The sequence below is a fragment of the Medicago truncatula genome, chromosome 2 (assembly GCF_003473485.1).
Source record: "Medicago truncatula cultivar Jemalong A17 chromosome 2, MtrunA17r5.0-ANR, whole genome shotgun sequence".
Classification (NCBI taxonomy): Eukaryota; Viridiplantae; Streptophyta; class Magnoliopsida; order Fabales; family Fabaceae; genus Medicago; species Medicago truncatula.
The window spans coordinates 3888002-3960090 of record NC_053043.1 but is presented as its reverse complement, the minus strand read 5'-3'; the positions used below and the strand labels follow the sequence as shown (position 1 = coordinate 3960090).

Genomic DNA, 72089 nt, shown 5'->3' with positions numbered 1-72089 from the left:
ATGAAAAACTCATTCAAACATTTCATCAAACGCTTGATGTGCACATTATACGTAGACTCTAAAATTCATAAAAATAACCCTAAAATTATAAATCATATACTCTTACTAAAATAAAAAAAATTAATCATATAATATAATATAAATCATTCAACTTATGTTTAATCATATAATATAACATTAATCAACTAACATCTAATCTAAAAATAATTTATAACATGTAAATCTAATTAAAAACTAAAATAAAAAAATAAATATAAAACAACAAAATAATAAATAACCCTAAAATTATAACATAAACATCATGCAAATATTTTAACAACATTAATCAACTAACATCCACCCTAAAAATTAATTATAACATGTAAATCTAGTCAAAAACTAAAAAATAATAAATGTACTCAAAAACTAAAAAATAAAAACTTTTATAACAACTAAAATGTAAGTTAATAAGTTTATAATTACTTACTTGTTGAATAAAATGTGATATTGTTGAATAAATTTGGTTGGATTTGGTTGTATTTTTTAGAGATATTTGTGAGAGAAATTTGAAGAAGATGAGATGAATAAGCTTCTGCCAGAATCTCGGCAATTAAGCCGAATTTCTAAAACTTCAGCAGTTAACTGCCGAAGGACAAAAACGTCATTCACTCGTATGGCACAACGCTATGTAACGTGGGATCATCAATTCTTGTCGAGTATTGTTGTTCCCACATATAGTATGGCTGTGCCACACGAGTAAAATACCAAAATGCCCTTCGGCAGTTAACTGCCGAAGTTTTGAGTGAACCGGCGGCAACAAACTACCGAGGATTTCCTCGGCAGTTAACTGCCGAGGAAAACTGAACATAACCAGAACGCAGAAACTCAGTTTTCCAGTATTGCTTGCTTCTTCAAAACTTCTTCCAAACCATCCAACTTCTCCAAATTCGATTTTTCAGCAAAATCAAGTGCATCATCTCCATTTAATCACAAGTAAGTATCTTGACTCATTTTTAATCATAATGTTAGTTTGGGTAGGTTTTTTTTTTAAAAAAATGGTAGTTTTCATGTGGTTAGGGTTAATGTATGAATTGAATTTTTGATGAGTGCATGTAGTTTATAATTGAATGTAGTTGGTTTAATTGATGATTGAATGATGTTAGGGTATAATGTGGTTTTGATTGGTGGCAAAATAACACATTTTGAGTATGTTTGATACTTTGCACACAAAGTGTTTGATAAAATGTGTCAATGACAATTTTATTGATTATTTAGTTAGTTTAGGTATTGGATACGATCTTGATTGTAATTTGAAAACATGTATGTTGAATTAAGTTGAACGCATATTGAAAAAGTGTATATTGAATTAGGTTGAATGTGTATATTGAATTATGTTTAGTGTAGGTTGAATGTGTATGATAATGCATTTGATTTTTTGCGTTTGAATGTTAATGATAATGTGTATGATAATGTTTAGGTTCAATCAATGTCTTTATTTTGGTAAAGTGGTTTAATGTGAAAGCGGTTATGTTTAGGTTGAATGTGAAAGTGTAGGTTTTGTTTAGGTTTACTGTTTGTTGATAAAGTGGTTGAATGATATTAATTTTTATTTTTTATTTTTTGTAGATATGGCCGATCAGGACCCCATTGATCCATCAAGGATGATTGGTGGTAGGCGTGCCATGACTCAGAGCCACCGCAGGGAGAGACAGAGTGCCCACATCCCAAAGAGGGGTAGAGGTCGGAGGGGAGATGGCTCAGGAAGCTCTCAGGCTACACAGCCTGAGGAGTCACAGGTTGTTGACCCGTCACAGCCTGTTGACCAGATTGGGGTGGAGTACCTGAACTATCAGGATCAGGTACATCATGATGTGACGGACGGTGGATATGACTAGGATCATATACCACATGAGCAGGATGCAGGAGACGAGGATGACATTGCAGCAGCTGCTGCACCGGAGGTGTTACCTACCGACCCTCCCTTTCCTGGTGGACCGGCTGACTTGTCCTTGCTCCACTCTTATGCCGGTCATGTGGCGTTGCCACTCTGGTATAATTCAAATAATGTAAGTGTATTTTTTTTAATTGTTTTTTCTTTATGTTAAAATATTTTCTTTAATTTAAATGTGTGTTTGTTTAATTATTATATCCACTTTTATATGTGTTTTTTTTAATTGGTTTTTCTTTATGTTAAAATATTTTCTTTAAATGTGTGTTTGTTTTTATTATTATATCCACCTCTATATTTATTTTTTTTAATTCTTTTTCTTTATGTTTAATTATTTTCTTTAAATGTGTGTTTGTTTTAATTATTATATACACTGTTATATGTTTATTTTTTTTAATTCTATTTTTTATGTTTAATTGTTTTGTTTATATGTGTTTTTGTTTAAACCAAATTTATTTTTCTATTATTTCAGGTTCGTAAGACCCGCGTGCTTAAACCGATTAATCATGGGGCGAAGATTCTCACTCTCGGACGCCCTAACGGGAATGAGAATTGGTTTTGGGATGCGCTTCAGCAGAGCGGGCTACATGACTTGGTCTACTTGGGGTACTCCACCGTGCCTCATGCCCTGCTGCTTACTTTATGCGAGAGGTGGCATCCGGAGACCAGCACCTTCCACATGCCGATGGGGGAGATGACTGTGACATTGGATGATGTCGCATGTCTCATGCATCTTCCTATTGAGGGGCGGATGTTGGCCCATGGGAAGAAGATGCCCAAGCATGAGGGAGCGGCACTGCTGATGACGTATCTTGGTGTGGCCCAACATGAGGCTGAGAAGATCTGCAACCAGGAGTACGGTGGGTACATTAGCTACCCCAGGCTAAGGGACTTCTATACCTCGTACCTTGGTAGGGCTAACGTATTGGCGGGTACGGAGGATCCTGAGGAGCTGGAGAGGGTCAGGACATACTGCGTCCGGTGTTACCTTCTGTACTTGGTCGGATGCTTGTTGTTTGGCGATAGAAGCAACAAGCGCATCGAGCTGATATATTTGACGACCATGGCGGACGGCTACGCAGGGATGCGTAATTATTCCTGGGGAGCTATGACCCTCGCCTACCTATACGGCGAGTTGGCGGATGCATGTAGGCCTGGACACAGAGCGCTTGGGGGGAGCGTGACACTGCTCACTGTAAGAAAACTGAAATTTTATATTTATGAGGGAGCAGATCGCGCCGATTTTGACCAGGAGGAGAGCCCAGAGGCCGAGGAGGAGGCACCATCATCAGGATCAGGACCAGTAGTACTATTTTCCTTTTTTAGGACTTATTTTTTAGTTTTAGTCTTTTGATGACATTGAGTTATGTATATATGTATATTTGTATATTTCTACTTTGATGACATTATTTTTAATTTCATGGTTTTTTTTTTACTTTGTTTAATGTGCAAAAATAGGTTGCTTTAATGTGCAAATATAGGTTGCTTTATGAACATAAAACATAAAAATAAGTTGAGAGTAGGAAAAATAGGGACGAGAGAGAACTTGAGAGAACTTGACAGAATATAATATAAGTGTCCCGTTGATTTGCTCGCAATTCGTGAAAGAAGAATTGGCGAAGATTTGAGAGAACTTGAGAACTTTGTGAAGTATGTTCAGTTTTCCTCGGCAGTTAACTACCGAGGTTTTCTACGACAGTTTTCTTCGGCAGTTAACTGCCGAAATTTTCTCAAATCCGGCTGCAGTTAACTGCCGAGGTAAACCTCGGAAGTTAACTGCCGAGGAACTTCTGCACTACAAAATCTGGCAGAATCTCCTCTCATCCATTATTGATCTTATCTTCCAAAATTTCTTCAAATGTTTCTCAAATTCTCTCTAACAAACACAACCAAATCCAACAAACTTTATTCAACAAAATCACAAGTAAGTAATTATAATGCTATTAACTTACATTTTAGTTGTTATAAATGTTATTATTTTTTAGTTTTTGAGTACATTTATTATTTTTTAGTAGATTTACATGTTATAATTAAATTTTAGGGTATATGTTGTTGATTAATGTTGTTAAAATATTTGCATGATGTTTATGTTATATGATATAAATTTTTTATTTTAGTAAGAGTATATGATTTATAATTTTAGGGTTATTTTTATGAATTTTAGAGTGTATGTATAATGTGTTTTTGATTGATTGTTTTTAGTTTCTTATTGTGTAGATTTAAAACAATGGCGGGGTGGATCGACGTTCATGCGCAATTCAACGGCGGAGAACCTCAGAGGTTGAAGGTTCGGTGCCTTGGTGTAACGTTAAGAGGTCTCAAGGATACACTGACTGAATTCAACCAAGGAGTCAACCCCAGAGACACAAGGATGGTGGAACACATTTGGTATAAACGTCCAACACTCGACGAGGGGAGAGTATCATTCAGTTGGGTGGAATTAACGAACGACGAAAACGTGACGACCATGTTTTGGGAGCACAGCATGTTCCAGTGGATCGATATGCGGGTGAAGTTGCTTAGATCAACTGAAGATATCATCAAAAGTTTGATTCCGCCACAAGATCGTCATTAGTTAGGGTAAGGTGCATTCCAACTACAACAATTGTATTCCTTTGAATGAGGTAATTCAAACTTGTCAAACAACAGGACTCAAGCATTTCGCAAGCACCTCATGTTTCTCCTTTGAAAATATTAAATTTTTGTTATGCTGGTTTAGATGAAGGTATTAAGTGTCAAGGATTGAACCTCAATTCGGTGGCACTTGAATACCATCATCTAAAGCAAGCCTCACAAAAATTTATTATTTTCAAAGGGAAAACATGAGGTGTTTGGCGAAATGCTTGAGTCCTGTTGTTTTGCAGGTTTGAATTTATCCCATTCAAAGGTAACAGAATTGTTGTGGTTGGAATGCACATTCCAACTGCAACAATTGTCTTACCCTGGATGGGGCAATTCAAACTTGTTAATCGGCAGGACTCCAGTATTCGATGAGCATCTTGAACGATGGTATTCAAGTGTCAAAAGAATGCACCTCATTCTTTTGACACTTGAATACCATCGTTCAAGATGCTTATCGAATACTGGAGTTCTGCTGCTTAGCAAGTTTGAATTTGCCCCATTCAGTGGTAAGATGATTGTTGCAGCTGGAAGGTAAATTTCGGAATGTAATGTAAAATGCAATGTAATGTGATAACAATATTTTGTTTTGAATGGAACAATAATTATCTTATTTTGTTTTCAAATTTATTTATTCCAAATGCAATTTTATTCTAAATACCATAATGTCAAACAAAATGTGCGCGACACAAAAATAAAACATAAAAAAATCCAAAATAATTAGGCATTAAAAGCCATTACATTCATTCTTCCTCGTCACACAAATCAATCGGCTTGTCCGCTACAGTCCCTGCGGTACCTTGTTTTGGTTGAGGACCGAAATAGCATGTCCTCCCGCTCCTCCTCAACCTCGAGTGATTGTACACCGGCACCTTCGAACCCTTCTTTTTTTCGGAACCATCGCAAACAATTCCATGCCATGTCATAGGTGACTTTTCTTTTTTCGTCTCATCATCGTGAACGTTACCCTGATTCTGATTCTGAGACATATCTACATTTAAAAAAATATGGCGATCAATTCAACCTACACTAACCTAAACTATCCTAACAATTCTAACCATTCTAACCTAAACTATCCTAACATATCATAAAATCAACAAATCAATATAATCGAACCTATATAATCGAAATTTAACAAAAAATAACATACAATTCGACCACAAAGCAACAATGCAATAGGATTCAAAAAACTTACTTGTTTTTGTGATTAAAATTGGCTTCTAATGGCTTCAAATGACTCAAAATCGCACCTTGAAAAATTAAAAACGCAACAATGGAGTTTTGGAAACTCCTATGAAGTTCTGATCTTATAACATTCTCCTCGGCAGTTAACTACCGAGGTTTTCCTCGGCACTTAACTGCCGCGGGTGTTCTAAAAACTTCGGCAGTTAACTGCCGCCGGTTCCTAAAAACCTCGGTAGCAAACTGCCGAAGGACATTTTGGTATTTTACTCGTGTGGCACAGCCAAACTATATGTGGGAACAGCAATAGTCATTCTTGTCCTCCCCAACAAACCCCAGCCACCCCATCCTAAATTTTTTTTTTTAATATAAAATTACAAAAATATCCTTCAATAGTACTAATATTTTCTATTCAGTCTCATTTCCTCTTCCCGTTTCTCTTTCATCTGAGAGCAAGTGAGAAACGCGATCCTTTTCTTCTCCCAACCAAAGCAAATCGATCCACCACCGCCGGTGAGCCGCGACCACTCTCCTCCTTCTCCATCCATCACCGCCGCCGCGATTACTCTCCTACTTCTTCAGTTTAGAGAGCTATCTCCATCTCTCTCCACAAACCCTAATTGTTGTAACTTGTAAGGTAATGTGAAATTGAATGTAATTTCCTTCAATTATGATTATAATTTGATGATTACATGTTCTTTAGTTGATTGCCATGAGTTCTTTAGTTGATTGTCAACTCTAATTGTTAAACCTGTTGACTGTTGTTCTTTGCCCCTTTGGTCGTAACCATATTCACTGTCCTTTGTTAATTGATAAATTCATAATTGCATAACCTTTACTCTCTTTACAAAGATTTTTTTGTTAATCATAGTTTTAATCATAGCCTAGTGATGGTTTCACTTTCTAATGAAACTACTTGTTTAAGTCTTTGTGGTAAATTCTTGGAGGAATCTACTGATTAATTTTATGTGAAATATAGTATTATTGATGTAGGACTAAACTTTTTACATCTTAAACTGCTCCAAATTGAAAGCTAATGGAGTGGAATGGATGATGACTCAAGTTTGTGAATATTTTTTTAGTATTTATAAGAGTGTCTCTGCATCTTTGCTCTGCTTTTTATAAATGCTTTAACGATACAAATGATATGCAGTTAAAATGCAGTATATTTGATGGTTGTTTGAAATTGTGAATATTTTTATGTAATGTTAGATAAATTGGAGCAAGAAGATAGCTATGCGGTTGTAGCTTAATGTTGGAGAAGAGAAGAAGAGTTATTTATGATAAAATGAAACCTTAGAAAAGAACTTTGAGTTTGACAACTAGCTAGAGCAAGAGCCATAGGAGAGATCATGGTTTAGTATTCAGAGCTGTCTGTGCCTTACTGCCAGTTTATTTTCTGCTGTTTTCAGTTTTTTACTGGTTTTTTGGTGCTGCTGGTGTAGCAGATCAGCGCTGCTTGCAGCTGTTTTCTGTCTTTGGTGGTTGCTTTTCAATGATGCTTGTCTAGTTCGGGAGTGAGGCAGGGGTATGCTTGCTCTATGCTAGTATATACTTCGGCCTCATTGTTTGATGCCATTGTTGGTTTTGGTTTTTCTCGGTGAATTGGTGTTACGTATTTAGGCGGCACCTCTTTGTATTTTTTCCCGTTTTTTCCGCAAGTTTTTTTAATAGCAGCCACCCCAAACTTTTTTGTCTGGCTCCGCCACTGAATAAAAGGCGTTGTTTTAAAAAAAAATTGCTATGTTATATTGTTCATTCATGTGTCTTTCCGTGTTTATTTGAGTCCTTAAACCTTGTCCAATCCAAATCCGAAAATTATTGATATGACTGATATTATTCGTGTATCTTGTGTTGCAGATATTTTGAACTTACAATAAACTTCATATCCATGAAATCCCATGTTTTGTTTGAAATTCTCGTTTTGTTTCTATGTTTAAAATCACCATTGTTTGTTGGTGGTAATGACATGGATTTATATCTGAGCTAATGTTATTGTAAGTTCAAAACCTCTTCCTTCTTTATCTCTTTTTTGTAAATATCATATGTTTTTTTGGTCTGATATTTAATTTTAACAGTACAAACTCAAAATTTCTACCTCACATTGTACCAATTTTTTTTTTTCACCACTCACCCGTCATTAGGGAGTATAGAGAGAAAGGGGTGTTGGGGATATGAGAATGAGAGAAGGCTCTGATGAGAGAGTTGAAGATGAAAACGTGTGGTTTTGGAATGAGGTGAGTGAAGAGAGGTGAAACATAGTTGAGAAGGTTATGGGATTGAGAGAAGGCTCTGATGAGAGAGTTGAAGATGAAAACGTGTGGTTTTGGAATGAGGTGAGTGAAGAGAGGTGAAACAGAGTTGAGAAGGTTATGGGATTGAGATGCTGTGATTAAGTGCTCTGCGATTGTTGTGTGTGATTGAAGGTTGTGAATTATGATTTGTGCTTGAATTTGTTTTACATGAATTTGTGTACGGCAGAAACTTTTCAGCAGTTTTACCACTATTTCTGCCAAACAACTCATGTTCCCATTCATCTGTTTAGAGAATAATAATGAAATAAAGAAGAAAAAAAAATGCATCAATCACTATTTTATAGTAGTACCTCAAAATTATAGGAATAGGAATGAAACAATTTAATCTCCTAAGATTAAGCAATTATTAAATTAAATTGAACAAATATCAAATCAAATTATCAATAGTATCAAACGAAACCTTACATAAATTTTTTGTAAAAAAAGTGGAAAAAAGAAAATGCACATCCAGGGAATCGAACCCTGGTCCGTACCGTGGGAGGGTACTATGATGCCACTACACCAGATGCACTTAATGTTAATAATATATTATAGCAAATATATGATGAAATATTTTAGTACTCTGCGAATGATTTCTCTGATTCTTATTACACGTTTCCCACTGTCTATATTTCGAAAGAGTAGTGATATTTGACAAACAATTTTTGACAATTATCATGGCAACTTTTTTTTCCTCTCTTTCTATTGGTTAAAAACAATGGAGAGAGAAAAAAAGGAGGAGAGAAAATAAAAATATGATGTGATTATGAAAGAGATAGTTGTCAAAAAGTTGTCACAAATATCATTTCTCATTTCGAAATCGCGCGACTTCGGCCCTCCTCCGTCCACCGCCTTCGGATTCAACCCGTCCAGTTTTTGCCTCGCCCAACAACAGGTAATAGATCAATTATCATGTTTCCCCCTTTCTGCTTTGAATCTTCATTGTTAGGGTTGTTTAAACATTGAATTGGAAGTTTTTCATATGACTCTAGTTGTATTAAATTGGTTGTACTAGCTTCATGACCCAGCTAAGATTTTAAGTTGATTTAGAATGAATTTGGGTATATAATTTCAGTGTTGATGGAAGAATTACGGTTTAAGGATGAATTTGGGTATATAATTTTGTATTATCTTCATCCCTGTGCTTTTAGTTAGTTACTCACATTGGGAAATTGCTATTTAAAATCCATCTGGTTTGGTTCTTCTGTTCTGAATCTTTGCATGATTGATAGTTTCTGAAACATTGGTGTAGTTGACTAATAGTGTTAATAGTATTAAACAGCTTATGACAATTCTCATTTTTTTTTCCAGCTTATTTTCATAAGTTTTTAAAAATAGCTTATAGCATAAAAATAGCTTATGCCAATTTTCATTTTTTTAGCTTATTTTCATAAGTTCTTTAATATAGCTTATAGCATAAAAATAGCCTATAGCATATCCCAAAATTATTTAACTTTATTTTATCTTTTGCTATAGAAATAACTTATGTAAGCCGCAAATAAGTTGTTTTATAAAAAAAATTATGAAGGCCCCTTAAATTGACACCTCTAACTATGAGTAATATATATGTATTATGAAATCATTGTTATTACCTTATTTTCAAACTTCATACTTTTGTGTTATGCTTAATGGCACACTAAACACATGTATGATTTGATTATTGAGTTTAGAAATCCACCAAATTATGCACAATCAACCATCTATATATTTTTTTCAGAGTTACTGTGATTATTGTTGTGAGCTGTTTATGATGATTTCCTCATGGCCCATAAAATGTTTGATCAAATATGTGACTAATAATTTATCTTGGCCATAGATATAATTATTATTTACGTGACTGTGATTATCTTGGCCATCGAGTTGACTTGTTGAAAGCCTGTTTTCGGACTGGTTGAGATGATGATGTTCACTACCTGTAACAAGAAATGCCTTAAACCCACTTAATTCATAAGAATTATTTCATTGCATTGCATGGACACCAGTATTTTAATTCTCAAAATAACCACTGAAACTAGTAATTTGATAGTTTTTAAAAAAGTCTATAGATGCAATGTAATTGTCTATTCGCCTTCCATTTAAAATTTCCTGAAATTTTACATCCAAACACAACCTTGGTGTAGTGACTTTGCATCAGCTTTTGGAGATATAGAGTGTAGAGCTGTGAATAAAGCATCTACCTTCAAATCAGTTTGCAATATTTTATAAAATATTATGCAACAAAAGAATGTATTTGGTTTTTAAGGTAATGAATTCAAGAGTTTATGGTTTGGATGTCACTTTCAGGTTTATTATAGTCACTTGAGGTACAATATTGCTCAATTGTTAATTAAATAAGTAAAAGATAAAACATTTTATTCTTGGTATGATTCATGTTAATATTCTGACTTGTTACTTGAGCATCCTAATTTTATCATTTTAGTAATTACTGCCGCTAGTCTGCTACCGCTGGCATGGTATGGTATAGTACCTCTATTGATGGACACACATATTGATCTATGTTTATACAGTTGTATATTGTGCTTGATCTGATGTAGTTATTAGTACTAAGCCTTTATGTCAAGTATCCCTAAATTTGCATACTTATTTGAGATTTTATGTGTGTGCATGTTGACATATGTATTGTTTTTATGACCATCAATGCTCATCAGGGGAAGTGAAAACAAAATTCAGAATTAATAGCTTACAAGTAGCAAGGGTGCAGTATTAGATAGAAATAATGCGGATCGTTGGACTGACTGGTGGAATAGCAAGTGGCAAGAGCACTGTTTCCAATTTATTCAAGTCTAATGACATCCCTGTTGTCGACGCTGATGTAGTTGCCCGTGTATGTTTCTTTTTCATCGTGTTTTTCCTTCTTTTGATTTTGCTTTTAATTTGGGCAAAACCCTCTCAAGTTCAGTGGTTATTATTATGATTTGAATTACCAGGAGGCGTTGAAAAAAGGAAGTGGTGGATGGAAAAAGGTTGTTGAAGCATTTGGGGAGGAAATTCTACTAGACAATGGTGAAGTTAACAGACCCCGACTTGGCCAAATTGTTTTTGCCGATCCTGATAAGCGTCAATTTCTCAATCGGTACTCTAAATTTATGTCGTGGGAATTACATTACATTACATTTGATTTGATTTTTGTTTTTACTTTTGAAGTTTCTGCTGTGATGGTTGTTTTAGATTGTTGGCTCCTTATATATCCTCGGGGATCTTTTGGGAAGTTGTGAAGCTGTGGTCAAAAGGTTATAAGGTCATCGTTCTCGACGTCCCTTTGTTATTTGAGGCCAAGATTGACAAGTTCACGAAGCCCATAATTGTTGTGTGGGTTGATCCTGAAACACAGATTCAGAGACTCTTGGCAAGAGACAATTCTAGTGAGGAGGATGGTCGGAACAGGGTTAATGCTCAGATGCCGCTTGATGTTAAAAGGAGTAAAGCTGATATAGTAATAGACAACACCGGTTCACTTGATGACTTGAATGAACAATTTCAGAACGTTTTGGTTCGGGTCACTGGACCTTTGACATGGTATGAGTTTTGGCAATCTAGGCAGGGAGTCTCGATCATTCTTGCTTCACTTACCTCGGGTGTTGTTCTATGTATGAAGGTATTTAACAACAACAGTTTATAACCACTTGCCTATAGGTGTTTTGTGAAGTGCTTAACGGTATCTATTTCTAAATTCACAACAAATAGATATACCATAACACTGCTCAAGTTCCAAGACGATATTTGAATTTCCATGTTTTTAAGTAAGTATAAGAGAAGAACTATATTTTTTGTTCCCCTTGTTTGGGTCTCATTTTCTTTCCTTTTATCGTTGGTGGTTGAGAAAATGACTAAAAGTTCATTTGGTCATAAAGACTTTCGGGTGATATTATTGCTATATTATTACATATATATAATTGCAGGATTTGGATTGTCTGCATACTACAGCCCATGCATTCACACCATTCGACATACTTTTTAAATTGGTTGAGTCGATTTAAAAAGTGTCTTGACCAATTTAATAAGTGACGAGTGACAGTAAATTAATGTTCGATAAGTGCATGTGAGCCATAGTTAGATGCTTAAAGAGCAATAATCGATCCCACCACTCACATAATAAGATGTGGAAGATTTGTAAAAAAAATAAATTGAAAGAATATAATTTTTAGGTCCAGAACTACCTGATGTAACTAGCTAGCATGACTAAAATTTATATATATCTTTAGCACTCCTCAAAACCATCATTCGATTCAATATATAAAAATTATGGGACCAATAACTTCTTCAAGTTGTTTTCAAGTTTCAACCAACATAATCTAACATAATAATACAAGAATGATAATATATTGTATTTTATTGCCATGAATACGATAGTATAAATAAATTAATACTATTTTCCACAACGTAATCCTCCCACCAAATTCATTGAACAATATATTATTTTAGATCAGCAAGACTCTCTACCAAAATCATTCACAATGGATGCCAAATAAATATGACAACTATAGTGACAAATCAGCCATGGGCAGTTGTATAACATGATGAGTGCACATATATATTTTTGTCACAATTCACAAACACTAACCTTTTTCTTAGGAAGACAATGACATCAAAGACATAATATGCGTGAGTGAAGGCTTAAATTTGTTGGTGATATGATATCGTCAAACTTCAAAACTTTAGTCACAAGGAAGATCCCAACCAACAATAAAACTAAAACAGGAGAATGTTTAAAAATGTTTTGTTGGAACAACCGAGTCAAAACAAGGTTGAAATGTGTGTGGGATATGTACTGATGTTAGTGTGGCCCACTTAGTTTGATCTCCGTCCAAAACAGGGGTGTGGTTATCATGCATAAGCCTAACTTATGCACCATGCATAAGCCTGCATTAATCCAGCCCATTATGCATCTAGCCCAATAGAATTGCTTCCTACATCCCAAAAGAATTGCTTCCTACACCATGCAAGCAAACAAGACAAAACAACACACATCACCGTCTTCCAACAAACGGTAACAAATACGACCAAACTTCCACCACCGCAAATCACGCCGGAAACAAACTTCCACCACCGGAAACCATTCCACCACTGGAAACCGCATTCACCATAACCGCATTCACGTCGGAAACAACATTCACCACCGGAAGCAAACCACGTCGGAACGGTAACAATCACGTCGCAAACTTCCACCACTGCAAATCACGTTGGAAACAAACTTCCATAACCGGAAATCGCATTCACCATAACCGCATTCATAATCTTCATCATCATCGCCGCAAAACAGTTGGAAATGATGAAAACAAAACAGGTTTCATCTGTAACCCTAAATTCACAGTTTAATTTCGAATTGGTTTAATTTCTGCAAATGGTTTCATAGTGTTGATTTGTTTAATTTCTGGAAATGGTTTCATAATGTTTAATTTCGAATTGGTTTAATTTCTGGAAAATCAACTCTGAAAACCAATATGATGTGTAAATGGTTTTCGCAAGTTTTACTCTGAAACCATTTTATGTACTTAATGGTTTTTGTGAGTTGGACTCCAAAACCATTTTGCTGTGAAAATGGTTTCTGTGAGTTGGACTCCAAAACCATTAGATGTACTTAATGGTTCCTCTTGCTAGTGAAACTACATGAAATTTGTAGTTAATAAGTTTACACATTGTTGCTTAGATCTTTTTAGTTTGTGCAGCACTTCTTTGGAGTCCATTAAGGAATGCTTTCAACTTCATGAAGGAATGTTTTCATAAAGTTTTACACCAAAACCATTTGGTGCTGGTAATTGTTTTCTTTGGATTAATGTCTCAAGTATAGTATAATCATCTGATGCTGGTAATTGTTTTCTTTGATCCAGGTTAACAAATCTAACGACCTAGGGCCAATTCCAAACTTCAGTATTGGACTTACACCATCAGAGCAGGAGCAAGCATCTGATGACGATAATGGAAAAAAGAATGGTAAAAAGATGGAAAAGAAGCCGGATCAGATAAACCGTGGGAAAAGGAAACAACAATCTGATGAAGGAAGTTCAGATGACAAAAATGCAAAGAAGAGTGGTAAAAAGATGAAAAAGAAGCCGGATCAGAAAAAACAACAATCTGCTGGAGAAGAATCTGATGAAAAGAAGAGTATTTTTGTATACATATTCTTACTTTTATTATAGCTGCCATATGCTACAATACCATCTGCCATATTTTGTATACTAATTGCTGTAATTTTGTCTGTTAAGCTAATGAATTTAGAGTTCCCATACTGCATCAGTCCATCTGCATCATTTTATAGCCTATCTGTTACGTTTGTTCGACTAGTTTAGCCGTGCAACTTATTAATCCTAACTTGGTGAAAACACACCATTCTCCTTCATCACTTCCAATTGAATCCTAAGATGTTAATACTGTAAAATTAAAAACAGTTGGAATTAATGTCTCAAGTATATTATTAATATACTGTCTGAAACCATTTGGCACAAGGAATGGTTTCAGAAAGTTTTACACCAAAACCATTTGATGCTGGTAATTGTTTTCTTTGGATTAATGTCTCAAGTGTATTATTAATAACTTTTTGTTAATCTCTCAGGAATAATATACTGTTAATTCTGTGTTTCAATGCCTTTGTTTGTTAATACTGTAAAATTAAAAACAATTAGAATTTGTTAATACTGCCCGAAACCATTTGGCACAAGGAATGATTTCAGAAAGTTTTACACCAAAACCATTTGATGTTGGTAATTGTTTTCTTTGGATTAATGTCTCAAGTGTATTATTAAGAATTTTTGAATTACAGTTGCTTCACCAACCACCATCTCCTTTTGACGAATTGTCATTAGATAGTTCTTTAAGTCCGAAAACCGAAAAGGAAGATTCTCCGTGCCTCCAACTCCTTGACCCATAACTTCATAAGACGTTCTCATCGACATTCCAGCTTTAGAATTTATTAAAGCAAGTTGTCCTTGAACTTCATTTACTTCTCGAAATGATCTTAGGTACCACAAATGCTCTGGTTTATGTAATGGATGACAGTGATCCACATCCCATCTATATATCCTATAGACATTCAAAACTTCATCCAGCTTCAAAAATATTCCAGCTTTACAACCAACCCTTTCATCAGGTTTTTCTTTCACTTTCACAAACTCAATAACCACTGGACTGTCTGATGTTGACCTGTTGTTAGGATTAAGCAGACTCCCCTTCTTGAAACCTTGTTTGTTACAAACATAACGCATATAATGTACCTTATCTGATTTCTTATTTTGTGAATTGATCTTCGACTTCAACATACACCTAATAGAGAATCCAGTGTTATACGCATAATTACCATAAAAATCTTCAATCTCTTTAATAGATTGAAAGACTAAAGACTTCCATGATTCTTTATTGCTAGGGGAGTAACATTGAGAACTATCAGCATGAGTCGGTGAACTATCAGCATGAATCAGTGATGATGAAGTTTCAACAGTCAATTGTCCACTCTTAGATGAAGTTGATATCAAATCCATGAAAACAACAATAACACTATTAAGAACAAAAAACCATTAGATATGATAAATTGAAGCTAAATTGTTCATTTACATATGATAAATTGAAACTACAACTGAAGCTAAATTTACTGTTAAAATGATTTCTGTGAGTTGTACTCCAAAACCATTAGATGTACTAAATGGTTTTCGAGTACAAAACCAAAACTCATAATAGCTAATCTTTTGTGTGGTTGAAACAGAAAAACACACAACAAATTCAATAAAAATCACAGGAACAGGTAACAGGGAATACAATCTATTGAATTTATTAAGAAATTCAATAAATTCAACAAATACAATCTATTGAATTTATTAAGAAATTCAATAAATTCAATCACAGGAACAGGGAATGGTTCATAAATCACCAAAAATGCGAAATTGAAAACCGATCCAACACTGAAAAACATCACAAACGCGAAACCTGAAGGTTAATCGGAGTTGAGCGAGCGGTAGAGAATGAGAGGCGAGCGGCGAGCGGCGAGCGGCGGTAGAGATTGAGAGGCGAGCGGCGAGCGGCGGTAGAGATTGAGAGGCGAGCGGCGGCAAAGAAGCGGCGAGCAGCGATCGGCGAGGTGAGAAGAGGAAAATGAGAGTATGAGATGTGAAGGAGAGTGTGAGCCGAGATTATTACACGTGTAAAACCAATCTGAAGGTTGAAAAGAGCTTATGCAGGGTGCATAAGGGAAGGACTTATGCACCATAACTTTTGCCCAAAACAGGTAGCATTCTAAAAATACTTTATGATTCTAAATTCAAAGGATGAAAAAAATCCTTTTCCTGTATTCATAAAATAATCACTTTGATAATACATAATGATCCTATTGCCAGCTTTATGTAGTTTGGTGCTTTCTTTAATTAACGGTAAGAAATCAAAGAACGTAAGGTATTTGATTTATCGTGAAAAGTATGAGTTAAAAGTTTCACGTTAGATGTTAATTAATGTTAATATCTAAAAAAAGTGAGAGAACCTATATACAAAATTTTTGTAGATTTTTGGTAAACATGTAATGTTAAATTTTATGTGATTGCAATTGGTCTAATGTAATATGATCTATTGGACCCTCCCTTTAATCCAAACCATATTACTCCTTGCAAAATGCTAGCTTAAAGCAGTAGATAGGCTCATAAAATAGAACAATACATTCTTTAAAAAAAAATAAAAAAATTAGAACAATACATACACACATGTGCATTATTCTATTACCTCTCACTCGCCTCCAACCAATAGGTTCTCTCAATAGTTAAAATAGCTTCTAGACTAGATCTAACCTTATTTTTTCCTGAAATTTTCGCTTATATTTTGGATTATCAATAAATCAAAACATATCAATTAATTTATAAGTATTTTTAACCTTTGAATTAAGGCTAAAATATGCTTTTGCTCCTTGCAAATATGGCGAGTTTGGATTTTGATTTCTGGTAATTTTTTTTTTGAAATCCATTCTTGCAATTTTTTTTTTGTTTTTTAAAATAGTCCTTGGCCCCACTTTATTGATGATTTGACACATTTATTCCTACGTGGCATTCACTGACTGTGTAAGTTTGTACATTTGGCAGCCACGTGGTAATTATTTTAGTTTAATTATTTAATAAACTTTTTTTAAAAATAAAAAATATATTTTTAAAATTAAAATAAAAAATTTAAAAATACAAATAAATTTAAATAAAATAAAACATGTATGGTGTTGTATATGTGTCACATATTTTGTGTTACGTTATCATTTCTGTTTGTGTTAACCTTTCGATTTTCAGGAAAAAAGGGTACGCTAAAATGAATATATTTTGTGTTAACCTTTCGATTATAGAGGAAAAAAAAATGATTTGATAATCTGAAGTTTGACCAGGTAAGTAAAGTCTAATTCATAATCCACCCAAAAATCAAACTCAAATTTTCCTAAATAATTCATCATTAATGAAGTTCATTAACCAACAAAATTCAATTGCTTGGTTATATAAATAAATGACATAATTGGTTTGATGAATTATTGGTTTTATTTATTTTTTAAATGTAGAGTAACTTTACTCTTGTACACTACAATACTTTATCTCATATTTAAAAATTTCTATAAAATTAAATCTAATTTTCTAAATTGAGTAATGATATTTGTACAATTATTTTATGATAATTTTTAGAGTGATATATTTCTTCCTCTTTTGAGACAAAAGTAATAGAGAAAGAATACGAACACAGAAAATATGAAAAATAATCATCTAAAAATTGTCAAAAATAACTAGAAATATCATTTCTCTTCCGAATTATATTTATCGATCCAGGATTACAATACTTGCTCATGGACTAATCAATGTGAACGGCAAGATTATGAATCACCCAATATACGACATGGTTCATCAAGTAACACACTTGTGTAGATTAATAACGACGATTCCAAGTCATACTAACTTGATATCACGAGGTCCACCTCTCCTTGTTTATGCTATGTTGTTAACGATACATTCTCTCACAAAAGCAATGTGAGAAAAACAGAAGTACCACACACACGTATAAATTAATGTTGTGATAAAGCCAGACAGTGGATTGTTCCTCCATGCATGTGTCACTAACAGCTTTAAGTAAAGACTGTTATTTAGACGGTCGTATATGGACATAATCAAAGGTGTAAAGTGTGAGGAAGAAATGGAAAAGATACTCCTCTCTCCTACGTTCACTGATCTTTTATATATGGTCACTTGGATTCAAAGGTTTTTATAAAGTGTGACGAACATGGCTACCTTGATATACAAGTGATGATCTTATTATTATCATTGTTGTTGTATCATCTACTTTACTATATATATATATTACAGTGGATATTAATTTTATCGATCGAACATGATCGAAAAGTTTTAAATAGAATCTTGTATGTCAGAAACAAACACATTTTTTAGGAAAAATGGGTAACCTCGCAAAACAAAAAAAATATGAGTAACATCATAGACCAACGGCACATAATAAAATGGAGAAAACCTCCAAGTAGATACTACAAAGCAAATTGTGACGAAAACCTGACTAAAGACAAATAGAGAAAATTGTCAGGCTTTGTTTGAGAGTTTGGAGAGGAGGAAAAGAGAGAGTTATGTGACCGGGCAGCCCGTGACGGAGCCACGTTGAGGTCAGGGGATTCACATGAACCCCTCAAAATATAAAAATCTCACCAACCATATTATACTTTTGTGTTATTGAATCCCTTGAAAATTAAGTGTTGCACCTATGTTTGCTTTTGTTTGTGAAGTGAAGCCTATTGTTGTACATGCTAACCAATAAAACCAAACTTGTGTACCAACTTTCTAAGTTTTTATCAGATTGGTTTAGAGTATACGAGAATTATAATATATAAAATCAAACTTTTGTTTTTTTTTCTTGCTAAAAAAACGTGATTTTAATTATTTTTTTACAAGATTTTGGTTATTTATATTATGTATATTGCTTTTATAATTCATGATGTTTTTTTAAACCCACTTAAATTAATTTGGTAATATATTAACTTGAGACGTTGAAGTGTGTTTCTCTTTAAGATTTCGGATTCAATTCTCCTTGATGTCAATTTAAATCGACTAGTTTACTGTAATGATATAATTATATTTTCAATAAACCATTTAATCAATACAGTATCATTGAATTATCTTATATTGTGTAAACATGCATCTTTAAGAACTTCAAAATCGTTTTAACCATGCAAATTGTTAGTTGTTCATTTGTATGGCTTGTTTTCAAACCAACTTGTTATTTGCTTTTGACAAGTCATACCAGATTGAATTTGCAATGTTTTATCCAAGTAAATTTTGTCCAACTTGACAATGCTTTGTTAATAAACTTACGACTTACATCATTGATATGTGTACATATGAGTGTTAAATTTGCATATTTGACAAGAATAAGTGATCTTTAAAAAGAATTTAGTTGAAACTTAAAGGCGAATTGTTTATATGTTATTAGTCTATCAACTTTTGAAATTAGCAATGATTTTATTTGTTGCCACAACAAATGTTGAACAATCATTTTTGCTATTAAGATTGTGAAAACTAAATTGCATAATCAAATAGGAAGATTCTGAAGACAAAATTGCATAATACTACATCCGTCCCTAATTGTAAGCACCCATCGAAAAAAATAATTTGTCCCTAAATATAACATCTCTTTCAATTTTCTAGATGCATTTTTTTTTTCCAAACATAACCCTAATTAATATTTCATGTGCTTTACATTGTACGAGATGTATTCACCAATATTATGATAAATTGATTATTCAATGAATTCAAAACATAAAACCGCGTAAAGCATGATTGTAGAGTATGTATGTAATTTTTTTAATACAATATAATTTTTAGAATATATATTGTTTATATATAAATTATTATTACAATTATTAATTAAGGATCAAAAGTTTGAACCCCCCTGATCCAGGGTCCTGGCAACGCCACTACGGGCAGTTACTTGGATTGTCAATGGCTACAATAACGCTACAACGGCTGAAGCTTGTGCTATGTTTTTTAACTGTAAATTTCACGCATGGTTATTGCTTTCGTTCGATCAATTTGAGATAGATTGTTAACACTCTTGGTTGTGGTGGATGTTATGTTTGCTCGCAACATAGGTGGTGATGGATCATATCTAAGTTCGCTTATGAACTTATATGGTTTTGATGGATGTTTGGTTGTGTTGGTTTGTGGTACTTCACGGTGGTTTTCTTGGTGGTGCTGATTTTGGGTCATTTGTGGCGGGGCTCGTGGTGGTTTTTGGTGGTGATGCTTGTGGTGGTTTTGGACGGTGCTGCGCGTGGTGGCTGGTGTTGCTTTTAGGTGAGGGTTAATGGTGATTTTTGTGGTGGTAAATAGTAGTTTTGGTGACGGTGGTGGTAATGGTGTTGATTTTTGTGGTGGTGTTTTGGTGGTACAAGGATTTTTGGTTGGCTTTTGCGGTTGTTTATGAGGTGTGTTTTTGGTGAAGGTGCTCAGGAGAGCTAATGGTGGTGTTTGGGGTTTTTTTCCCGGCTGTTTTTCAAAGGTTGTTGGTTGTGGTGTAGGTTTTTAAGTTGGTTTTCAAGGATTGTGTGCGAGCAGCGGAATGTGGGTGGTAGAAGTTGTTTTTGTGGCAGTTGTGACGATGCTTGAGGATTTTGTTTATGTTGTTTCGTTGATCGTGGTGTTAGCTATGTTTTGATGTTTCTATTTATTGATTTCGGAGATAGCCCTTTGTTAGGAGGCGTTTATTATAGATTTTTGAATTTTTCTTTATTTTCACAGGTGTATGGGTTTTCATTGGGGGTTTTCCATCATCATTTGTTTGTTGCTACTGTAAGACTCCTAACTTAGCACTCCTTGTGCTGGTTATGACTCATTGCTATCTTAATAAATTCTTATTTAACTTTAAAAAAAAGAAAAAAAAAGATTGTTAACACTGTTAGCTTGCCGTTAGAGAACAATAAAAAACAAAATTCTTCTCCATCGTGTTCTACATTAGATCCTCAAACAAATAAATAAAATGTTTAAACCGCTTTTTTTAAAGGAACATATAAAGCTCTTCTTGTGTGTGTCTCTTCGTGCCTAATCCATGAAACCCGGTTCCCTCGACCTACAACTCCTCTTAATGGAGGGTAATGTTGGTGATGTTATAGTTTTTGGGGGGTGAGTGACGGATATACCACCTTTGTGCTGAACTTAACTGCCTTTGCTATTGTCAATTTGGTGTTTGCATTACTGAATTTTGGCTATGATATCAAAAACATAACAACAATTATATCAAATTGATTGGTCTATATTCAACTTTGTTTGACTGGTACAAATATTAAGAAGCCGACTAGATGAACAATTACAACTATAATACCCTATGTTGATTACAAGGGAATTGTTGAACAATTAATTTCAACAAGACAATTAGACAAATCAAAGGCAAAAATCAACTTTTAACAATTCAAATAAAATCCTTAAAAAAAAAACAATTCAAATAAAAGGACCAATCGCTGTCACCTTCAATCTCCACCCAATTGTCGCCCATTTTCTTTAATCACATCGACGCCCTCTTCCTCTAATCACCGTTTCACCACCGCTCTCACAAACCAATTCATCATTGTCACAAACTCCTGTATACAGTACAAAATCATCACTGGAAAAAAACTCATTTGTTCAATGATTTGTGAATTATGTAGCAAGATTTATAAAGAATTGAAATCAAATTCAATTCAATCCATTGATGATGATGGTAGTGTAACTACTGCGGTAAAAGGAATTGGAAATGAAACAGGGATCCGGTAGGGATGTAACTGGTTGGAACAAAACCAATGAAACCTAAAATTCAAACTGAATCAAACCGAAAAAGCATTCGACTTTGTTTGGTTTGGTTCAAAACCGAACCGAACCAAACTAAACCGATCTAGTTTGGTTTGGTTCTTAATTTTTAATTTTGAGATCTAAAGAACCGATGAACCGAACCGATGCTAACTTCACTCGCTATTATCACCCCTCACACACACTCATTTATATTAAAGTCCAATATAAAATACTCTTTAATTTTATTCACTTTCTCCTATCATAATCTTATCTCATCATATCACTCACACTTTATATCGTTTCTACTTAAAAAGAACATTAGTTGTCGGCCACACCTAACCTATCGTTCCTCATCGCCGTAGGGATCCTCCATATCTTGTTAGTTTTTTCATGTTAGTTACACAAAGTAGTTTGAAAAACAGTGAACATAGAAAACAAATTTCCATAAAATATTTGAGTATGTTGTATACATAAACTACAAATTTGTGAAAATATGAATTTTTTTAATTGTATTTTCGAACAAACCGATCAACCGAACCGATCCAAACCGACTACTTTAGTTCGGTTTCTTTTTTGAAAAACAGTAAAAACCGAACCAAAGTTTTCATTGGTTCAAACATTTTTTTGACAAAATTCAGATCTAAACCGAACAAAAATCAGGAACCGAAATATAAAGATTTGATTGGTAATCAAAATTGAGAAAAACAATGATGATAATGATTTTTCTTTTTCTATTGAACAAATACTTTTTAATTTCAAATCTCAGTCTTCGAATTTTTCCTTCTACCACATGTCTTGCATCCAAGATACTCGATGGACTAAATCGAGCGTACCTGAACTCATGTCAAATATCCTTTCCAACCAACTACATTGTGGCCAACCTGCAGAAATGATCCAATTATCAGAACAACTTATTTTTACTTTTTCTTTCTTTTGCAGTAATGTAAACGCGTAATGTAAACGCTAGATGTAAACATGAACTAATTTATCTATCTCTCAGTTGTACCCAGTAACTATCTATTAACCAATTCTTACTTAACTGTGAACAAAACAAGAATAACCATCTAAAGATGATTCAGAAATGTAAGAGAAATCAAATTCAGAATTTAACAATTGTCAAGTTTGCGAAGAAAAAAAAATTTGAATTAAGGAAGATCGACTAAATCAAAATATTGTGAAAATTAAACTGTAACAAATTTTAACATACTAAATAGAAGCTGATAAAAGTCGCAAACTCAATAACTTTTCCATGTCAAAGTATATCAAAAGAATATGGTAGAGATTTTGAAAGACTATTTCAAAAACAACAACAAAAAGTCCTAACATTTTTAAAAGATTTTGTATCATTGTATTGACTTTTAATTTTTTTTTAAAAAGACTAATTATAATCAAGATTTATTGTTAAAATATTTTATTATTTAATGATATGTTGAAATAGTAATAATCAATAAAAGAGTTGAAGGCATTAAATTTAATAACATCATTTTTTACTTTTTTGTATGATAGATAGATATCACGAGGTTAAAATAAGAACTTTTGTTTGCAGTGTACCATGGCTCAATTTATATTATATTTTTATAGACAATGTTCATATCTTATTTAATTATTATTATTATTAATAAATAAATAACTATGTATGTATCGGTATTCAATATTTTTAAAATTATCACATGTCGGAGTTCATGCTTCATAACAGACTATGATGCGGTACTTAATAATCTAACATATACTTGTCGACAGTATTAATTTTAAAATTATATGACATTGACATCAACACACAAACACACACACACACACCTATATATATATATATATATATATATATATATATATATATATATATATATATTAATTAAATAAATAAAATATGAACATGGTTCATCACAAAAAGTTCTTAACCAAAATAAGTCAATTTTTCACCTTCATTCATACATCTACAATATGGAAAAGCTAAAAAAGCTATCAGATTTAATCTCTTTAACATACGCATTCATTGATTATCAGCACTTTGGCACATCTTTCACTTCTATAGAAGTGTCAATGTGTGTTGATGCAATTAAAAAAAATTAAACACTTATCTGACACATGCCGTATAAGTGTCGGACCCAACGTGTGTCAAACAGCAAGACACGTCTAATGTAGAAGTGTTCATGATCTAGAGATAGTGAGAGACAAGGAAACAAACTTGTTGGTTTATGATGTGAACGATTCATATATATATATATGTCCTCATAGAACAACTTCCTAAACAACAATAACATAGCCATCCCCGGCAGGACTCAAAAGAACTAATCCTCTATCATCATGTGGAAGTGCATACATTTCTCTTTTGATTAGTTCAATTGAGTAAAAACCATTATTATTTCGCTTTATAGTTTTTTTTATAATATTTCATTTTCCACTTTGTATTTATATATGATTCAAAATGATTTTGTTCTGATTCCTCCTCGAACACCAAGAACAACAATATCTGATTCCGTTACCCTTTTCTATCCTTTAGTTTGACTTTTTTAACTGACAAATGGATGAAAGCCAAGCTGCTAACTTTGATTAGGAACTTAACTTTAAAGATCACATGCAACTTAAGTAAGTAGTGAAACCAACATCAACTTTCCTTATTTACATAAAATCCCTCACAGGAAGCAGCTACATTATATTAGAAGTAAAAAAAAAAAAAGATCATGACACATGCAGCGTTGATTTAAAAATTAGTTTCAAAATTGAGTACACACATGAGTGGGAGGTGTAACAAGAAACATTTGTTGTGAGAGTCAAGTTTTTTTTTTTTTTTTTTTTTTTTTTTATAGTCCACGTGCATGTAACTACAAATATAGCAGTATCAACGTTATAGCACAACTTGCATCTCAAGACCACATTGTGGTTTCAGCAGGTGCCACAAAATCCTGTATGCAATATCAATTATGGTATAACACCACTATTTCTGCTATTTATCAACACTGTCGTATATACACACTACGTGAGAAATAATGTATAAAACTGGAGCTTCTTGTGATACATGATGTCTCAACTGCTAAGATTCTTGTAATGCATACATCAAACTTAGTAAATTAAATAAATATTTTTATGCAACGAAAATATATATATCAAACTGAGATTTAAATAAATGACTAAAGAATAAAGCTAATTCTAAACTTGATAAACATCGAATGAAATTTTGAACGTAGACCTATTGCATTGAGCCATTGACAGTACAACAGAATTTTAATTTAAAAAAAAGGGCAAGGTTAAGTTTCATTCCACCTACTCTTCAGTTAAGGAGAGAGATTATTTTTTTAAACAACAAAGGAAGGAAATGGTATTTGCCATGCATACTGCACAATCTACGTGAAAACAACAAAAGATAAACTAATGGGAGCTAAACTGAATCTAAACAGATTCAAATGAAATGAAGAAAATGCACAAGCTTTACCTTTCAAATATTCGCGGGAATTGAGAAATACAACATTTCAAAATCAATTTCCAGTCACAAAAAAATCATTCTTTCTTTCTCTTTACCAAATTGAAGACCAAAAAACCAGATACAGAACCAAGCTTAAGCAGAAGCCCGATTATTATTTTCTAGATAGAGTTGCTAACTAACAACAGGTTAGAACCAAATTACACATGTACTGATTATTTTCTAATATATACTTTTGCCTTTGCAGCACACCAGTGCTATTGTTTTATTAACAAAGGCGCCTCCTCATTACAATTTCTCTAGTATGTTAATTTTATGGCTTTCAATAATGTGGCCCTTTTCTAACATAATGAACACATAACTTATATACATGACATGCAAAAAAAAAAAATGTTAGATACATAGTCCATGCTTGTCATATAGTAAATGATAAGGGTTTTCTTCTATGCTTTGGAAATGAACAAAAATAGTAAAGTTAAAGGTAAAAAAAGTGAAGCAAATATTATCTATCCTACAAAGCTATGTAGAGAAAATAAATTTAGAGTCACGAAATCCAAACATCAAGCTTTTTGGTCATCCATATCTATAACTATATTCCCGAACTCTTCGGTCATCAATTTCGATATGTTGGATATGAGCCACCTTGCGCCAGTACTTTCCTGTCTTGGGCCGATCAAGTCTTGGAATAAAAAATGGGCATTCCTTGATATAGAGTTGATTTAGAGTGGAAGGAAGCCCCTGTTCAGGCAAGCACTGCAGCACGTCGCAACAAGTGTACGAAGAGCATTCAGCTGTTGAAACCCCTTGTCATCCAGCTTTTTGAGACTCTTCAATTTGCTGATGCGCAGAGTGATGATGTTTTTGGGAAGTAGATTCACATTCTGCACTTACATATGTGAAGTGTAGTCAAGGAATGGATCTAAGAGAAGGACAGTTGATCAATTTAAATTCCTTAAGAATGGGTAATCCATCTAGCAAATCATCTGGATGGACAACCAATGATTCACATCCCTCAATTACTAGGCTCTGCAGATTGTGTGGCAAAGACAACAATTGTGATGCCTTAGATACCATGCATGTTTCAAATAATATTTCTTGATCATCAGTAACTTGTGTTGTGACTGGAATGTGGGTTTGTTTCATGTTCTTGTGGTTTTGCCAACCTTGTTGTATCTCCAGATGCAGGTTTAACTGGTAGCCTGTTTCTTGTGGATGAAGTTCCTATCATTTCTTTAGAAGCACGTTCCAGTTTAGGAACTCAATACATAAAACGACAACATTTTTAGGAATTGTATGTAAAACACATGCAGATGTAGACACTTGCAAGTAAGATAACTACTTGAAATATTATTGGCTTAAATGCAGTTTTAGTCCCACTATTTTGACCAAACCACGATTTGTTCCCTTTCTAATTGTGCAATTTTAGTCACCCATTTCAGAAATTTTGACCATCTAATCTAATGATGATTTTGTTGAGCAAGAGGTTGAACATTCTGGTTCTCGCAACACATCACCTGTTGGCCGCCCCATTGATCCTCATGTAGCTTCCCATGAGGCTTCTGATGGGTCTCTTGATGGTGACGTTGAACATGAAATTAGCATTCAGGATGGTGCAGCACTACCGGTTGTTACAGAGATTCATAGTAGCGCTAGAATTCAACATGACCTGGAATTATGGCGCAAAGTTAAGGAGTATGATCAAAATGTTGTGGAAGTCCCTTTTATTCATGTGTTAACAAGGAAGCTGAAGCAGCACCTTAAAAAGACCATTATTGGTAAGCCCTACAAAACCCGCTCTACGGGTGATAATTCTACATCTGACCAATGATAGTTATGTATTGGAATGTCAGTGGTTTTGGCAACTCGGACACCAAAGTTTCCTTGAAGAATCTTTATGTATCTCATAAACTTGTTTTATTTTCTTGGCTGAACCTATGATTAGTTTCTCGCATGTTCCTTCTTGGTATTGGCATGGTATTGGAGTTACTAAGAGTTGTCTAAATGATAAAGGACATTTGTTACCAAACTTATGGGCTCTTTGGGGAGATGAGGAGAATGCTATTGTAAATTTTGTCTCTGGTCAATGCATCTCTATTGACGTATCAGATTTTCAGCAGGATTTTTATGCGGATCGGTGTGGTTTAACTCGGTTTAGATTGCCGTAGGTGGCTGTTATTTTGGATATTCTTCTCTTTTGTCTGTTTTTGTTGGTTTTCTGTTTTTTGAGGGTTTTGGCCTAGTCCCCCCTTGTATTTTCCCCCCTTTTTTTAATAAAATTTGAGATTGACGGTATAGGATGAGAGTTCATCGGGGTGCCAACCTAGTTGGGATGTCGTTGCTTCTCCTTGATGTCTGCCCTCTCTCTCGGTTTACCTAAAAAAAAGTTTATATTTTGAAAAAATAGAAACACTACATTGATGTTTATATTTTGAAAAAATAGAAACACTACATTGATGTTTATATTTTGAAAAAATAAAAACACTACATTGATGTTTATATTTTGAAAATAGTCATGAGTTACCAATATTTTACCATATCGACTTTTTCTCATATATGTTTATAATTTTTTTCCGTATATATAAGTACATAAAATCTACAACGGTAGCACTGCAAACATTAAACGGTGTTTTGTATATAAAATAAAACATTATTTAATAGAAGCACTACTTAGTGTTGATATTTTGAAAGTAGTCATGAGCTTTCAAAATATTAAAATTAACTTAGACATTAAATATTTCCATTGAGTCAAACTCTATTTTGTCTAAAAAAAACTAGACATTAGTTATTTCTACCAAAAAATATTAAAAAATATTTTAAAAAATTAAATGATATAATTAATGGATAAGATCAAAGTAGTATAGTATTTTGAGATTTGTATTCCAAAATTATTAGTCATGAGTTTTCAAAATATTAAAATTAATTTAGGGTGTGTTTGATTTGCAAAACAGTAAATACTTGATAGAACAGTATAAGACAGAACAACACAACACAAGGCAGAACAACATAGGATAAATTTTTATGGCATTGAATAATATTTTGTTTTATACGATTTTTGGGGAGCAAAATGCTATTTTGGTATTTTAGACAACTTGTACGTGGAACAAAAAGTTGTGTTGTGGTTTGGTGAGGGACAAACATGTGAGTTTTTGTCCTGTTTCTTGCCTCCAGTTTGTCATATACCTGAAACAGTTTTACAAATCAAACACTGGACAACTAGAATTGTTTTGTCATGTCCTTTATTTTTTAGCAAATCAAACGCATCCTTAAACATTAATTATTTCTATTGAGTCAAACTCTATTTTGTCTAAAAAAACTAGACATTCATTATTTCTACCAAAAAATATTAGAAATTATTTAAAAAATTAAAAGATATATTTAGTGGATAAGATCAAAGTAGTATATCTAATTTTTTGAGATATTTATTCCAAAATTATTTCTAATGAGTCAAACTCTATTTTGTTTAAAAAAATTAGACATTATTTAAAAAATTAAATGATATATTTAGTGGATAAGATCAAAGTAATATATCTAATTTTTTTGAGATATTTTATCGAAAATGAATCATAAGGTGGAGTTTGGACTCATATAAGAGGATGTCAAATGTGAATTTCTTTAATTATAACTCGTAAAAGATATGTGCATTCACACTGATCGCGTAACATTTCGTTAATTATATAAAAACCAATTACATTGGTAATATTGTGAAATACTCTCTCTCTCGTCCTTTTTATAATAAAAAATTATTTTTTTAGGTTCGTTGATTAATTGATGTATATGGTCTATCATATATATCTGATACATCAGTTATGTAATGTAATATAAAAAGTTAGTTGTTTCTTATAAAAATGATCAAATGGAGTATTTAAAGATATTAAATGAAATTTATTAGCATTAATGTAATGTTTAATATTTTTTTTCTTTTATATGCAAAAGTCTGTAAAATACTTAAACCGAGCTCGCTCTTGATTTTATTTGCTTATATATATGGGAGCAAATTTTTATATATTGATATGAGAAGGTCCATATGATAAATTTTTTGAAAACTCATTACTATTTTCAAAATATCAACATTAATGTAATGCTTTTATTTGATAAAATTTATCTTATATACAAAACCCCGTAAAATATCTGCACCACACTAGTTGCAGAGATTGTATCTGTTTATATATAAGAAAGTAAATTTTTTATATTGATATGATAATTTTGATATGATAAAGTTTTTGAAAACCTGTGACTATTATCAAAATACCAACATGAATGGTGTTTCTATTATATTTTTTTTTATTTTATATGCAAATTATTCAGATTAAAAAAAATTAAAAAGAGGAGAATAAACTATTTTCTTATACTTATGTCATAATACATTGTTTTTTTTTATATTATTTAACAGCGAATTGATGAAGATTTTTGACACAAAGTTATGAAGATTTAACTTAAGATAATTACTGAACTTTGAAGGCCATTAAATTCAATATATCAGTAGTAGATGTGAAGTACATATTTTTTCTTTTAAATTAAAAAAATAAAATAAAAAACTGTTTATCGATTTTTAAGCCATAAACTCCTCATTTTCTTATAATTAAAAATCGATTTAGTTTTAATTGACCATTAAACCCACAAATTCAAGAAGATTATGAGTTTAACCGAGGTTAATTGATTAATTTTGGTGACTATTACCAACGATGAACCAAAGCCTAATGGCCTTCTCAACGATGAAAATATTATCCAAAGGGGACATAAACGATTTTGGCCTTCTCAACGATTTTGGTGACTATATAATAAAAAGAAAATAATAACAAAAAGAGAAAGGGGACATAAACCAAAGCCTTCTCAACGATGAAAGATACACAAAAATGGGGAGAAAACCTTTAATCCAGGAAATCGAAAAAACAAGAAAAAGAAAGCAAAATAAAGGGATAAGGAAAAGAAAAAAAAAAGAAATGCAACCAAAAAAAAAGAACTTGAATCAATCCAGTTTCTACGGTACACCCTTCAATTAAGGTGTACCAGTACACCTATTTCATAAATCTATAAGTTAACGATAATTTTTACGTGATAAAGAGATATTTATCGACTTTTATATTTTAGAAAATATTATCCCATAAGAAAAAACATCATTTCATTTTTTATAAGAATTATACTAAATTTTTTAACATTTTATTGAAAAAAATAATCAATATTCACTATTATGAGTAATAAAAATTAAAAAATTTAAATTTTGCTTTGCCGACACTTTTGAAAAATAAAATATAATTATTATAATTATAAATGATAGAAAATATTTTTTTCTAAAGAAAATAAATCATTAAAGTATTCATTTAAATACACGGATGTACCGGTACACTCAAAATTATCGAGTGTACGGTAGAAATTGCCTCAACTTTATATATTGTTACAAATAACCTTACTTTAATATATACATATATTCAATGATAGATGGTTGATTTTGAAAAGTGGTCGGTCTTTGAAGAAATAAAATAGTTTTTAGTTTATCTTTAGGAAAAAAATCTTTTGTTAAGGTTGTATAACAAAGAGACACATAAAACAAATCTATAACTCCGCTCAATCGCAAAGCAGATAGAAGGTCACAGTAGTGTCAGTTGTATGCGTTGGTATCTATTAAACATTATGAATATTTTATGAACTAGATCATCTTCTCCTTATCACATAGTTTAGTTTAACTCGATGGTTTGGGTAAGCTTGCTCATTTCTATCTTCATACTTACAAACAATTTAAGTGGAAATAAATGCATGTAATGCATAAATAAAGGAAGGAAAAACAGAGACACACTAGAGTGGGTTAGGGTTAGTTTATGGTGAGATAATGAGAGAAACAGATATAAGTCACGTCTTAGTACCTCTTTTTTGAATCGTCCTGTCACATATATTTATACACACACACCACTAAATAGTAAGGAACAAAGGCTATTGCTAAGTTCTTTTTTCTTCCTATATTTATGCTTTATTTTCCTTATAGCATATCACAGTTAATGTTATATCATGCAGTTATTGCACCAAATGCATTTCTCATTGAAACACCCACCTCTGTTGTGTATATTATGAAGCTATATTTACTATTTTTTTTAGAAGCATCTTACTGCTTCACGAGCTGCTCCATGGCAGCTTCTTGAAACATTTCATACAACAAACAATTATTGAAACAGAGATAAGAAGCTAAAGTAATGACATATAGAAAGAAAAAAAAAATTAAGTTTGTGGGGCATTTTGCACATAAGTGCAAAACTTCAGGGGGTATTTGCAAAACGTTATGTTGGCTAAAAGAATATTTTGACAGAGGGGGTAAATTTATTAACATTGTACAATTTTAGAGGGATAATTGAAGTTTTGTTAATATCAGGGAATAATTGACGAAACTTACAAAGAATAATTGTCTATTTACACATAAAATAACATAGCAACCATGCACATATTGCATGATAGTAATAAAGCAAGCTAGTAAATTAAGTGATTGAGATTAAGCGATAACGAGCTCCCACTAACAATGAATCATTCAAAAAATTATAAATTTGAATCTTAACTGAATTAATTGTTGATTAGACTTTACCAAGTCAATAAAATAAATTGTGCACCAATACATAACAAAAAATACAGTTGCAAATAAAACAAATTACTATAGAATTTAAAAGAGAATATGTTAAGTCATCCATTTTCTCATCTCAGTATGGAACCATTCCATCAATTCATTCAACAAAGACATCACTCCCTTTTCATGCATGCATTGAAATTAAAATAATTCAACTTAATTCTCGTTTATTAATCTATAATTTAACTTTTCTTTTCGCACAATAACTCCTTTATAGAAAACCAATTCGTCACAATACTTCACTTGATAATATAATTGTAAATATAATAATATCATTATATATATGTAATATTTCAAAACAACCTTACTCAACTCAGAACTCCTTTGTGCAATTTATCTTTAATGGTAATAATAAACCGAAAAGAAAAATACTCTAGGGTTCAATGTTTGCACAATCAAGCAGACCAACATACCCAATATATAATATAAAACACACACACACATATATTATATATATATATATATATATATATTCTACTTAGACCTTTTATTCAAAAAAACGAAACAAGATAGATTAATTTCTCAGAGCTATGCTTTCTATCTTTGGATTTTCTAGGTGCAGCAACAACATGAATAAGATCACTGAGGAGGATTGAACTCTGACAGATCATGCCATTGATTTAGAGCCAAAGAAGCAGATCCACTAGCCCCAGCACCAACACTACCATTACCACCAGCACCAGCACCAGCACCACGGCTACCACCAACACCAACATCACCACGGCTACCACCAGCACCAGCACCAACACCATTAATTGAAGTGGTGCTGATAGTACTCCATAAAGATTGATCAGAGGCTCTGTTGTTACCACTATTGATGAAGCTTTGAGGCCAATTTTCATTATAAGCAGTAGAAACAGTAGCAACAGAAGTAGTAGCATTAACCATGGTAGATGGAGGAATCAAATTCAAACCTCGTGGTTGAGAGGTAAACATTGGTCCTGATCCATTACCACCTAGTTGAAAGAATTGTTGCGGAGGTGGACGATTTTGTCCTTGTGATGAGCTTACAAGAGCAGCAGCAGCAACATTGAAACCTTGTAAAAGGCTCAAATTTGAAGAAGAACCAAGACCAAGACCAACTCCAACACCAAGATTCTGAGACTGTTCAAAAGTGTGTGATGCAGAGTGTGCTGATGGATTTGAATTTAAAGAATGATTAAATGCAGCAAAAGGCGACATGTAACCAACAACACCTCCTTGATAAAAAGAAGCAGCAGAGGAAAATGAAGCAAAAACAGAAGAAGAGTTTTTAGCCATAGCAGCCATGGTCAACTGATCGGTTGATTGTGGCAGTGTTGGCTGAGACAGAGAAGAATTACTTGATGGTGTTGAGGATGATGGAGTTTTGGATTTCTTTCCCTTACGACAACCACCACCAATAGGAACATTTCTCAATGTTCCACCTTGAGTCCAGTACCTTCTGCATGTTTTGCAGAAGAAACGAGGCTGAGATAGGCTATAGTTGTTGTAATAGCAGAACTTGGTGTTGAATGAATCACACCTAGGACACTTCTGAGGTTGAGGATGAGCTTGAACAAGCTTACTCATCTCACCTCTTCTTCCACCATCTCCACTTTCTTGCTCCATCTCTCAGTTTTTATTTGAGTGTGCGTTTTCTAAACAGAGACGTGCCATATTTATAATCAAAAATAAGAAAACAAAAACCGGTTGCTACTGCTATTGGTTGGTTTCTGGTTTTTCTTACGATGCAACCATTAAGGGAAAAGTGTTTGAAAAGTTTGATTTTTTCGGATTTTTTTGAGTCTGAATTAAGAAATTGTTCTACTTGTCTCTGCAAAATTAATATGAAAATCTACCTTGACCAAAACAACGGCGATCTTTTACCCTTTGCATGAATGAACCTACCCAAATTTTTAATAAAATAAAATCAACTAAGGATTTAATTTTTTCCATCTATGAAATTATGAGAATATATATATCTACATCAATATTGGTATTATTTTCAATATGTTCAACACATGAAAAATCTTAATTGATTTTTTTTTTTTTGGGGAAATCTTAATTATTCTACATTAAATGTTTTTGGATGGATTAATTAATTTAAAGGAATGGAGAAAAAAAGATGATCAACAAGCATCCAAAAATGTGAATGGTTTCATATTTGGAATATTTGACTGGGGAGGAAAAAATTATGAATTACTGAGATTTTTTGGAAACTCTTATAAGGAAACAAAGAAAAAAAGAGAAGAAACAAAAACAACACTTGAGATTATAGTTCCACATACATGAATGAAAATTTTCCCTATCAGTTTCAGTTGTGTTGACCAGGATTTCAACCAAAGAAGAGAAAAAGGTGAGAAGAGAATTGTACAGGAAAACATTGTAGAGTAGGGTAAGGACCACAATGAGGTGGCACTAGTCAAAGAAATGGGACCCTATTATATCAAACGGCTATAATTGTGCTTTTTTTAAAGAGCTCTAATTAAAATTGTTTTTTCCGAGTTATGTAAATTATTAATAATTAAATATTTAATTTAAATGTAATTTTATTTACTCTTGTATTGAATTATGATAAAGCAAGGAAAAAGAAAGAGAAAGAATAAATTGTTTCATTCTCCCTCTTTTTTTTTTTTTTTTTTTTTTTATCTCTTTATCATAATTGATCATAATTCATGGTATTTATATATGTTTTGTCTTTCATTAATTTTTAATTTAATACAGGAGAATATTTTGTTCTTTTTTAATTCAGTCAAGAAAACATTAGTATTACATTTATTCAAAAAAAAAAACATTAGTATTCTATTTTTTTTTAGATGAATCAAGACATTAGTAATGTTAACAATTAGTTTTAGTATAATAAAGTGGAATGTTTTTTTTATTAATTTAATATTATAAATTTCTTAACCTTTAACTTTGGGTGAGGCCTACATTACACTCTCTTGTTTAGAGGGTAATTTACCCTCTCATGATATCAACCAATCAAAATGTAATATACATAAGTAACATTAAATGTCAAATAAATGAGTAGATTTTTTCTAAAAATAAAAGAGTTAATCTTAATAATTATTTTTTTTGAAGGAGAGTTAATCTTAATCATAAGGTAACTTTTAATACTTTTAATTTTTATTTAATTTTTTTTTTAAACAACAAATGATTTAATTTTTTTTTATATTAAGGTGTTCAATCTTAATTAATTTACACTACAAGACTTATAACAAATAAAATTTTACATCAAATTTCTTTCATCTGAATGTCCTTAAATTCATCATTTACATTCATAAAATTTCTTCCATTCTAGAACCCCGAACGTGAAAACAAAAACATCTCCTTCTTTCAAATTTCTTCTTCTTTATTCTTCCATATTGATCAATTTTTGTTTCTTTTTCATTCTTCTTCCCATTTTGATTGTTTAATTTTGTCGTTCCAAATTGCCGCAATTTCCAATTATCGTTGTTTCTAGAACCGCGTCAGGTATCGTGACTTATTTTTTTTATTTAAGCAGCCAACCTAATAAAATCTGTTAACACGCATAGACCTGTCTCACTATCAGCAAAAGCCTTTAAGTCCAAATAAAAGAACAAAAGTCTCATCACATAACCATTTCAGCAGCAACCAAAAAAATGGTAGCAAACTCCCACAACATCACAGCGGCAACACCTGCTAGCAGCCCTCAAAGTACAACGGATGATTTACTCAATTGTTATAATTAACTACCTCATAACCAAGAAAAATCAAATCAAAAAGAAAAATCAAGTCATCATACCTAACGTTGTACTGAAAATAACGGCAATTCTCACGATATTTGAAATCATGACGATTCTCACGAAAATTGAAAAATGCGGCAGTTGGGAACGACAAAATTGAACAATCAAAATGGTAGGAATAAATTTTATGAATATAACTGATAAATTTAAGGACAATCAGATGAAAGAAATTTGATGTGAAATTTTAATTATTCTAAGTCAGTCCTGTAGTGTAAATTAATTAAAATTGAACACCTAAATATAATTAAGGCAATATTACATTATGGGTCCTTTATCTGATTTATTTGTAACACTTTGGTCCTTTGTCTTTATTTTTTCCTGTTTAGGTCCTTTATCTCTCTTAAAAGCACATATACATCTTTTTTCGCATTTTTTTTATTAAAAAATACATAATTTTATTTTTAAAAATATATTTTTATTAAAACTGAAAAAAATCCAAAAATATGATGAAGATGTTCATCATCTTCATCTTCTTCCTTTGAATCTTCATCATCTTCTTTAAATAAAAAAAAATCTACTACAATATATCTCCAAATATCGTGAATTAATGTTATATTCACTTCAAATCTTATTTTAAACACAAAAATCAAAACTTTAATTTCACAAATGTTGCAAGGCGGATGGTGGAGGCTTAGTCACTAGCGGAAGGGTTAGGCTTTACGAAAGTTAAGATTATTTTGGAAACAACAAAATTGATGTGCAAAGCTGGGGTTATTTTTATGTCGGACTTGAATATTGAGTTAGAAAATAATAATAATATACAGCGTGACAATTTATATAACTAATTTTTTTTTATTTTTTTTTGTGATGAAACTAAATCTCTTTTTCTATAGGGGTTTGATTTTTGTGTTTAAAAGAATATTTGAGGTGAATATAACATTAATTCATGATATTTGGAGATATATTTGTGTAGAAATTTTTTTGATTCAATGAAGATGATGAAGATTCAAAGGAAGAAGATGAAGATGATGAACATCTTCATCATATTTCTGGATTTGTTTCATTTTTAATAAAAAGATATTTTAAAAAATAAAATTTTGTATTTTTTTTAATAAAAATATGAGAAAAAGGATGTATATGTGCTTTTATAAGAGATAAAAGACCTAAGCGGAAAAAAATAAAGATAAAGGACCCAAATGTAACAAATAAATAAGATAAATGATCTTCAATGTAATCATGTCTATAATTAAATAAAAATTAAAAGTATTAAAAGTTACCTTATGATTATAATTGATTCTTTTTTTAGAAAAAATTGACTCATTTATGACATTTAATGTTGCCAATGTATATTGGTTGATATCATGAGAGGGTAAAATACCCTCTAAATAAGAGAGGGTAATCTAAAAAAAACCGTAACTTTGGGGTCTATTATTAATTAGTAAATTTTTCTTTTTCAAATAACAGTGACATAATTATAAGATCAGGAACCATTAATAACTTATACTACCTCCATCCATAATTATAAGATTATTTTGACAAAATCACGAAAATTAAAGAAAGTTGATTGTATTATTAAATTTGTTTTTTTCTCTCGCTAAACCCTAAACCAGGAGAAAAAACATACATCAAGAGGAAACAACGACATCCCAACTAGTATTAAATTTGTTTGCAATTACTATTGTTTTTATAATTATATCATTTAAGAGAGAGAGTTGATTTATATTTTTAACAAAGTATTTATTGCTGATTGAAGAAAAATATGTAAAATAAATAATGGTATGTCAGTACATAAATAATTAATGTAGTTATTCAAAAAAATAATAATGTAATTGGAAATAACAAAAGGGTATTATAATTAAAGACGGAGGTAGTATAAGACATACACCCTTCAATTATTATAATAAGTAAAAAGTCATTTTTTAAGCTTATTAAATAATTAATGTATTTCTTGTAAAAAAAATTAATGTATTTGGTTTATAATATTGACCTCATACATCACTTATTAGTTTAGTCAAGAAAACATTAATATACATTAACAATTAATTTTAGTATTTTTTTAGGTGATCAGGGTTTGAACCCCAGACCTTACATATATTATGCATTGTCCCTATCAACTAAGTTAAACTCGTGAAGATAATTAATTTTTTTTTTGGTTACATAATTAATTTTAGTATAAGAGTATGGACTATGGAGTGTTGTTATTTTTTATTAACCTTTAAGATTGGGGTCTATTATCAATTAGCAACGTTTTCTTTTTCAAAAAATTGAGGAATTATAAATTATTTTAATAACGATTACATTAATAGGTATTTAATTTAAATGTCCTTTGTAGAATTTAAATCATGTACCTTAACGTTATATTATTAATGTACTACATGTTAACTTGTGTTTTAGGACACATGTTAAACAACTCAAAAGTAGTTCATGTGAACTTAGTTAAGTTGATTTGGACAATGCATAATATATGCAAGGTCCAGGATTAAAATCCCGGCCATCACAAAAAAAAAAACTCAAAAGTAGATATTTTTCTTAAATTTTGTGCATTTAGTTAATTAAAAGTAAAAAAATTAAATTCAAATGCATTAATTACAACAATATTTCTACTTCTGACTCATTAACTTGTGGTTTAAGAGCACAAGTTAGCATTTCCTTTTTTGTAAAAAAAAAAAAAGTTAGCATTTCCTTTAATTTTTAATAACTTAGACATACATCATCCGGCCACTTTTATAAGAAAAATTGATTTTTTTTTCCTTCTTATAATAGTGACCAGAGGATGTAATTAGTATTATATTATTCATTAATTTTTAATTTAATATAGGAGAGTAATTTTAATTTTTAAATTAATTCAGAAAAAATTGCGTTCACAAAGTCGTAACAAATTACTATCATATTATTTTCTGCAAATGAGTCACTAAAAAAAAGTGTCACTATTGAATACTTAAATTAAACTTTTAATATCTTAAATTGAAAATAAAAAATAATTATATTTTTTTTACAGAATGAAAATAATTATAATTAACTAATCATAATCAATAACAATATATAAAGAGAATGCAAGATTTTTTTTGACTGAATTTTTCATTAATCCAATTATAATCGTAAACAAATTTTCCTTCAAGAATATTATATTGTTGGAGTTATTGAAAGAAATAAAATGATCAAATAGACGAGACGGAGTGCACGTTTGAATGCTAAATGAATATAATAATATATAGTAGTTTAGTTATAGTTTTGATCTCTCTCTTTTAACTCATTAATACATTTGGTCCTTCTCTTTGTAATCTCTTAGTTTTGATCTCTCCTTTAGGTTTTTGGACTTAAAAAATAATGAAGTGACATATTTTAAATATCATGGTATGCGGTTTGATGATGTGGGATCATTCAAGTGGGCTAAATATTTATATAATTTTGAGTCCAAAAGTCTGAGTGAGGGACTGAAGGCGAGTAATTTTAAAATAGTGTGACTAAATTCATTAGTGGGTTATGGGGATCAAAATCGTAATGAACTCTAGATCAATATTGAACCTAGTACTAATACATAAGTAAAATGTTTAAAAAAAAAAATTGTGTTTTAAAAATACAAATCAATGGTAAGTTCTATTTAATTTTTCCTAAAATAATAATCATTTATCTCTCAATATTGTTCAATTATAAAGATTAATATCTTAAGTCCGAAAGAATCATAAAGGATGGAAAAAAAAACTCATGAAGAGATTTAACATTGTTATATTTGGAGGTTTGTATTGGTGCTGAAGACCAGTAATTAAGTTTGAAGAGATCTCTTGCCATCAAATCCAAGCGCTCGTGAGTTTGTTTCAAGTTATATTTGTTCTTTCCTGAGAATAAAATGATAGAAATATATAGACATATGTTTGTTACAAGTTTACTAAATTTTATTCTCAGGTTTAAAATGTTCCTGGGAATAGAAAAAAATTCCCAAAGAAAATGGTGGGAATAAAGTTCCCTTGGAGATGAGAATAAATTCATATATAGTTACCTATTATAATCCCTATTTTTATGGTTCCTGTGAATATTATAAAGTTAACCAAACATATTTTTTCTAAATATCTTGGAATAAAATTCCCATCTTTATATTTCAAGGAATGTTATTCCTAAAAATAAATATGGTAAACTTGAAACAAACACACATATAACAATTACTCCGGTATGATTCTAAAATTTAATAATTAAGTACTATATTAACCATTTATTTTAATTTAATATAGATATTTTTTTTAATTTATCAGGAAAAATAATTCTTTCAATTTTGAGAGACTACTATCATATGAGTTCTTCTAATCTATATAAGACATGGTTAGTATTATATTGACCATTAATTTATGATTTAATAATGCCAATTTTTTTTTTAATGCAATACATGCAATTTTTTTCTTTCATTTTTGTCGCTCTTTTTTATAGATAGGCACAATGATAATAGCTAGTTGAGAATTCACACACACATAAATGAAGGAACCGAAATTCGAATCCTGATCATAATATTTGACCTAACAATTTTGATATTTTTATTGTTTGAGTTAGGACACATGAACCCAATTTTAGCTTTTTTTTTGGGTACAAAGTTTAGCATTTTACTATCATATCATGAGTGTTAATGTATACAAGACATAATTTTTTTTTAACGAGGTATACAAGACATAATTAATATCATACTAACCATTAATTTTATGTTTAATATCAACTATCATATTAGTGCTAATATTATATTACTAATATAATATATTTTGTCCAAAATTTCAGGTCAATTAAAAATGTCAAAATTGCTAGTTTGGATGTTTTAATCCGGGTAAGAACCATAAACGCTCCATTTGTGTGTATGCATTTTTAATTGTTTTATTGTCGATAACTGTTAGAGGCCAAAAATTTAACGATCAATTTTATTTTTTCGTCTCTAATTTCCGTCGTTATTTCAATAATATTATAAAAAAAATTAGGGAATTTTGTTCTAGGATGCGCTACATAGGAAGAAAAATGGAAAAACAGATAATACAATAGAAATATATATATTCAAAACAAATAAAAATGAGAAAATGACAAAAAAAAAATCATATGATTAAACGATTTACTTTTTGGTTTGTACATGATATCATTTCGTACTCTTTTTATCCTCGTTTGACTGCCCATATTTGACCATTTCTCACGAAGATATGTTGACCGGTCTAAAGACCATTTCATTGGTGAATCTGAAATTTGGTTCTTAAACACAATGGTTTTTATTTTTCCTTCTCTATTAGAGTGTCTAAATAGATTCCAATTATCCACATTGTTCATTTTATAGTATTAGTGCTTAATAAGCACCAACTTTCTTCAACTCATCCTAAAACAAAATATAAAAAAATAAAGGACGAGGGAATGGTACCGCAATCCAAGACAAAAAAGACTTTCGTTTTAAAGAGCCCTTACAAAGTTGTTTTCATTTACATCACTTCGATAGAACTTTCAGAGTCAAACCCGAGAACTCTCGAGTTTAAAGAATTCACCTTATTCTTACCCTAACTCCCTGGCCATCATGTTCCATTCCAAGCTAGCATTGAAATAAACCAAAGCTAAAAATGTTGGTTGCAGAGAGCATGGTCGATAATGGGATTACGTTTTTCAAGAGATATCTATTGTCGAAGATTTCTCCTAGAAAGTAATTGTGAGAATATGATGCTAGGTTGAGCAAAACCAAAGTGTTATGTTGCTATTTCATTTCCTCACTTAGAGAATGTTTGACCTTTTCTGATTTATATGAGTCAATATCTCATATCAAATATAGTACTCTTTCCATCCCAAATTAACTGAGCCATTCTTGACTTTTGTTATTTTGTTGAGTTGGACCTGTTGGGATTAATTCCTTTTACAATATATTGTAGTTAAAAAACAAAAATACTTCACTTCCTTCCACAATCAACTAAAATGGTTGCATCACCGTAATCCAACTACCAAGAAAGTAGAAGGTTATGGCTTCACCTGAATGAATTCTATGAATTGTAGAGAAAACAATTTTTAGATTGTTTAGAAGCACCGATTAGGTATATTTTGGTGTTGAAAATGGATTTGGTGTTAGAAAATAAAGGCATCAAAAGTGCAAAAAAATTGGAGACATAACTACCTGTAGATTTGTAGTATGTTGCAAGGAAGGGTAAGAAGGATAAGCGAGATAATTTCACTTGTAACCCTAGACTTGAAACTCGAACCAACTGTCCCACAAGATTAGCGGTCACACTTAATAAAGATATTGAAAAATATAGTGTACATGGTTTTCTTCATGATGATCATAACCATGTCTTGCATCTTGAGGAGACTATTGGAATTTTAATTTGTTCGGAGACGCTAGCAAGTAGTGACTCTTGCATTTTAGAGAGTACTTGCCATGAAACCTACCACATCGGGTAATCTACATGTAGTGACGAAATTATGTTATCTAGATTTGTATTAATTTGTTATAATACTTCTCGCTATTTATCACTTTATAATAATAATTTTATGTCTAATTTTTTTCAACAAAACTACTTGAATCTTTGCGTTATAGATTGGCCAAGACTTGATATGAACGAGAAACACGGACCAATCCACAAATGCCCATCTTTAGTGATACAGACCACACCCTGCTCAATAACACAAAGAACCAAATTCTCTTGATTAAATCATGGCCCTATGTGACAATCAGACAAACGATATGTGATTCATGTAGGATATGTCATAACCGCGTAGCCATTTTGAACCTAGAATCAATTAAACATAACCTAAATGTCAGGTGAAAGGTATATTTTTCATTCGGTTAAACCTATAAACTCTCCTAAAACCCTCACCGGCTTAAGCGTTGGAATCAGGTACACCACTCATTTTGCTGATCAACATCGATCCTCCATCGTGTTAGAGCAATTTTAAATTGTTGTCTTCAAGTCCACTCTAAATTATTAGTGCTGTTTGTGGAAATTATTTATTGATTCTCATATCTTTTCAACATTTTTCGATGGTTGGAAGAGAAAGAAAAACCACTGCAACCCCCACCACACACACACATTGATGATAGCTTTTCATTTAACTAAAAATTATCTCCAAACTCGGTACACATGTATGTTAATATTGGTTATTATTATTGTTGTTGTTGTCAAAAGAGTACATATAACAATCAATTTCTTGAGGGAATTATGCAGCACATGTTAACAAACATATCTGTATTATGAAAGTTGAGAAACATAAATTCACAGCATTATAATATAATACCGATTGATTAATGCCTTAATTCATTATTTTTTACATTAATATCCCTTACTCCTTCCCAGCCACGACATTCTTGGCCGCGTCCAATGCTCCTTCCACCGCCTCCTTTGCCTGATCTCCTGCATTCTTCAGAGCCTCTGTCGCTGACCCAGCAGCCTCCTGTGTGTTCTTCGTTGCTGCCTCAAATCCTTCTTTTGCCTTATCAGTAGCAGAACCTATTGCTTCCTTGGTTTTGTCATTTGCATCATAAGCATAATCTTTTACCTTATCTCCAGCACTCCCTACTGCCTCAACAGCCTTGTCTGTGTCTTCTTTTGCTTTATCCGCAATTGAACTTGCAGCGTCCTTTGTCTTTTCATTTGCATCTTGTCCAAATTGTTTGATGTCATCTATGCCTGCGTTCACCGTTTCTTTGGCTTTGTCAGCTGTTCCATCTGCATATATTCTTGTCTTTGTAGAAGAAGTGTAAGCCCAACTCAGTGAATTGTTTTTTGTTCCTTCTGATGCATTTCTCCACTGAAAAAGAAAACATCAAAAATAAATATACAATGACTGTGAAAAAATTAAAAATATATACCAGCATAAAGAGAAAATGTATAGCTTTTTTTTTTTAATATTTTTTTTTTTAACTATGTTATGTTATTGGGGTGAAATATCTTTGGATGACTAATTTACATCAAACTTAACACTCACTCACCATTTTTAATGAAGTATCCCTCTCAACAATATTTTTTTTTATCCATAAGGTTATGTGTACTTCCTTTAACCTTAAATATAATAAAAAAAATATATGTATTTTTGTTTATGTTAGTGAAGAAAGTAATTGTTTGCACTCCCTTTAACTATATTATTTTTGTGCGCAAAACAATTAACTATTTTTTCATATTTGTTTTAACTTTTAACCATACATCGGAATTATATAGATATAAGTAAGAACGAGGATTCATTTTTGTTATTTACAATTTTCTGACAAATGAAAATTAGTTCTATTATAATAAATTAGAGGCTAATTTATCTCTAGTATAAAAATTTCAAAGGTTCTCGTGAGCTTAGTTCAGATCGGCATGGACAATGCAATATATATGTAAGGTTTGAGGTTCAAACCCCGACCACTATAAAAATAAAAAAAATAAAAATAAAAATAAAAATTCAAAGACATGTTTGAATCTTATTATTGTCGAGGATCGTTAGAAAATTACGAAGGACCAAAATAAATTTACTCTAGATATAAAATTATGGAGTTAACTTACGTTGGAAGCTAAGAAGATCCTGGAGGGTTTTGGAAGGGAGAGAGAAGGGACATTAGGGAATGAATTTGAGGTTTGGAAGAGTGTGTTTCCTGTCAACATTGTTGCTGCCATGGTTCTTAAGTTTTTCAAGTTTGTGTTTTGTTTGATGACACTGTTGTGTTGTGTGTGTTCTCTTTCGAATGAAATGAAACTTGATTGGTTTATAGACGGGATGATTCGTTACAGTTAACCTAGGACCTCAAGTAACATGTGGCAAACAGTTAAGGATGCCACGTATACTTAGCCTTTTCCCGTTTGTTTGGATGTTTCCTAGCAGTAGTGTTTATTTCTGCCGACGTGATTTTTCTTTTTGTGGAAATATGCCGACGTGATTTTTGTTTTATTTTGAATTGTGCCGACATGAAATAAAACTAGGTGAAAACTCTAGTAATTAAAATTTACCTAAAAAATCTCGTTATTGGATATTTTATTTACATTTGATAGATTTAAGATTTCTTTTACCTTAGAATTTCATTATGTTGCCTATTCGGCACCTCAAAATCACAAGTATCAATAACAACCAATGATTAAAATAGCCACAATTAACAATAACAGATTTAAATGTAATCTAACAAATTAGTGTAAAACAAAACCTCAATTGAATCAAAAATTAATAAGATAAAAAGAGCAGAAAATAAAGAAAAACACTAAGATTTGTTAACTCGATTTGTTCCAACGATGACTTATATCTAAAGGAGATAAATCTCTCTAATCCACTTTCAATGAGTTCTTTACAAAATTATACAAAAGAGTTACAAAAAATTAGCTTCAACGAGTTCTTCAAGAACAATCTTAATTTCTATCATTTTTTGGAGAGGATCTTAACTCCTCTTCATGTGACCAAGAGACTCAACAATTTCACTACCCAATTGTTTTCCGGCTCTAGAATCTAACCCAAAAGAAACCAACTTTTTTTTTTTTTTAAGATCTTTCCATTTGGTCTCCTATAATTCGTCCAAATTGCTCACATATGACTCTTCTCTTTATGTTTCCTAACCTCGTGATTCTCTTCAAAAGATATCAACTCTTTCATAGGAACTTTCTCTTTCGGTTCTCCAAGATTCTACTTTTGAACTAGTCATTAAATATCATCCAAAGAGTCTCAACCTTTAGTTTCTAAGTTCCATAAAAATTCTCACATTTGATTTCCATGAAATTCTCTGGCTCTCTCAACAAATGAATGAATAGATACTTATATTATATAATGTTTCTCAAGCAAACCTCGTCATGATTTATCCAAATTGCGCCACGATTTGAATTCATACACAATACCATTGTTGTCGATAGGCAAAATTGTGCCACGATTTTTCAAATAGTTTTTTCATAACACACATTTTTCTAAAATCGTCAAATCGTGTATCACGTTGTTTTCATAAACACAATCATCAAATTTTAAGTTATATCACAATACATCTTATTTGTGATCTGAAATGTATTAAGAACAATGAAGCTCCTCTCTAATCATATAGACCTACACGAGGGACATAAATTCATTGGATTTTCCAGTTTATAATCTACGTCTTTAGTGTAAAAGATCATTAGTCAATCTCAATCTATTTTCCAGCATACTCTAAAGCCCCCTACTCTAGATTGTGTTAAGATTAATGTATTGTCTTACTCTTACATATGCCATTATAGAAGCTCTGCATGTGATGGTCTAGCTAGAGATTCACTAATTTAATATGATAAGAAACCATTATTGAGCCAATAATATAGTTTGGAGTCTGCCCATATAATGATTGTTCAATAAATCACTCAAATTGCTCAATGGAGCATATTGTAACTCCAGATCAACAATTTTTATGAGTAAAAACATTCAATCCTTATGAAAATATGAGAAATTTGAGGTATATCTTACTTGAAGAGGCCCATAAAATATACATTTCTCCAAACTATTATATTTGTTCATAAAAAAAAAGTAGGGGATTTCCCTATGTTCAAGAATTTCATACTAAAATAGTTTTCATTTAACAAAGAAAAATTAACTTATAATACTGGTACTCATTATTATATTATTTAAAAGTACCAAACAAGAAATTTCTTGAGGGGTTTAAGCAACCCATGTTAACAAACATACCTGCACTTTGAAAGTTGATAAAGATACATACATATATACATACACAAGATCATATTAATTAAAACTGTTTTCAATAATCCTTGCTCTGAGTCTGACCATAACCCTTACTCTGGCCATAACCCGTACTCTGGCCATAACGCTGACTCCCCAATTCATGAACACCATCATCTACTACTACACCAGAACCACCACTACCACGATCATCATCATCATCATCCTTTCCAACAACAGTCTCCTTGATCTTTTGTGTTGCATCCTTCGCTGTCTCCCACGCTCCTTGGGCCGTCTTCTTCGCCATTTCCCCAGCACTCTTCAAAGCCTCTGTCGCCGACCCAGCAACCTCCCCCGTCTTCTCCGCCGTTTTCTCAGCTCCTTCTTTTGTCTTATCAGCCATGTAACTCGCTCCTTCCTTGGTTCTTTCCTTTGCATCATAAGCATAATCTCTAGCTTTCTCCCCAGCACTCTCTGCAGCTTCCTTTGTTCTATCCTTGGCATCATAAGCATAGTCTCTTATACTCTCTCCAGCATTCTCTGCAGCATCCTTTGTTCTCTCCTTTGCATCATAAGCATAATCTCTAGCCTTCTCTCCAGCATTCTCAGCCTTCTCTGCAGCCCTATTTGTTCCTTCTCTGGCTTTATCCCACACAGAACCTGCTGCTTCATTGGTTCTGTCTTTTACCTCATAAGCATAGTCTCTAGCTTTCTCTCCAGCATTCTCTGCCTTCTCTGCAGCTCTGTCTGTTCCTTCTTTGGCTTTCTCCCACATTGAACCTGCAGCATCTTTTGTCTTCTCATTTGTATCACGTGCAAATTGTTTGATGTCCTCATTTGCATCACGTGAGTATTGTTTGATGTCCTCAGAATCTACACCTTCACTCATTGTTTCTCTTGCTCTGTCGGCTATTTCTGCATCACGTTTTGTCTTTGATGAAGAATGGTCATAGGCCCAATTGGTTGAAGGTTTTCTTGTTGATTCTGCTGAATTTCTCCACTGAAAAAAATAAATATCCAAAAAATTAATGAATCTTTGATGCCATCATTTAGTTAGTTTATATTTATACAATATCTCTAAAAATAACTATTTGGCAATTATTTAATTATTATGTAAGAAAACTTTACACCGTCACTACATAGATATTAATGTATAAAATTGTCAATGAGAATATAATAGCTAATCAGTACAATTTTCTCGCAATTTAATTGTACCAATGCAACTATGTGAGTAATCTAAAATCATAGTTGCAACATAACAATTTTAAATTGCTATTACTGCCATTCAATTGTTGCAGTTATACTGTGGGTGACCAATGTGATTGTGCACTGAAATAAATGATGAAGTTAACTTACGTCTGATTGGTTGGAAGCAGAAGCAACGAAGACTCTGGAGGGTTTAGGAAGGGGGAGTGAAGGTACGCTAGGGAATGCCTTTGAGAACCGGAAGATTGCGTTTCTAGTGATGAACATTGCTGCCATGTTTCTTTCTATTTTTTTTTTTTTTTTTTAATATTTGTGTTTGATATCACAATGTGTTTTCTATTTCGGTCATGAAATTTGATCGGTTTATAAAGTGAACGGTTTGTCACCGATATACGAGGACTGCATGTTAGAAGTAAAAGGTGGCAAACATGTTGGGTTGCCATGTGTACTTAATTTGCCACGTTTGCTTGGACATCTGCCACGTGCTTCAATGCTGGTAGATTGTTTTTTGTGGTGACGTGAAATGAAACTTGTGGACATCCTTGTCCCATGTAATCCTAACTTATCTTTTCTTGCTCTCCATGTGGATTGTGTTTGTGGATCCTCTTTGCATAATAATATTCTTCTATTCATTTTTTGGTTGGCATAGATAATTGTAAGAGCAATGAAAATTTTATACAAATGTCATGCTACGAGTCGTGTGGGTGTGTTCTGGACCTATTCCGTCATAAGTCATCAATGAAAGCATGTTTCGATATTTAAGAAAAAGGGAAATGCTAAGGTGCAAGTTAAAATAACTTGTTAACTTATACAGAGAGAAATTATTCCGCATTACACTCCAATAAAAGATTCAAAAACAATCGGCTACCCTCATAAGATAGTCATAATCGTGTAGCTTTGTTTTCAAAGCTTGATGTGAGATTTGTTGAGCAACAACCAAATGAGAAAAATGTTAGGTAGATAACCAATAGATGTATACACCTTCATAGATGTTATAAGATCAATCAGCACGAGCAGCGCTTTTATAAAAGTTCATCAAAAACTCTTTTGCTAAAGACGAGGAAAGTAAGGATAAACCTATTTCTCAGATCTCAAACTTTAAAAGTTTGCGAACATAATTGTGAACCAACTTCTTTGTGTTGTGTTTGCAAAAACAGCTCCACTTAGTTCATTTCCAACTGAATCTGCAAATGTCAACAAAAAAAAAAGGAATACTCATCCTAATGGATTCGCTGCGAGAAGCTGAAATTCACCGCTTAGAGTTCTACATACATCACATTCAAGTTGTTTTCAATGCGAAAGATTACTCAGTTTAATCGTGTAAGTGAACGTTGGGAATTTCAAAATGGCAATCCAAATTGCGACAAGGCCATGAGCCCTGCATACAAACACAGTAGGTACGTGTTTTCAATGTGAAAAATGACTCAGTTAATTGAGTATACGTTGAGAATCTCAAAATGGCAATCCAAGTGACTAACAAGGCTACAAACACAACAGGGTGTGTAAATAACCGCAACAGTCAATAGATACCAAAATTATATATCAAGAGACCAATCGATCCACCAGACAACTATTAAAACAAAATTGCTGAAATGCAAACTACAACAGACATTGAACACAGCAAGTACATGCAAGGCCCGGAAAGAACTGCACTGGTGAGAGAAGAGATCAAGAAGCTACTCAATCCATCAAGGTAAAAGTAAATTCTATTAATCCATCAAACACAAAAAAAGTATTAAAACAACATTGTTGAATTGCAAAATATCATAACAAAAGCATCAGCATCAAATAATACTACAAAAACTCAGGTGAAGCATCAACTTCATCTCTGCAAGCATTCTACGCTGCAACACCTTGCTTAGCGGTGGAGAGCCTTGATCGCTTCTTAGCCAAACTCTCACTGCGGCGTTCCCTCTGCTCCTTCAATCTAGAGGCAAGAAGTTTTTGGTAATCTGCTGCCTCTGATTTTGCTTTGGCAATTCTTTTCTTCTTATCAGCAATTCTTGCCCTCTTTCTTTGAAGAGTCAAAGGAGTGACCAGGCGCTGTATCTTTGGGGCTTTGCTCTGCTTTTTACCTGCACAATCAGATGCGTGTTACTTTGTGACTAGAAACCATTACAAATTATAGATCCGTAGTTATGACCATAGATAATATTCTATTACAAATTAGGAAATGAGTCCACTGATAGAACACGGGAACCACCTATCAAGCAAGTCTATGAAAGCAGGAAAGGAACCCAAATAAAAAAGCGGATATGTTGCAACTGACAGTTGTAATAATTGTCATAAGTTAGTTAGCAGTAGGAAATTGTCATAAGTCTATCAATAGCAGATTGTATACGAGAGAAGTCAGTTTTGTCAATTTGCAATTGTTTTGCAGAGATTTAAAAATAGAATCAGAGGGATATCACTGTTGCAATTCAGTTGTGGTGTCTATTTTTTAATCTATTTCCTATTAACAGCAACGGGAATATCACTCTTTATCTATTTAGCAATCTATCAGGTTATTCGAGAAACCTGAAATCCTCCTCTCAAAACAACTAAATATTCTCTTGCATTCACTCCGCAATTACTAAACAACTTTCCAACTAACTTTCTAATGTTAAACAGCTAATGACATTTATAACAGCAGTCACTTTGTTCTATCATCCTATACTTCTAACCATAACATAGCATAATTAATATACAAAACAAAGGTTTTAAGTTGATTGGAAAGGGATAGAAGTCGGCTTCTTAAGCAGTGTGTATTAGCTTCTTTCAATTTTTCAAGGATTGATGGCAAGGTAAACACACTATTCCAAAATTACAGTCTTGCTCCACAAACTCATCTATACAATTGGCAACTGAATTGCAGCAAGTTTAAAGTTTAACAGTAAAGTTTCATCGACCAGATTCGCCCTATATTTATAATAGCAAGTGATTTTCAAAAATTCAACCTTAGATATTGGAGACAATATATTACAAGTAATAAATACTAAATAGGATATTCTCCAAGACCATTTTTCAAAACCAAAGCTATGTAGCAGTGTTATTCACAGAGAATCAGGAAGCAACTTTACCTGCTTTGGTTGTGAAAGTCCGACGGTAGGTGTTGACATACTTCCTGACATCATCATCCTTGGACAGATTGAAGAGCTTACGGATTTTGGAAGCCCTCTTAGGACCCCTCATTCTGGGCTTTTCAACATCAGTCAAACCTGGCAAATCATTTTCACCCTTCTTCACAATAACCAAGTTCAGAACAGAGAGGTCTGGGCTGACAATGCACCCACGAACAGACTTCCTTCTTCGCTCTCCATTACGCCTTCCGTGGCCTCGGAAACAAGGAGTACCTGCTCAAACAAACATTAAATACTTAACAAGGGTTTGCTACCTTGTGAAGAGAATCACCTACCATTAGGGATGGCAAAGCGGCCAGGCCTGTCATGTTTAGGCCAGGTCAGCGATTAACAGGTCAAAGGAGGGGAGGGGCAGAGCAACGTGATGCAGGGCTCAAATAGTCACCAGCCCCATTCTCGCTGGTATTATAAAAAACATATTGCTGCATAAATATATAAACATATATTGGCAGCTGAAAATTTGGGTGAATAACATCAATGGCTCAATGCCACCCGAACAACATAATTAATAAATCAAACATCATGAACAATCAAACAACATAATTAACAAAACTAAAAAGGAATAATTAACAACAGCAACAACAAGCAAGCATGAAATGCCTACAAAAAATTGACCAACATACAAAACAAATTCACCAGTTTGGGTCTCCTGTTAGTGAAAAAAAGATTGTGTTTGGATCACTTTTTAATAATGTTAGTCTAGTTAAAAAAAAAAATGAAAAGCCGGCGAACTCAAACAGCATCAACCATTTTAATTAAAAGAATTGGCAAACCTAGCCCACCAAAAATAGAGGGTTAAACAGGACAGCCCAGAGAGGCAGGAAACCCCTACCCATTCTATAATGCAATAACTACAATACACAACTTTAAAAAAAAAAAATGTGGCATTACTTGAAAATGAATAATTCAAGCAGTAATAAAAACAAAAGGAACCATTTAAGTAAATGATAAAGAGTATACAACACCTATAATGCAAATTATAGTACACATAATTTTTTGTTAGAAGAAGCTAATTAGCCCATCTAAATTGGCACCCGAGAGAATCGAACCAAGACCTAGAGGAGAAGCACTCTCCAAGGTCCCAAGCCATCATCACCAACACAAATGGGTTTATAGTACATATAATTAATAAAAACACGAGAAAAAAACTGTAGAAAGGTTATACCTCTGTGGAGCAAGAGGCGAACACGACCAGGGGTTAACACACCCTGCTTCATTGGAAAGCCTTGTTTGTCACATCCACCAGTGATTTTGAAGACATATCCCTTAAATTCCTGCGAGTAGAAAAATCACACAACAGTTATAAATCAATATAACATTCATCAAAGTCGCTCAATTAATTTAAGGATTATTCAAATAATTTTCTAGATTCAAACATACTTCTCCTAAAGCATCACCCAAAACCTCTTGTGAGATCCTCTTGTCCCAAAATGCACGACTACAATTTACAACAAAAAAAAAAAAAAATTATGAAAATCAGAACAAATCGTGTGATTAGAAGAAACGCAAGAAAATTGAAAAGGTGAAGAGATTACAGCTTCATGTCGTCATCAATTTCAAGCTTCTTCTGGCAACCAGTGGTTGGATTTGCAACGTTGAACTACAAAACAAGATAGAGGAAGTTCAGTATCAAAAGCAATGAAATCAAAGGAACAAACGAAATTAGGGATTGAGAGGAAAACCTTCATTGTGAAATGTTGATTTGGATCTCAGCTTCTTCGTTCGCGATACGGCGAGTGAGCTCAAACTCAAAGATGATAGAAATTAGGGTTTTTGTCTCTCTTTCTTATGATGTTATCAAATTGGGCCTAACCAAGCCCATGTCCACACAGTTGAGCCCATTTGTTTCATTTTCAGATTTTTCTATTTATTACACACTTTCTTTCTTTTTTGTGACTAAAATACATAGTTTGTACCAAATAAATATACATATATAATTTGTAGAAATGTACGATTTTTCTTGACAAAAAAAAAATAGACTTTTTTTTTTTAAGCAAGTAGAAATATTTATTTATTTATTTTTATTTTAAAGGGACTAGTGGCAAAACTCTCACGCAGTGGATAATTGCATATTTAAATTTGGATTTTAGTATATCCATTGTTCATGCTACCTATAACATTTTGTCATTTACAAACAATTAATTTTTATATTTATTATCGAAAAAGTTGATTTCTTTTAAAAATGTTAACTTGTACCTTTATGGCATATGTTAAGGATTTCACTAATAGAAATTAGGTAAAATTACACTTTTAGTCCCTTAACTTAATTTCAGGTAACAGTTTGATCCTTTATTTTTTTTTCATTTCAATTTGGTCCTTTTTGTCTATTTTCATATAAATTTTTAATCTTAAAATTCATGATTTTATTTTCTCATGGTCTTTCGATCTTCCAATCTATGATCCTCGTCTATGTTTGCATAAGAATATTAGATTTGAAGCTTGAAAATGTATATAAAAATGGACAAAAAAGACCAAATTGAAATGAAAAAAAGATAAAAGATCAAACTGTTACCTGAAATTAAGTTAAGGGACTAAAAATATAATTTTGCTTAGAAATTATGTCTCGGAAATTGCGTTAATTTATTGCTTAAAAAATCTAATATTAATTTTTTTTAATTAATACTTATCATTAGTGGCAAGAATTTAATGTTTAATATGTGCCCTGAGGGCACAAATTAACATGACTCATTTATTAATAATCTGAATATATGAGTTTAATTTGCATGAACAATTTTCAATGTAAAAAATAATAAAAAATTTGCACCAAATTTAATTATATTCCATCATGGCTATGCAATACTCAATGACTTAATGTATAACTTTATCTATGTTTGGTGTTTGAAAAAATTAACTTACTGATGTAATAAATTGTGGTATTAACTTTAACATTTTTGCCAACCTTGGTAACACAAGCATGTAATTTAAGCGATGCATTAAGGTGTTGGAAGGTTTTTGTATTAAAAAAAAAGAAAAAACTTAAATTTTTTGGTTAAAGACTTAATATTTTTTTAACTAAAACATATTTAACATGTAGCAAGAAAGTTATAGACAGATTTAATATTTTTTTCATCTCTAATTTTCATATTATCCATTATGATATGTCGCATTAATGTTACCTTGTTGCTGCTTATGTCTTTCAGCGGTGAAGTTGTCATCTCATGTGCTTTTTTATGTGGATCTTTACTTGAATCCCTTGAACTTAATGTTTACTTACGAACTACAAATTAATGGTAAAGAGGGACAAGGATAATTGGCTATAAAGAGTGTTAATCTCATGTGATTTATCACTTGAATATCTACTTGACTTGAATTCTTCCAACTTTATCTTTTTTCTTTTACCGACTTTTATGTTAGTTAGCACAAAATTTAAGAAGGAAAACGATAAGGAAAAGTGGTGGCAAAGAAGTTGTCATCTTATTATGTCTTTTATCGTGTTAATCTCTACACCCTCCGGTCACTAATATAAGCAAAAATCATCTTTTTAGATACATTCAATTAATGATGTATGTGACATATAATAAAGACTACATAAATCATTAATTGAATGTATCTAAAAAATAGATTTTTGCTTATATTAGTGATCAGAGGGTGTATTTGACTTGAATTTCTTGACCTTCGCGCTTTTTTTACAAACTTCAACGTAATGCTAGATACTCCATATCACAAAATTTGTGAAGGAAAACGACAAGGGTGTGGCGTGAGAGGAAAGTTTCATAAACCAATACTTTGTAATTGCATATCCCCATATCATCCTTATAAATGACATGATGTTCTTCAATAACCATCCATTGAAACATCAAGTCTTGATTTTTTTCCATAGTTGATGATGTATTATTTTCTTTTCCAATTATAGGATCCAATAATAGTTTATATTCTTGATGAGTGAAAACATATGTTTCAATAACAATGATGATGAGATCCAAGTTCTTCCCCATTTGGCTGCAAAGACCAATTTTTTTGGTTTGAGGGTAGGTTTTATATCATTCAACTTGCTTACATGATGCAAATATATTGGACTTGTATCAGTATCATTGATCAAACTGATCTTAAATCTATTATATTATTGATGCAGGATAGGTGGATTTTTGTGTTATGTCCCAAGTTATGGATTCAAGCCAAATCAACGTGCAATCAATATGGAAATTTCATGTTCATAACACACTTGTTTCTAAAATGGAAAAACAAGTTTTGGGCATCTTGTTTAAACAATAATTTTTACTCACATTATAAACACACTTTACTCACATTCCAAACATGACATCACTATTATGATGTATGTTTTTTCAAACAAGATACATGTTTCCTCCACTAAATTGAGGGAGAACATTTCCATATAGCTCTTACCTTGGAGCAATATTATTTATTGGTCAAATCTTATGTGAGTATCTTCAGATTGGGTTTATAACTTCCTTTTCTGGTTTATGTAGTAATGATTCTTACATGTTTTTTTTGTTCAATGATATAGCAGGAGCTGCGTTTGGTTGAGGTGAAGCACCCCGGTAGCGCATGACTCTATATGAAAGATTCAATGTCTTCTAAAGGTGAGATTCAAAGTTAAAGTAATTATATGCTGAATTTTTATAAGTATGTTTTCTCATGGGTTTGTTTTTTTTTTTTTACAGCCTGGTAACAAAAAATGTTATATGTATGACGTCAACATTTATGGACCTCCTTAAAGAAACATAAAAATTAGATGTGATATATTTTGTAGATGATCAACGTCTTCTCAAACTATATGAGGAAATAAAACCTCGACTAATTGGAAGAGAATAGAACTCAATTGTACTACTATTTCCTTCTATAGGGCACGACTATGAACAAGCTTACTTTCATGATCCACATTAGCAATTTAGTTTTAAATTACAGGAACTAACTAAGTTTTTTTTTTTTTTACGGTAAATGGAAATTCATTCAATAAAGGATAATTCCAACATGATTACTACGAAGATGATAGAGCAACTTATAGATAGGCTCCAAATGCTTAAAAGAAAGTTTTTAACAGTAAAGCCTACAAACACATGATCAACGGAAATCATAGATTGACTAAAGGCTAACATTTTGCCACTAAACCAGCATCTAATACCTAACTCCCAATTACAGGAACTAAGTTACTCTATATGATTACCATTAGTTATTTAATTTTAATATTATTATTTATTACGTAGATTAAAGTGATTCTTGGTTTCAAGAGATTAAAATGTACTTTACTACTTCTTGTAATCAATCTTTTTTTTTGGTAAGGAGTAATCAATCTTATATTATGGATATCGTTAACTTACAAAAAAAAAAATGTATAAAATTATTATATATGTCTTGATTCATTTATTTTTTGGGTCAAATGTATGTCTTGATTAGTTTGTGTGGAAATACTTATTTATTAAAACAAATACATATATCCCATATACAACCGGTCATATGTATTTGTGTTTTGTTTTTCGTTGGATATTTACTTCGTTCTAAATTGTAAGTCTTTTGGAGGAAAAAAATTGTTCGAAATTATAAATTGTTTTACAATACTAATAATTTTTTTATATTATATTTTTAACTATTTATTACTCTCTCTCTTCTTTCAATTAAGACACACCATGTAATTTTTAAGTGTACATGCTTAATCACTTGCCATGTAATTTTAAAGATAGTTAGAGCTTTGATCTTACATTTGAATCTTGCATTTGTCACGTAATTTCATCATGTGAAATTTCATAATTTTTTTTTTTTATATAGATATGCAACGTTACTCTTTTTTATTAGAATAAAATGCTTCTATGAAGATCTCTCTTGTTGACACTCTAACTCTCTTCTCCTTAAGCACGCTTCATTAAACTCCTTTGATGTCTAAATAATTCTTTTGGGGGCTCAACTATCCACTAGAGATTACTCAAAACTTGTTTCTAAATAGATGTCAGGTAAACAATTTATGTATAGAACTTAAATTATAAAACTTGATTTTGAATCAAATATTAAAACTACACGGTTGAAAACACCGTACTCAAGTATTTCTCATTGGTAAAGAGAAATGTTTTGTGGACACTATTGACATCCGATACTGTATAACCATAAGGTTCGGATACGGTTTTAATTTTTTAATCATTATTTTCTCTCACCTCGGATGAAAACCAAATTAGATTAGGAGTGTACACGGTGTTGTGTCCAAATAACAAGGCGCATTAGTAAATACCGGCTGTCTTCTTAGTTACTACTTTGTGACAATACATTATACCGGTTTTAATCTTACTACAGTTATTCAATACATTGCTTGCTTTCAGCATAGTTCTGGAATCAGGACTCTACTTTGTGACAATTGAACTGTTTTAATACTTCCAGTCTGCAACCTTATTCAATTTGAAAATTGCGATATCAAATCAAATGTATGACAATTAAAGCTCTTAAGAAAAGCTAGAGTAGTGGAGCAGAATCTAAATGCAGTAATGCAGTTTCATGGAATTTCCTCTTTCCAAGCGGAAAACAAAGCCACAGAAGTTTCTAACATTTGTGCATTCTATTCGATCGAGTCAACCTACAGTATCTTGTATACATATTGGAGTTGTATAATTTGTCTATGTAAGATTATATGGAACGGTAAACCTTTAGTCCTTTACCTATAGATTTTCTAATCAATCCCAAAAAAAAATGTAGCAAGAAAGGAAATATGGTCATATAAAATCCAAAGATTAACATCCTGGCATTGAAACATACACTTGAACCCTTATTTCCATAGTTTCACAAAGCAATCATGGCTAGCTGAGGCAATCAATTCAGCTTCGGGTGAATCTGCTAGTCCAGCAATTAACCCCTTGTGTGCAGAAACTGACACTGTTCTACTGCTCTCATCAGTCGGACACCAGAATTCAAGGGACTGCAAAGTTTTGTAGATAAATTTAGAAGGGAATTGGAGTTTCTAATATATGCTAAAGAAAATTATAACTTCAGGAGTATTCAGAAAGGCAAGGGCAAAAATATCAATCACATGATGGAAGAAGGGCTTACCTGATAGCCACCAATAACTAAGAGGTTACAATATCCCGGATGAAATATGCACGATTGAAACTTGTTCCCGTTTGAATGCAACTCGCCGATGCATTCTCCGTTCGACCAGACTCGTGCACAATCTTCACTGACAGAGGCAATATACTTTCCCGTTCTATCCCAACAAATGGAAAGAACATCTTTATCATGTCCCTAAAAGGAAACAAAATTCAGTTATGATAGTATGTTGCAAAACACAACATTCAAGCGGTGAAATGAAAGGTAAGTACCAAGGTATACTATAGATAAGAATTAATCTTTAAGTTACCTTTAGATTGTACACAAGTTTATCAGTCTCAACATCAATTATTTTGAGATTATTTCCAGTAGCAGTAGCTAGAAGCATGCCAAGAGGCTGGAATCTAACTTGTTTACTACCTCCCTGCAATATGTTATTATCATTAATCGGCTTCCTGTTTTCATAGCAGATGTTTAAGCATGTGAATGAGAACATCACGTCTAGCTAAAATGTCACCAGAATTTTCTAAAATAATGTATCCAGACCAACTGCATACTTTTGTACATGACAATAGAGATTTAATCCTACCAAATCAATAAAGGATATCAAGTACGAAGAATTCCTATTGTTTTATTAATGACATTATTCACTCTTCACTTCTAGAACAAATAACAAGACCATGGTTAAGAGCTTGTTACATAGAATTAAATATACTATAAATACTATTATTCCAAAAGCAAAAGGTGGGCATAAAACTGACCTTAGTTACACGCAGACAGGAACGTTTGTTCACATTCCACAGGCGAATTATATCATTGTTATCACACGAGCAAAGAATGTCCACCTTTTCTGGGTGGAAGTCTAGTGACATTACTTGTTCAGAATGCCCAGAAAGTTTGAACAATGATTTGGTGGGCTAAACCATAAACAAGCAAAAAAAAAGTCAACTATTAAATTTGCCACAAAATGCAATGGAAGAAGAAGGTGAATGAACGTGCAAATAGGAAAGGAGAGATAAAAGTGAAGGGAAGCGGGAAATGATCCATATTCTTAACAGTTGGAAGCTATGAATATACATGAAGACAATCAGGACAAAAAGAAAGTGACCAGTAACAGCTTACCTTGGTTGTATCCCATAGTCTTATAGATCTATCAAAGGAAGATGTCGCAAATATAGTTGACTGCGGTCTAAACCGAACATCTGTAATGAGAAGTGAATGTGTTTCTTCAGTAGCATAACTTTGAAAAGTTCCCACGTCCCAAATAAAAACCTGTCATCACAAACTACAGTTATTAAGTTCGGAACACAAGGAAAAACCCAGGCAGTGATTAAGAAGGGATCAACCAAACTAAATTTGAAGATTGAACCACCTTCTTGTCATGTCCAACACTTGCCAAAAAATTTCCATTTGATGAAAAATGGCTGGCCAAAACCTTGCTTTTGCTCGAGTGAAGGCATCCAACCTCTTTGAGTGAAAACCCTGCCAAATGATCAGAATCCTTGTGTTAGACATAAATATTTATAACCTCAAGAAGAAGATTAAAGGCCACATAATAATCTTGCATTGGTCTTCATAATGTCGACGAAATTTATATCATCATGTCCATTACCTAATGGGATGAAATAATACAAAAAAAAAAAAAAAGGCCACAACTAAGAATGTGGTTAAAAAAGAAGGGAAATGTTAACGAGTGCCCCCGGGACACTCTTTAAGAACCATAAGTAGTAAGTACTCATGAAAATGTGTGTAATCAATGCATTGAAAACCGAAATATTTGACCTTTTTAAAGAATAATTGCTTATTTTAGAATGCTTAAAGAGTGCCCCGAGGGCACTCGTTAACAAGACCCTAAAAAGAATTTGTATATGCTACTACCAGGTTTATGGTATGTCATACAAAAACCTGTATCATGATATCAATATACTAACAAACTGTGATAGTTGATTTCAACCTGCAAAAAGGTTTTTGCCAATCTAACTACCTCAATTCATCTGGAACTACGCCACAAGATTTTACTACCAGAGGATTTTAAAACGATACTATGCTAAAAGAAAAAATTGACATGGGCTCATATCTAGTATCTCTAAAAATCAATATGAAATTCCAACCAACTAGTTTGAAGCACACTGTACAGAATGCATGCATAGAACTCTTAGCAATAGCATACGTCCATGAATATTTTACCTTTATTCTGATTTCTACTCTTTGTTCCTGAATTTCGTTTCAGATTGCTGAAAGGCAAAGTTCTAAGATCAGCATCAGCATTTTCAATAGACAGGTAAGAATCCACATTTTCATCTGCTGGTTTTCCATCTGCTGGATCCACACAGTCCTATAGTTTGTATTCCATTGGAGAGAACAAAGATTAGAAGACAGGAATCCAATTCACAGAATAAAAATAAAAATGAATTAACACGAATGGTAATGGAATTATTCATTGCAAGTTGGAGTGAGAAGATAACAGGAGGGTTCTTCTGTCTTTATGCAAACCTACCGGGACACATTCTCTAGATGCTACGGGTGCTGTCATATTCCTCTTTCTGCTCTTCTGATTGAGAATAGGTGCACATATTTTGCAGAACATTAGCACAATAATCACTTTCTGTTGCCAATAAGGTAAAGTGCAGTGAATTGGAATTTTAAAAACTTGAATACCATACGTCGAGATTTTGGGACTGCGTCTGCAATGGCTGATCCTGCTTGAATTGAGGTTCTCCAGCTCTAACAGTTTGGTCCATCATCTGTACCATCATGAAATTAGTTTGCGCTGAAGACAATGCAATAACATGAAAGCAAATTCATTTGAAATATCGTAGATACTTTTATCAAATAATGGGTATAATAAGGTAGAATGGGATGGAAAACATTCATCACTAGTTTGATTAAAAAAATAAAATAATAATAATAATAACAAACAAGAGCTTATTTTAAGAAGGAAACAAAACCAATAGAGATATTCATTATGCCAGATACAAAGTATCTTCAAGAAAAGATAAATTTTTCGCCATTCAAAAAATAAAAAATATAATATATATATATATATATATATATATATATATATATATATATCAGGGTTGTTTTAAAATTTATGATAACCTACCGGGACACATTCTCCAGGTACTACGGGTGGTATTATCTTTCTCTTTCTGCTCTTCTGGTTGAGAATAGTTATACATATTTTTCAGAAAGATTAGCACACACAATAGTCGCTTTCTGTAGCCAAAAATGTAAAGTGCAGTGATTTGAAATTTAAAAAAGTTGAATACAATACATCGAGATTTTGGGACTGCATCTGCATTTGCTGATCCTGCTTGTGTTGAGGTTCTCCAGCTCTAACAGTTTGGTCCATTATCTGTATCATCATGAAATTAGTTTGCGCTGAAAAGATCAATTTTTCACCGTTCCAAAAAAGAAAATCAGGGTTCTTCTTTTAAAATTTATGATAACCTACTGGGACACATTCTCTAGGTGCTACGGGTGCTGTTATCTTTCTCTTTCTTCTCTCCTGATTGAGAATAGGTATACATATTTTTCAGAAAGATTAGCACAATAATCACTTTCTGATGCCAACAAGGTAAAGTGCGGTGATTTGGAATTTTAAAAAGTTGAATACCATACATAGAGATTTTGGGACTGCATCTGCATTTGCTGATCCTGCTTGCATTGAGGTTCTCCAGCTCCAACAGTTTGGTCCACCAGCTGTATCATCATGAAATTAGTTTGCGCTGAAGACAATACAATAAAATGAAAGCAAATTCATTTGAAATATTATAGATACTTATCAAACGATATGTATAGTAAGATAGAACGTGAAGGAAAACATCATCACTGGTTTGATTCAGATAATAATAATGACAAACAAAAGCTTATTTTAGAAGAGGGAAACAAAACTACAGCGGATTCATTATGTCAAATACAAAGGATCTTCATGAAAATCATGACGACCGCAACAAAAACCACAAGAACTTTTGTGCGCTAAATTCATCATTTTGACTTTCCTTAGTGTTTAAACTTCTGAATCTACAAATTTAGTAACTAACGAGCAATCTTCACTATCAAAGAGAAAAGATTGTGAACTATACTTTCCTTTCACGATGTTTCATTTTGCTACGGGATCTACCCCCACTATTATGTGAAATAAAGAGTTTCCCTGAAATCCAAAAATCAGAACAAATGTCTTCTGGAACACAAACCTCCCTATAGTTATTATTTGATTCAGTCTTGGGAATCTCTGGATATTGATTGTTACAACTGGTAAAATTTTGAGGAGCTGTGAAAGTCTGACTGTTTGGAGTACTTGTAAGTGCTTGAGTAAGGATTGCATCCTGATTTTGTGTGTTCAACACTTCAGGCTGCTGCTGTCCATAGTTTGGTATTTGCAAAATGGAAGTTGGCATCTGGTCCAGTAGAACATGAATCTTGGTCAATTTCAATCAATAAAAAAGGATAAAAATTGTAGTATCAACAACAAGCTTTCATATACACTTCAATATATAGAAATTTAGAGAAAAACTGAATACAAATGGAATTCTTGGTCCAAGAGATTCCACAATTATATCCACCACCCACATTTAATGGCCATCCATTCATTGGCACAAAATTAGGAGCTTCGTAGTTATCTGCAAACAAAAATAATCATTAAGATCTCGAAATATAATATTTCACGCATTAATCAGCTAAGGAATAAAAATCTTTTCATTAAAATTGAATGTGAATTTTATTATTTATATCAAATGGGGAATATGGAGAATAGGTTCAAGACATACTTGTTACATGCGGTCCATCTAAAGGCAGCATTGCTTTTTGTCTTGCATCGAGAGGGTTTCTAGGCATGGGAGACCCCACATGCATACCAACTCCACTATCCTGAAAATTTATAATGACATTAAATAAATCTGTCATGCCAAAAACTGAGTTTGCCATTCTCATTGTTATATGTTGGTGAACTAGAGGATACCTTGTAGACTTGCTGCTGGACCTGTGTGCCTACATCTTGCGATGGATGACTGACAAAACAAAATAAAAGTGCGTAAAGAGAAACAGTGAGGGTATTTCATGTATTAAAATGTGCACAGTTAAGTGTCACTAGACTCACTAAAACAAATCAATGCCTATGAAAGAGGAAGCAGCACAGTTAAGTGTCACTAGACTCACTACAGGTAAAAGGACCTATTGTAAACTATTTCACATGTGGGTTTGAAAGATCTGCATAAGTGAGAAAACAATAATCACAAGATAATCATTCAAAATTGAAAATATGCATCTTTACAATTACATTGAACTACTCCCTAAGAAGAAGTTCGGGTTATTTGCATTTCCATTTCCATTGATGAGAGCAAGCAAAATTGGATCAACTTGTTCAGCAACATTTCCAAGGTGATCATTAATGTACAATCTCGGAGAAATCAAATGAGCAGCTGGAGGTGGCATCATATTGTTAAAGCTGGAGCTAGGTTGAAATTGTTGAGGTCCCTGCTCATTCTTTGGTATTTGAGGAATTCTAAAAGAGGGATTATTCCTTGCAGCATTGGTTATTCTTTGAACCTAAAAATTGACGAGCAATGAATGATTTGCTAGGATGAAACATGGGGGTAAACAGAAAATAAGATTTATCAATTATCATTTCGATACCACCTTATTAGAGGGCTCTCGGTTAGACTCTTGATGCCTCCTTCGTCTAGAATCAAATACCGGATAGAACGTAGACCACCATTCATGCAGTAGTACTCCATCTGAAGAATCAAGCATTGAACCCATAAATTCCCTGCCTGTATAAAATCAATTTCCAAGGAGATTTACTACATCAATATAAATACTGAAAATCAATGAATTTCCAGCAATATTCAGAATAATATATAATTTGATCTAAAAGTACATCAAAATTAAATTCATGATTAAAAGAACAACAGTTAATTATCTCAAGGCAAGCTCATCAATCAATCAATTATACAACAATGTACCCCAAAATATAAACTCTCCTGCTTCAGTGCAGTAAAAAGCTCATCAATCAACTATATAAAAATTTACCCCCAAAATATAAACTCCCCTGCATCAGTGCAACATTAATCTCAAGGCAAGCTCATCAATCAATTATTGCTAGTTTTAATCACTAGCAATAAAAAGCTTAAATTTGATTATTAATACTGTTTCAGTTTCAAATAACTTAACAATGAAAAAACAAAATCAATATCAAATAAATAATCCCTAAATTTAATTAATCAGCAGCAATAAAAAAAACATAAATTTGATCATTAATATTATTAACACTGTTTCAATTTCAAATAACTTAACAATGAAGAATATCAAACTCAAACATCTAATACACCAAATCAGTACAATTTGAAAACTACTAGTACCAATTAAAAAACCCTATAATTAACCTTATTTAAATTTTAATTAATCCAAATCAACAAACAGTGCTGCCGCCAAAATCACAGCAACAACTTCATCATTACGAGAATTTAAATATGAATTAAATCGACGAATTAAGTATATATATGAATGAATATATAAATAAGATTACCAATGGGATCAAATTCAGGAACATTTCCTTCGTTCATGAAAACATAAGCGGCGTGATGTCTTCCGGTTCTCGTCAAATATTCAAGCACGTAGTATCGTAACCTATGAAAAAAATCAAAATCAAAATCAATTAATAATAAAAAAAGATGAAAAAAATGAAGAAAAATAGAGAGATTGATTAATTAGAGAGTATACATATTCTCCATGGGATCATTGTTGTTTGAGTCCATGTTGATGATGATGATGATGATGATGATGATGAAAACGGTGTCGTATAGTGAATGGAGAATCTGAGCTAATTTTCGCGGCGGTTAATGGAAGGAAGAAGGAGGGAAAGAAAATGGAGAGAAAAAAAGAAGAGGGAATTGGAGTTGAAAGTGAAAGAAGGAGAAGAAGAAGAGAAGTAGAGAAGAAAAGAGTGAGAGTGCCATGCAAAAAGGAAGAAAACAAAAATTGGATTTTTAAGGGTAAAGAAAAGAAAAGAAAAGAAATAGAGACAGCGTGCGTGTGCGTGTATGAGTGAGAGAGTGACGTCTCTGGTAGTACTGCACACCAAATCAAGTGGGGTCCACTAATCCGATGGACTCGGTCCGGACACCGATGGACTCGCTCTGGAATTTGGGTTTGGGTTTTGGACGCATACGGTCATCATCATACTCAGCTCCTTTTCGTTTTCTTTCATTTTCCTTTCCTTTTCAATTTCAATTTTTTTTTTAATAAAGCATTTCCAAATTTATTGTAATAAAGTATGAGCAAAAGATTTTAAAATTAAATGTATTTAATCTCTTCTTTTGGTTTATACTATTTGACTTTTTTCAGGCTAAATTACATCATGGGTCTTCTCGTGGTTTGTAACAGATTAATCATTTAAATTATTTTGTTCAAACATAAGTTCTTTAAATTTGAGGTTTGTAATAAATTGATCTTTTAAGTTATTTTGGTCACACATAAGTCCTTTACGTATGTAAACCTTTCCAATTTAGTCCTTCTATTAACCAAACATTACAAAAACGATGATGGGGCAGAATGACTTAATTGAAAACGTTTACAAACTTAAATGACTTATGTGTAGCAAAAATAACATAAAGATCAATATGTTACAGACCTCAATCTTAAAGGACTTATGTGTGACCAAAATAATTTAGCCTGTGTTAGGATTCACAATAGAAGCATCATTTGCGCGTTCTGAGGAATTTTTCACCGTGATTTAAAGAAGTTGCAAAAGCAAGCTTCTCCTCCAACGTGATTTTCCACCGCCGAAGTGAAAAATTCACCACATCAACAAACATGCTATTAAATGATAAATCTATTACAAACCTCAAAATTAAAGAACCTCTGATATAATTTAACATTTTTTTTACTATTATAATGATGTTGATAAATGATTGACTTAATCTCTTCATCTCACGTTAATTGAATTGTTTTAAAATAAATAAATAAATTGTAAAATGATTAAAATTAAACTTATGATATGTAGTATTAGTTATACTTTTCCACTTGTGTCATCTAATTATTTAATTAATACTACATACACCAAGTGATATTAATTATATTTTTCAAATTAGTATATAATGAAGGAGTTTCTACGGTATACTCGTAAATTGAAGTATGTGATATATTTATTTTTTAAATTAATATATAACGATTATTTTTATGAAATAAAGAGATATTTGTCGATTTTTATATTTAATGAAATATCATCTTATAAGAATCTTACTAATTTTTTTTATATTTTATCGTAAAAAGTTAATCAATACTCACTATTATGAGTAATAAAAATTCAGAAAAACTAAATTTTAGCCGACAATTTTGATGGATAAGAATTAGTTAATATAATTGTAAATGATATCAAATATTTTTTTAAAGAAAATATTTAACTATTAATTTAAAGACAGATGTACCGGTACACTTGAATTTTATACAATAAAAATTGTCGTATATGATGATGATAGTGATATTAATTATATTTTTTGAATATAGTATTCTTACTCTTTTATTTATGCAAATTCTTAACCTCCAAGGAGTGGTCAAAAAAGATTATTATTCTAATCATGTTAATATATCCAATTGTCCCTTCCATATGCACCTAAATTCCAGCCTAATTCATTATTGTTTTATTTTTAAATTTTAATTGAAAAATAATAAACATAATTAAATTATACAAAAATATTTTGAAAAAATTATATGGAAATATTTGTCAATAAATCCACATTTTTTAAGGAAAGAAACCTACAAATTGGTAAGATCAAATTACCTACATTCAGTCCCCGTATGTTTAGTGATAGAAGTTTGGCAAGTGTATCAAATACTATCGAAGTAGTAAAAATATCGTTCCCACAAGGACCGGTTTTAATCTCAATAATTCAATTACGTTGTAAGTTAGGATGTATAAAAGTTCTTTTGATTTGCCACTAGTCAGTTGATTGGTTTGTTTGCATAAAAGTAATGACAGAAAATAAAGATTGGTTTTAAGAATAAGAGAAAGATGAGTTTAGGTCTTTCGAATCACCTATGTTCCCCTAATTGGTATACTGCACATATTCTTTATTAATAATTCACTAGTTCCACGATAGTTAACAAAATAGTCCTAATCAATCCCTTGAGTTAGGACACTCTTCTAGGGTTACAGCCCCTAATTCCTTAGGTGGTCTAATAACCATTGAAGGTTTAATCACGTTAACCTAATATCACTAATAAAGGATTATCCATTCCTATACTAACCATGTTTATTAGAAAAATTCAATTAGGTCTAAGTCGAAAGCTAGGGTCGGTAGTAATTCGTTCTCACTAAATCATGTTTATATTTGATCAAGATATAAAAAGCATTAAGAACAATTGAATTGAATAAAAACTAGATTATCATTCACAATAAACACAGTTTCACAACATGTTTCAATTAGGGTTACAAAGAATCATCTCATACCTAACCTCTAATGAATTTAGCTACTCATAATGGTGTTTACAAATAACATAATCATTAGAGGAATCAATACATACATGAACTCGTAAAAGAGTGAATAAATCGCCCTTCTAGCCGTCTTGTAGTCTCAAAATCGCACTTTGCTCTCTCCAAATCATAACCCTTGTTTTCAGAATAGTCTTCAGTTTAAATAGGCAAGAACTGCTCCTAAAATCGCGGCATGATTTAAGTAAATCGTGACACGTTTTCTGCCTTGTGTAACAAACCACCAAAATTAGGGTTTCCATAATCATGTCACGTTTTTACCATCGTGACACGTTTTCACCAATGTCGAATGCATATTTCTTGGAAGCTCCAAATCGTGACACGTTTTTCAATAATCGTGACACGATGCCCTTTTTCAGTTTCTTCAATTTTTTCTTGCTTTTCTTGCTGCTTAATCTTGTTTGTGAACTCAAAAATATCCTAAAAAGACTCTAAAAATAATGAATGACTGACTGTCATCACTTAGCTCAGTTAGTGTGAACGATGCATATTATATGCAGGGAGCAGGATTTACACCCCCTGTAAACCCCACTAATTTACCTTAAGAAAGTGAATTTATAGCCACTAGCTAGTCTACTTGACAAAAAAAAAAAAAAAACTACATTCTATGGTGATAGGCGCGTATTCTATTTTCCTTTTTAGACAAAAGGCATGTATTCTATTGATTATATTTAATCAAAATAAATGAACAATAAGAGTTTGACGTTGTCAAGTGGAAATTCAGTGGTAAGAGTTTGATGTTATAATCTCAAAATAGATTTCAAATTTCGTATCAGACATTTGTAAAATGATCATTAATGCATGATTTTTAATAATTATTCCTCCTTGCAGTTTTTAAATGATTAATAATAATTATAATATCCAAATTTAATTTATCAAGTTTTAATTTGTATTTAAAAATATATTCATATATATTAATTTATATTTTAAATAAATTTGATTTGCTTAATTAAGGTAAAAAAAATACGTCTATATTCATTGTATAATTTATAAAATATTTTAATTCAAAGTCAATTTTAAAGTATTCAAATACATTATGTTTAAAAATTGACACAAACTTTTTTTTAAATATATAGATTTTTTTTAGAATTGAAAATATATCATTGATTACTTCTTTTTAAACAATAAATAAAAATCGTGGTGAGGAAACTTAAAGTGAAAGGTTCAATTTTAACTAAATTTTACATATTTTTTATTTTTTTTATATAGAGGCTATTGGATGACTAGAGCAAGTTAATATTATTTCTTTTACTCCCTCCGTCCCAAATTGTATGTCGCTTTAGGGAAAAATATTTGTCCCAAATTATATGTCGCTTTACAATACCAATGCAACATTAATGTTACTTTTCCTATTATAACCTTTGCTATTTATTACTCTCTTTTCTTTCAATTCTTTCATTTATCTTTCCCATATTATTTATTAAGGACAATTTTGTAAAATAACTCATAATATCTCTTTTCCACACAATATTAATTGCATTTCTTAATATGGCCTCGTTTGGATTGGCTTATTTTGAGCTTATGTGGGCTTATCTACTCTCATAAGCCTTTTTAAAGGTGTTTGGGTAAATAAATAAATATAGCTTATCATAGTTTCATAAGCTGCTTATGCCATATTTTAATAAGCCTAAATTTTCAGCTTACCCTCCGGCTTAACAAGGAGCTTATGAATTTATATAACCTCATTCGATTCTCTCTGGATCCACTTTTTCAAAACATATATTTTTATTTTATTTTTTTGTTTTTAGAAAAAAAAAAACATATATTTTAATTATAATGTTAGTTATCTTTGGTTGTGCATGAGTAACAAAATTGTCATATACTTATCTTACTAAAGTAACACACGTAACTAAGATTTTTTTTTTAAGGATGATTTTTATTATTTTTTTGTTACGTAACAAAATGAAACTGAATAAAAAAAACAAACTTAACTTGTCTTTTTTTGGTAACAAACTGTACATTAATATTTATATATATGGTAAGTTTACAATCATAATTTCTCAAGTTTATATTTATATTATTATACTTTTTTTTTAAAAAGAAAGCTTATCATATATTATTATACTTGTGTATAATGATGTTTAGACTATTTATTTACACCTCGAATGTTAATTTTGTCTTATATGAATATTGATATTTTTTTAAGGATGAATATTGATTATACTATATATATAATTATAATTAATATATTATAATATTGTTTTTTACATCTTGATTAATTTTATCAAAAAAATCTTGATAATTATGGTTCGATTCTTTGATTTTTTTGTTAAATTAAAAATATTTAAAATTTCGATAATTGCTTATGGAATGTCACATCCAAACACTTCAATTTATGTAAGTACTTTTTAGTGTACATATCCAAACATAAATAGCTTATCAAGTATAAGAGCTTATGATGTAAGCTCTAATGTTATAAGCCCTAATGCTATAAGCATCTATATAAGTTGTTTATCCAAACGGGGCCTATGTGTGAAATGTTCAAAACGTCATACAATTTGGGACGGAGGGAGTATAAAGGGAATAAGAGATTTTGGGTTGGCTTTTTTATTATTTCAATTATATCCTTAAACAATTTCTTTTATAATAATGTTATACTGTTGGTGTTGTTTAAAAAGAAAATAATTTTTATTATATTTACTATATTGTTGTTATCATTGAAAAAAAATAAACATGGTTTGTTGGGTTTGTTACAATTTGAATTTCACAAATATATATAAATATACTTTTAATCAAAATTTTATAAAAAAAAATCAACGTTATCGCAATAAAATGAGTGGAAAAACGGACACATAAGTGTCTAGCTTTCTACTGGCATTTATAATAATATTACTCCCTATGTTCCATAATAATTACTTTATTCGTCAAAAGACATAATAAAAAATATCATTTTAATTTTTAAGATGGCATCAATTATATTAATTACATGCATCACCCTCAATTCAGTATATTTTACTTTGGTAAAATCATAAATACTCTCTCTTTTATTTATATAGTTTTTTTAATATGTGTAAAATCGAATCCATTTGGATTGGCCAAGTGACGTTGACTTCTGACATTGGAGTGTGTTTCTGTCAAGTCTCAGATTCAACTTTCTCGAGTGCCAATTTCAATGAGCTAGTCCATAAAAAATTTGCTTTACTTTAAATCGACCTCGTAAATGAACAGTGAGATTAAACTTCTCATATTAGTCGGTTCTTAAATCGAATATCGAGTTTTAAAAAAGAAAAACGTGAAATTTCCAAATAACTTAATTATTGTGAAATGGAGGGACTATGCTATAATGTATAATAGAATATAGACAAATAGACCTTTGTTCAACCCTTTTTCCTCATCGCAGTCTTCAACGAAAAGAGACAATCTATGTGGATTGGGATAAACCCTCAGAAGGTTGGATAAAACTCAACGGTGACGGTGCTTGCAAAGGTGGTGGAGAGAATTCAGGTTGTGGTGGGCTTTTTTGCAACTATGATGGAAGATTGTTAAAATGCTACATTAGAAAGGTTGGAGTGTGTGACACGCTTCATGCTGAATTGTGGGGCATGTATCTTGGTTTGGATATGGCTTGGCGAGAACATATTCCACAACTCGTTGTGGAAAGCGACTCTAAAACTCTTATTGATATGGTTACTGGTGGTTGTAAGTTTAGTGGAGCCATTCCCACGTTGGTGCGGCGTATTCGCAACCTTTTGGCTTTGGATTGGCATGTCCAGTTTCGTCATACTTGGAAGGAGGGCAATCGTTGTGCAGATTGGCTGGCGACTTTTAGCCTTTCTTTTGACTCTTTTGTTGTTACTAGATTGGAGTATCCACCTAGTGAGCTCCATATGTTTCTTTTTTATGATATTTCTAGGAATTGTTTTCCTAGACATGTTCAAATATATTACCATTCCTAATCTATATACTCCCTCCGTCCCAAATTGTATGACGTTTTGGACATTTCACACATATTAAGAAATGCAATTAATATTGTGTGGAAAAGAGATATTATGAGTTATTTTACAAAATTATCCTTAATAAATAATATGGGAAAGATAAATGAAAGAATTGAAAGAAAAGAGAGTAATAAATAGCAAAGGTTATAATAGGAAAAGTAACATTAATGTTGCATTGGTATTGTAAAGCGACATACAATTTGAGACGGAGGGAGTATATGGTATAAATAATTTTCAAGTATGCAACTCATACATACATATATATATATATATATATATATATATATATATAGACACACACACATATTTTGGCTACATAGTTCTAACGAATGTTGCAGATGATCCCGTGAATGAGTATACAACATCAATAATCTTCTATTTACTAGATCAACTTTAACCATCACATTGATCTTTATTTGCATCGGTTCTTTGGAGTATTTGGAAGCACTGTAACTTGAGATTCTGGCAGCAAGTGAACGAAACGACAACACAAGTTTGTGAACATGTCATCCACATTTTGGAAGAATGGAAACTTGTGCAAGGATTGCGAAGAATCGTATATAGACAACCATCACCTATGCCACGAGGCACGGATACTTCTCATAGGGTCCGATGGTAGAAACCCGCCCTTGAGAGACAAAAATGCAATGCAGATGCGTCTTTCTCGACGTCCCATAATCAGGTTGGTATCAGTATGTGCATTCGAGATGCTGAGAGAGGATATGTGCTTGCTAAAACAACATGGTTTTCATTGTTTTGTTAAGTGGATGTAGGCGAAGCTTTAGGACTTTGTGAAGAGGAGAAATTCTAATATGGTCACAGGACCAAAGAAAAAGTGTTTGGTCACACACATAAAGAAGTATTTTTTTTTTAATAATAAGGAGGAAATTGATAAAAAAGATGATTGAATATTTTGAGGAGAATCTTTTTATGTCTGTGTGTGTCAAAACATTATTGATTTGGTCTTGTGACCATGGAAGAATACCTCTTGTGAAGAGTTGCAGTGGATGGTTGAGTTAGGATTCACGATAGTATGTTCTCGTTGGATTCGAAGCTCATCGTAGATGTTGTCAATAGTAATAATTGTAGCAAAACTGATTTTGGAAGCATTATTAATCATCATCGATAGCTGCTTTGTACTCACTTTAGCAACTCTAAGATAGAGTTTAGCCGAAGGCAAGCAAATGAGGTGACTACAGCCTCATTAAAAGCTAGCTTCCAATTATTTAGTAAGGTACCACCTTATATCAATGACTTATTATCTAATGAAATGAGTTGAATTTCTTCCTCTCAATTTTTTTT

The 72089-nt window shown here is 32.0% G+C and overlaps 6 protein-coding genes and 1 long non-coding RNA gene across 12 annotated transcripts; 1 reads left to right on the top strand and 6 right to left on the bottom strand.

The window, feature by feature from the left end:
• Positions 1-5438: 5438 nt before the first annotated feature.
• Positions 5439-5800, bottom strand: LOC120578431 (uncharacterized). Its single transcript, XR_005644246.1, has 2 exons — positions 5742-5800; positions 5439-5537 (listed from the first exon to the last, which is right to left on the bottom strand). It is a non-coding gene; the product is annotated as an uncharacterized lncRNA (long non-coding RNA).
• A 343-nt stretch (positions 5801-6143) lies between these two features.
• Positions 6144-11908, top strand: LOC11441810 (dephospho-CoA kinase). 3 transcript variants are annotated; one of them, XM_039830259.1, is made up of 5 exons: positions 7752-7979; positions 8079-8917; positions 10671-10846; positions 10950-11095; positions 11191-11908. In XM_039830259.1, exons 3-5 carry the CDS (start codon positions 10739-10741, stop codon positions 11639-11641), a joined length of 705 nt encoding a protein of 234 aa, XP_039686193.1. In that variant the 5' UTR covers positions 7752-7979; positions 8079-8917; positions 10671-10738; the 3' UTR covers positions 11642-11908. The 3 variants fall into 3 exon arrangements, with proteins under 3 accessions (XP_024631642.1, XP_039686193.1, XP_003593610.1); XM_024775874.2 differs by lacking the exons at positions 7752-7979; positions 8079-8917 and adding an exon at positions 6144-6365; XM_003593562.4 differs by having other exon boundaries at positions 7752-8917.
• A 20373-nt stretch (positions 11909-32281) lies between these two features.
• Positions 32282-33397, bottom strand: LOC11445593 (dof zinc finger protein DOF5.6). Its single transcript, XM_003593556.3, has one exon. The coding sequence runs from the start codon at positions 33389-33391 to the stop codon at positions 32381-32383; it is 1011 nt and encodes a 336-aa protein (XP_003593604.1). The 5' UTR covers positions 33392-33397; the 3' UTR covers positions 32282-32380.
• Positions 33398-42633: 9236 nt separating this feature from the next.
• LOC11441809 (uncharacterized protein ECU03_1610) lies at positions 42634-44279 on the bottom strand. The gene is made up of 2 exons (XM_003593555.3): positions 43947-44279; positions 42634-43212 (listed from the first exon to the last, which is right to left on the bottom strand). The coding sequence occupies exons 1-2, from the start codon at positions 44055-44057 to the stop codon at positions 42745-42747; spliced, it is 579 nt and encodes a 192-aa protein (XP_003593603.1). The 5' UTR covers positions 44058-44279; the 3' UTR covers positions 42634-42744.
• A 1718-nt stretch (positions 44280-45997) lies between these two features.
• Positions 45998-47589, bottom strand: LOC11441262 (late embryogenesis abundant protein At3g53040). The gene is made up of 2 exons (XM_003593554.3): positions 47410-47589; positions 45998-47053 (listed from the first exon to the last, which is right to left on the bottom strand). Exons 1-2 carry the CDS (start codon positions 47533-47535, stop codon positions 46133-46135), a joined length of 1047 nt encoding a protein of 348 aa, XP_003593602.1. The 5' UTR covers positions 47536-47589; the 3' UTR covers positions 45998-46132.
• Positions 47590-48760: 1171 nt separating this feature from the next.
• On the bottom strand, positions 48761-52222 carry LOC11441808 (40S ribosomal protein S6). 2 transcript variants are annotated; one of them, XR_005644049.1, is made up of 7 exons: positions 52061-52222; positions 51914-51978; positions 51759-51816; positions 51544-51652; positions 50319-50591; positions 48986-49334; positions 48761-48879 (listed from the first exon to the last, which is right to left on the bottom strand). XR_005644049.1 is itself a non-coding variant. In XM_003593553.4 (6 exons), the coding sequence occupies exons 1-6, from the start codon at positions 52064-52066 to the stop codon at positions 49099-49101; spliced, it is 747 nt and encodes a 248-aa protein (XP_003593601.1). In that variant the 5' UTR covers positions 52067-52222; the 3' UTR covers positions 48928-49098. The 2 variants fall into 2 exon arrangements, 1 of the variants encoding a protein (XP_003593601.1); XM_003593553.4 differs by lacking the exon at positions 48761-48879 and having other exon boundaries at positions 48928-49334.
• A 4568-nt stretch (positions 52223-56790) lies between these two features.
• On the bottom strand, positions 56791-64335 carry LOC11437778 (transcriptional corepressor LEUNIG_HOMOLOG). 3 transcript variants are annotated; one of them, XM_039830257.1, is made up of 21 exons: positions 64083-64335; positions 63889-63989; positions 63000-63133; positions 62641-62909; positions 62323-62371; positions 62132-62231; positions 61935-61984; positions 61559-61768; positions 60984-61064; positions 60817-60870; positions 60637-60717; positions 60466-60516; positions 60026-60106; positions 59860-59913; positions 59550-59697; positions 58735-58844; positions 58485-58634; positions 58124-58279; positions 57673-57786; positions 57366-57557; positions 56791-57234 (listed from the first exon to the last, which is right to left on the bottom strand). In XM_039830257.1, exons 1-21 carry the CDS (start codon positions 64115-64117, stop codon positions 57085-57087), a joined length of 2370 nt encoding a protein of 789 aa, XP_039686191.1. In that variant the 5' UTR covers positions 64118-64335; the 3' UTR covers positions 56791-57084. The 3 variants fall into 3 exon arrangements, with proteins under 3 accessions (XP_039686191.1, XP_039686190.1, XP_024631929.1); XM_039830256.1 differs by having other exon boundaries at positions 60466-60519; positions 64083-64334; XM_024776161.2 differs by having other exon boundaries at positions 60466-60519; positions 61559-61762; positions 64083-64334.
• Positions 64336-72089: the final 7754 nt, after the last annotated feature.

Bases quoted from the DNA above. Each gene is read 5' to 3' on its own strand.
- LOC11441810 (XM_024775874.2), top strand. From the start codon at position 10,739: ATGCGGATCGTTGGACTGACTGGTGGAATAGCAAGTGGCAAGAGCACT. The intron at 10,847-10,949 runs GTATGTTTCTTT...TTGAATTACCAG, and splicing joins ACGCTGATGTAGTTGCCCGT to GAGGCGTTGAAAAAAGGAAG. The intron at 11,096-11,190 runs GTACTCTAAATT...TGGTTGTTTTAG, and splicing joins AAGCGTCAATTTCTCAATCG to ATTGTTGGCTCCTTATATAT.
- LOC11445593 (XM_003593556.3), bottom strand. From the start codon at position 33,391: ATGGAGCAAGAAAGTGGAGATGGTGGAAGAAGAGGTGAGATGAGTAAG.
- LOC11441809 (XM_003593555.3), bottom strand. From the start codon at position 44,057: ATGGCAGCAACAATGTTGACAGGAAACACACTCTTCCAAACCTCAAAT. The intron at 43,213-43,946 runs GTAAGTTAACTC...TTTCTTTTTCAG, and splicing joins GGATCTTCTTAGCTTCCAAC to TGGAGAAATGCATCAGAAGG.
- LOC11441262 (XM_003593554.3), bottom strand. From the start codon at position 47,535: ATGGCAGCAATGTTCATCACTAGAAACGCAATCTTCCGGTTCTCAAAG. The intron at 47,054-47,409 runs GTAAGTTAACTT...TATTTTTTTCAG, and splicing joins CTGCTTCCAACCAATCAGAC to TGGAGAAATTCAGCAGAATC.
- LOC11441808 (XM_003593553.4), bottom strand. The intron at 51,817-51,913 runs GTAATCTCTTCA...TGTAAATTGTAG, and splicing joins ATTGATGACGACATGAAGCT to TCGTGCATTTTGGGACAAGA. The intron at 51,653-51,758 runs GTATGTTTGAAT...TTCTACTCGCAG, and splicing joins TGGGTGATGCTTTAGGAGAA to GAATTTAAGGGATATGTCTT.
- LOC11437778 (XM_039830256.1), bottom strand. From the start codon at position 64,117: ATGGACTCAAACAACAATGATCCCATGGAGAATAT. The intron at 63,990-64,082 runs GTATACTCTCTA...TTTTTTTCATAG, and splicing joins AATGATCCCATGGAGAATAT to GTTACGATACTACGTGCTTG. The intron at 62,232-62,322 runs GTATCCTCTAGT...ATAAATTTTCAG, and splicing joins TCCAGCAGCAAGTCTACAAG to GATAGTGGAGTTGGTATGCA.